This window comes from Phragmites australis, chromosome 6 (assembly GCF_958298935.1).
Source record: "Phragmites australis chromosome 6, lpPhrAust1.1, whole genome shotgun sequence".
Classification (NCBI taxonomy): domain Eukaryota; kingdom Viridiplantae; phylum Streptophyta; class Magnoliopsida; order Poales; family Poaceae; genus Phragmites; species Phragmites australis.
Window position 1 is genome coordinate 6,424,502 of NC_084926.1, and position 66,370 is coordinate 6,490,871.

At 45.3% G+C, this 66,370-nt stretch overlaps 7 protein-coding genes and 1 pseudogene across 12 annotated transcripts; 2 read left to right on the forward strand and 6 right to left on the reverse strand.

Annotated features, from left to right (window-relative positions):
* Window positions 1–269: 269 nt before the first annotated feature.
* Window positions 270–5,556, reverse strand: LOC133921354 (aspartyl protease family protein At5g10770-like). Its single transcript, XM_062366190.1, has 3 exons — window positions 5,382–5,556; window positions 1,666–2,215; window positions 270–1,555 (listed from the first exon to the last, which is right to left on the reverse strand). The coding sequence occupies exons 1-3, from the start codon at window positions 5,476–5,478 to the stop codon at window positions 826–828; spliced, it is 1,377 nt and encodes a 458-aa protein (XP_062222174.1). The 5' UTR covers window positions 5,479–5,556; the 3' UTR covers window positions 270–825.
* Window positions 5,557–9,971: 4,415 nt separating this feature from the next.
* LOC133921355 (chloride channel protein CLC-f-like) lies at window positions 9,972–16,490 on the forward strand. The gene is made up of 9 exons (XM_062366191.1): window positions 9,972–10,743; window positions 12,473–12,875; window positions 13,252–13,446; window positions 13,786–14,240; window positions 14,317–14,421; window positions 14,605–14,835; window positions 14,995–15,210; window positions 15,439–15,671; window positions 15,817–16,490. The coding sequence occupies exons 1-9, from the start codon at window positions 10,303–10,305 to the stop codon at window positions 15,863–15,865; spliced, it is 2,328 nt and encodes a 775-aa protein (XP_062222175.1). The 5' UTR covers window positions 9,972–10,302; the 3' UTR covers window positions 15,866–16,490.
* A 7,398-nt stretch (window positions 16,491–23,888) lies between these two features.
* LOC133921356 (aspartyl protease family protein At5g10770-like) lies at window positions 23,889–25,667 on the forward strand. 2 transcript variants are annotated; one of them, XM_062366194.1, is made up of 3 exons: window positions 23,889–24,099; window positions 24,198–25,453; window positions 25,515–25,667. In XM_062366194.1, exons 1-2 carry the CDS (start codon window positions 23,898–23,900, stop codon window positions 25,415–25,417), a joined length of 1,422 nt encoding a protein of 473 aa, XP_062222178.1. In that variant the 5' UTR covers window positions 23,889–23,897; the 3' UTR covers window positions 25,418–25,453; window positions 25,515–25,667. The 2 variants fall into 2 exon arrangements, with proteins under 2 accessions (XP_062222178.1, XP_062222176.1); XM_062366192.1 differs by having other exon boundaries at window positions 24,198–25,667.
* A 3,497-nt stretch (window positions 25,668–29,164) lies between these two features.
* LOC133921357 (aspartyl protease family protein At5g10770-like) lies at window positions 29,165–31,066 on the reverse strand. 2 transcript variants are annotated; one of them, XM_062366195.1, is made up of 2 exons: window positions 30,705–31,066; window positions 29,165–30,583 (listed from the first exon to the last, which is right to left on the reverse strand). In XM_062366195.1, exons 1-2 carry the CDS (start codon window positions 30,865–30,867, stop codon window positions 29,334–29,336), a joined length of 1,413 nt encoding a protein of 470 aa, XP_062222179.1. In that variant the 5' UTR covers window positions 30,868–31,066; the 3' UTR covers window positions 29,165–29,333. The 2 variants fall into 2 exon arrangements, with proteins under 2 accessions (XP_062222179.1, XP_062222180.1); XM_062366196.1 differs by having other exon boundaries at window positions 29,165–30,590; window positions 30,705–30,847.
* Window positions 31,067–41,143: 10,077 nt separating this feature from the next.
* LOC133920397 (uncharacterized) lies at window positions 41,144–42,540 on the reverse strand. The gene is made up of 2 exons (XM_062365018.1): window positions 41,979–42,540; window positions 41,144–41,808 (listed from the first exon to the last, which is right to left on the reverse strand). Exons 1-2 carry the CDS (start codon window positions 42,370–42,372, stop codon window positions 41,300–41,302), a joined length of 903 nt encoding a protein of 300 aa, XP_062221002.1. The 5' UTR covers window positions 42,373–42,540; the 3' UTR covers window positions 41,144–41,299.
* Window positions 42,541–43,204: 664 nt separating this feature from the next.
* Window positions 43,205–47,591, reverse strand: LOC133921358 (protein-tyrosine-phosphatase IBR5-like; annotated as a pseudogene).
* Window positions 47,592–48,945: 1,354 nt separating this feature from the next.
* On the reverse strand, window positions 48,946–53,812 carry LOC133921359 (PHD finger protein At3g20280-like). Of its 4 annotated transcripts, none has more exons than XR_009910262.1 (5): window positions 53,144–53,812; window positions 51,879–52,200; window positions 49,675–51,362; window positions 49,327–49,440; window positions 48,946–49,185 (listed from the first exon to the last, which is right to left on the reverse strand). XR_009910262.1 is itself a non-coding variant. In XM_062366199.1 (4 exons), exons 1-3 carry the CDS (start codon window positions 53,501–53,503, stop codon window positions 49,711–49,713), a joined length of 2,334 nt encoding a protein of 777 aa, XP_062222183.1. In that variant the 5' UTR covers window positions 53,504–53,812; the 3' UTR covers window positions 48,946–49,185; window positions 49,675–49,710. The 4 variants fall into 4 exon arrangements, 2 of the variants coding, with proteins under 2 accessions (XP_062222183.1, XP_062222182.1); XR_009910263.1 differs by having other exon boundaries at window positions 48,946–49,252; XM_062366199.1 differs by lacking the exon at window positions 49,327–49,440.
* Window positions 53,813–55,003: 1,191 nt separating this feature from the next.
* Window positions 55,004–56,018, reverse strand: LOC133920398 (BAG family molecular chaperone regulator 5, mitochondrial-like). Its single transcript, XM_062365019.1, has one exon. The coding sequence runs from the start codon at window positions 55,672–55,674 to the stop codon at window positions 55,075–55,077; it is 600 nt and encodes a 199-aa protein (XP_062221003.1). The 5' UTR covers window positions 55,675–56,018; the 3' UTR covers window positions 55,004–55,074.
* Between the last annotated feature and the right edge of the window lie 10,352 nt (window positions 56,019–66,370).

A 66,370-nucleotide genomic window follows, 5' to 3' on the forward strand; every position in this document is an offset into this window, starting at 1 on the left:
TCGCACGGGCAACTGAACATGCTTCGACGTAAAAGACTAGCCCATTCAATATCTTTTCGGTTCATAAATCATAACGGAAAAGCAATACCCATACAGTCTCGCTTTCTGTGCTGCAATTATTGAAGATCGCAACATTCGAACAACTAAAGTTTATCTCTTTATTCTCCTCGTAATAAGCCAGTAGCTGCACTTTGCTAACCACTTGCTCGGCCCATGGATGTCCGATCATACATCGTGCAAAAGTACGGAACAAAATCAACTAAGAAAGCTAAAATTAATAAGTATATATATTATTTTCTGTTGCTCAAATACATATAAGTACACATGCATCCATCATATCTTCAGGTTACAATATTTTCACTGTGTAGAAGACAGAAATCCTTGGAAGTAAGGAGCAATCTCTGAGACATACACACGCCCTTTAATTTACCTACACTACACGAAATAAATCTTTTGGACCAGTAATTGCCTAAGAATTACATGAGCAGCTGCATGCTATCTCTTGGCTATGTGAATAGTAATCTTCTCTGGAGTGTCATCCATTTTTCCACTTTCACATATCTGGCTTTAACAATATAAATAGCCTACTCCTATAATTTGTTTTTTATATGTAACAACGAGGTAATAACATGTACACCAAGCTAGGTGCTTGAGCAACACTTCTAAATCGATCAGCTCCCTATTATGTCTTACCTTCCCACGTCATCAACATGCATGCACTGTAAGGAGCTTGCAAGGTCGAAATGATGAGTTCAGAAAGCGAATAGCGAATGCGTTGCCCATTTAATTACCCAAGTCCGTGCATGCGTGTAGCTAGCTCGCTTCTCAGCTGCAGCCGCCGGCGGCGAACCCGATCTTGCTGTTCTTGACGTCGTAGACCACGCTGAACGTCTGCTGCTGCGTGTTCCCGATGATGGCCGCGCTCCTGGCGGGCGCGAACGCCAGGCACGTCGTGGCGCTGTCCACGTCGACGAACAGGTTCCGCGCCGCCAGCTTCAGCACCGCGCCGCCGGCGAAGGCCATGTTGACCGCCGGCACTCGCAGCCTCGAGGCCTGGCCCTGGAAGCACGTGTCGAGGATCGAGAACGCCGACGCGCGGGGCGTCCCCTTCATGGCACTCGCCAGCGCCTTGCTCAGCGCCGAGTACACGCTCGTGGGCAGGCGAGTGATCACTGTGCCAGAGTCAATGATCGTCGGTAGGCTGGAATAAGCCGACGAAGACACGGACAGCGACTTCCCGGCGACCGTTATCCCGGTCAGCTGGATGAAATAGAGCGAGTCGTCGAGCGAGCTGGACACCATGGGCGTGTACGAGTACTGCCCCGGGTTGTACGAGCCGATGGACAAGTACCCAGAGGTCGACGACGTCGGGAGGCAGTAGGAGAACGAGTAACCCAGGCTCGGCGCGAGCTGGTAGAGCAGCGACATCTTGTTACGCGCCAGGCCGATGAGCCCGGCCGACCGCCCGAAGAGCCCCTCGTTGTCTTGCCCACAGCCGTAGTAGAAGTTGGGCATGCTGTTCGAGCCGAACGACACGGTATCCTTGCTCAGATACCTGCGCGCGTGACACGCCATCCATAGCGATGGAGCATTGCACATGAGTGTCACTAACCAGCCAGGAATAATACCTTATTCGTACGAGTGAAAAGGTAAGTGCGCGCGTACCCGACGGAGAAGGAGCTGTCGCCGTAACTAGCCTGGTAGATGCAGACGTTTGAGGAGGAGCAGGCCGCAGGGTTGAGCGTGGCGGAGGACAGGTCGCTGCACTGCGTCGTGGAGCACGACACGGAGGCGTAGGAGCTGGACGCCTTGGGGTTAAACAACGGGCCCGCCTGGCGGTGGCACGAAACGAGGCAGGGGGAGCACTGGAGCCAGGTGAGCGAGGAGCCCGTGTCCACGACCATGACGTACGACGTGGCCGGCGTGCCGAGCCCCAGGCGGGTGACGTAGTTGCCCACGCCCACCGACGTGCCCGGGTTGAGCGGCACGGACGCGAGCGAGTCGGCGGCGGGGGTCGCCGCGCGGTTCTCGTCCAGCGAGGTGGGTCGCGCGGACGGCGTCTTGGCGAGGCGCGCGGCGAGCGACCCGATGCGCGCGTCGTCGTGTGTGAGCACCGCAGAGAAGGGGAGGTCGGTCGGCAGCGGCGCCGGCGAGCAGGGGCTCTGCGGATGGTGCAGAGCGAGGTGGAGCCCGGAGCTGTTCAGGTGCTGGAAATCTGCAGTTGAGCAAGTAGTTTTTTCCACCTACGTCAGTTCGTGCAAACTTACTGTGACTGTGACAAAAGTGGCAACGTTTTTGCTGCTGCAGGCATGCCAACAAAGGCATCCCTCACTTCAGCCATTGAGTGCATTATCGTCGCCAAGACACCGAACACGCACTAAGCCTACCGAACCAGCTGATGTCGAATATTTTTTGTAGTCTCGTGATTAGACAGTGAAGCACATTTTATTGACAGGCGAATTGGATAAGTGCTGGGACAGACTTTTGATCTGTGTTGATCGGGCTCTGCTGGTGTTGGCGATCGGTTTGGGCGTTATTCATGCAGTCGCAGTTTGGATATATCTGCCTTTAGAGAAAGAAGTTGTTGAGGTACAACAATTTGTTCGTAAAACTCTAGTGTCTGCTTTTACATGCTTTTGGTAGTAGTAAACGTAAAGACCTGATGGTTTCTTATAATAGATATTGCATTTGCTACCTTCTAGAAAAAAATAATATAAAGTCTAGTATAATCTTACTACAATGCCATACAACTTTTAAATCTATACCACTAGTGTTACTGTGAACTTGGACTCGTATTTTGGATTGTCTCGGAACATGCAGAACAATCATCAGATTTGGAACTGGCATGGCCAAACAGAGCAATCTGACATCAGATTATTCCTCCTACTACTCATTATCATTCCGAGGAGTTCTGGATCAACGACACATGATCGAACAATCATGCAAGAAAGATTTAGTACTTTTTTTTACAGATTGGGACTTGAGTGGCAATCACATGACGTGATTCAGCCAGCATACAGGTTATGTACCGTGTAGGTGTGTACTTACAACTTGATCAGCACCCAAAGATTGTGGGAAATACCGATCAGCCCCTAAATGGGTTGCAGTGCATGTACGCATCAAGTGGTTACAATCGTATTAAATTTCGTCCAAGACGTGTTAGAGGTGGTTGGCAGCGAGGCTATTATTGACTTGAAGTTTGAAACGGTATAACACGTACCTCATGGCTAACACGACATTCAAACTTGTCCTTATTTCAAGATGTGTAGCGTCAAGACAAATTGGGAATTTACGTGTTCGCTTTGCAGAACACGTAATCTTGGCTAGCTCTAGCCACTCCGTAGAACAGTTTGGCCATGAGCACTGAAGGTTAATTGTCTATCTCTTTTAAATTAGGCGTGGCTTCACTAACCAACAACATGCAACACTAGAGAGAAAAAACAACAAGTCAAAAAAGAAACGAAGCGGATGCGTTTAGTTGGTAGTTAACACGACACTTATTAATATTCCTAGCCAGAAAAAAGGAAAAAAAATGCTAATGGATAATTGGAGTGGTTGTCAGTTTCTCACAAGGACCATCCGTTTGGTTGAACACGTCTAAGTGACTTTTGTGCCTAAAGTACAAACCATACGATTTTGATAAAAGCATCTCTTCTGTGTGTGTACAATACAGAAACGGACTCCAAAGATATATATTTATTAAAAGATATAATTTTTACTTGTACACGGGGCTCTCTGTTTGTGATCGGTGCTACAACGGTAGAAGCACCATGGATTGGTTATTTTGGTACACACGTATGGAGAAAATGGCTATGGAGCTCTTCTCCTGATTTAGATGACAGTCTAAACTCTGCATCCAAATCTAAGTATAATAATCATAGGTGAGGAGATTTGTTTTCAGCTTGTTCAGATCTACTTTATTTAGTCTTAGTGTTATTGGTATCTTATGTATTGTAGTTGTGTGTATCTTTAATATTTAGATGTTAAGATAAAACTCTTATGTAATTATATCATTTCGATATAATGATAATAATTAATAAAAAATTTCTTTAAAAAGTGAAGGAAAGAAACTGTACTACACTGAATGATTGGAGAACCCATTAGTGGCTCTTATAGTCTTGTTACATTTATTTGCAAAACGAAGCTGGACCACTGCAACCCAGGGATTGCCACGCACATGTAGCCAAATCGCATAACCACATTTCCGGAAGACGTGGAATCGTGGACTCGTGGCAAAGGAAAGGAGAAAATAAAGGAGGCGATCGAATGGCATCTTCATCGCAATTGGCATTGAAACCGTGCTTTGTCCGGTGACGTTTCTGACGCAGCATATATGTACCTTCTGCAGTGCTGCCCATTTCGACGGCCATCCGTCGCCGACGTGATAGATATGGTGGTTGGCGGTGGGAAACGATTGATTGGTTCGTTTCACGGGAGGGGGAGAACAGTTCATCTGAATCTGAACTTCATATCTTGTAGTGCAGTCATACTAGCTATGTCACTGAATGGACGGCCGTCAATTCGACTGGTACCGTGTGAAAGATGGAAGCAAATGGATTCTATTATACTAAAAATCATCTCTCTTGGAGTATACATCATATCATGATGGTTTTTGTGGATAGGGTTCTATAGAATTTATTTTCGTGATAAACGGTTTCGCAAAAGGCACCATATAAATTAAAGCTAAATTTGACGCTATCATCAGGCCTAGTTAAAATTGCGATTGCCAATTAAACAGCTGAATTATAAGAAGCGTTTTATTTGGCTGAATAGAAAATATATGTGCATCTTTGCAGAGGAAAAATATCCAGTGCAAACACCAGCCAGGCTAGGTATCTGCACAAAGCTAAGCACCAGTTGGTCATCAGAAAATACATGCACCTAACTAGACGCTTTCGTGCTGATGGTGATGGAACCATGAAAAAGTATGAGTAATCTGCCGATCATACGCGTGTACCTGGCGTTACTTTTATACCGTTGCCGATATATATATTTTCCTGGTCGCGAAAAGAGTTAACAAAGTAAGCGAGTGTTGAAAAGATTCGATCTAGATTGTCCTTTGCCTCCCTCGCTAGCTGTCAACTTTCATACAGTTATGCCTGCCATGGACAAGGCAGTGAGTTCAGCCTCTGCTTGAAAATGTAGCTGGGCTCGAACTATGGTATTTTTCTTCGTAATTTCAGGTTCATCACACCATTTACTTGTGAATATCTGGAGATTATATCTATAATAAGTTTCGCATGAAAGAAGGAAAAAAAGGCGCTGTCTAAGTTCAGTACTGCTACAAACGTCTGAATTACTAGCAGAAACCAGAGTTCACTAACTAATGGCATACATAACAAGAAATAATCGGCAAGATTAACAAAGGCTAGGAGCAGTACCCTTTACTTCTGACGAGCAAGCATAGGTGATGTCCCTGATAGGAGTGGCCACTGCGAAGAGCAGCGAGAGGGCGAGAAGAGGAAGAAGCAACGCCATCTTTTCTGAAAGCTTCCTTCCTCCGCTCCTTGAGGTGGCTGTGGCCTGTAGCTCTCTATACCCATAACCCCGGCCACCTTGCGGCCTTTTTTATAGAGATTCCGAGCGCCCCATCGGTAGCTTTCAGCAGTTGAAATGACCTGCTTTTAATCCAGTCCAACCACTTGACTACTACTGCTATAACTGCTTATTTCTGCCGAGGCCGTACCAGATTCGGGCATCATTTTTCCCCTTCCTTCTCTTCTTTTTTTACCATCCAATTGTCGCTAGTGACTTGCGCTCTTGGTGGATCGGTGTTGTACTCGAACTCTTAATTTCTTGCACCAAAAAAAAAAGGTGGTTTGAACCAGCACCAAAACAGTTGCCACTAGCACAGGCCTCTGATGGCAACTTCGTTCCAGCGAGTTTCCACTACCTAGTATGGTGTCGATCTCACTTCAGAATCACAGGGAAAGAAGAAAGTGACCTGCATGCTAATGGACATATGTAACGGCATCATATCATACCACATGACCATATCATCATGTTCCTGCCACACTGAGAATCGCATGCAGTTCATTCATTGGAGAAGAAAAGAGAATCTAGCCTCCAGTTCGCTGGTGAATCTTCCCATCGGAAGCTTCAGCCTGACGCCTCTGATGGGGCAACGGCAACACACTGCTGCCTGGAAATGATCTGAAGCCGGCAGGCGCGCACCAACCGGCGACACAAGCACCAGCAATGGAAGCGGCCATCTCACCAACCACGTGAGCTGTTCCGCCTCATCGATAGATCGGCAGTTCGGCGATAATGCGCGTGTGGCCGTGCACCGAAAATCATGCATGCCCATCAAAGGTGGCCCGGACACGGCCGGTTGAGAAGAAAAGGGTTGTACGTACGTGACGTCCACGGGCACGAAGGAGAGGTAGGAGTAGTAGTATCTCGTGCCTCTCTTTTTTTCAGAGTTTTAGTTATAAAATTCAAGCTAAATATTACTATCTTTATGAATTCGTGGAGTTAGAGCTATGAGCATATTAAAAATATTTAGATAAGCTATCTTATTATTACTAACTTCATTCTCAAATAGATGTCGTTATAGAATACGTACAATTAAACTTTAGAAATTTTGACTGTTATATACACAAAGCTATTATGATTTAGTATATAAAAACGATAGTAGTGAATTTATCATGAAAAATATTTTAACATCATCTAATTTTTATCAACTTTTATCAAAAGATAGTTATCAAAAGTAATGGTTAAACGTACTTGTTAGAAACCGTATCGATGTCTTAAACGATAAGTAAAAGAGAATAGATATAGTAATTTAGACTATTGAACTATTTTATTATAACCTACAACTTCAAAATCTGAGGTAGCACAATACTGCGGTGAGGCTTAATACTACAGGCTACTTGCATGTTGATTATCTGCTGCTCCTTTGGAAAGAATCTGAAAAACTGAATACTTTATGGTTGTTACAATGATGAGAAGGCCATTTGCCAAAAGTTTCATGAGATGCGTGATTGCTTGGAGTGGTTGTTGGCGTGGTTCCAATGAAGCATGGTGGACTACTGGTGTGTATGAATAAACCTAAGAGATAAACAAGTGCAATCCTTTTGAAATCTGAACGAAAACAAGTGCACTTTCGCTTTAAGGAAAACGGAAACATCAAAGAAGCAAAACTCTACGGGAAACGGAAAGCGAGTAAAGAGAAGTGGCTCAAATTTGAGCCCATTACATCACCTGTTGTAGATGCAGCGCAGTAGGCCCAAATTTAGATGGCCCAACGGACCTAAAAGCAAGCTCGGCCCGGTTTATTTCCGTGATCTCGAGAGTTTGCGTATGCTTGCGAACTGTACTTCCGGCCTGCGTTCGCACGCTTGTACCGTCGTGCTAGCCCAAAGGCAGATCTGATCCATTTGGAACTCGAGTCATTTGGGCTCGATTTATGCACAGCGCATTTAGGCAACCAGGCCATGGTCTCAGCCCGTCCGGATGTAGTGCACGTTTGGCCCAGTTTGAACAATCGATGTGTTGTCATGTCGTCTATTGTATCATTTTTTTAAAGCCACGGCGATTATATTGGAAAGAGTAGCAGCATGGCATCAAAGATATCTACAATGTTAAAGCATCGGTATCCATCGTTCCCGAGATCATGGCTTACTCTTGTATTCTATTCAGCAGAGCACCTTCTGTGAATTCTTCATCCTAGAAGATCCTCCGATTGTAGGTCCATGCAATTGGATGTAAGGAAGACAGATGTAACCACCCTCCTATGCGTGTCCAAAGGCTTCGAGCAGCTAGACACTCAATGAGCAGGTGCACTGAGATCTTCAAGTTTCAAAGGCACATTAGGCAAAAATATTGATTGTTGTATCGGTGGAGGTGCAAAAGTTGAGCTATCCATATTCGGTTCTAAATAAGTAACCATGCGAAAAAATTGTATTTAGGTGGCACCTATACCTTCCAAATTAGTTTCTTGTAGCATTTGTTCGGTGAATCTATAAACTGAGCTTGGTATGCTGACTTTGCTGTGTATGTTCCATGTGCCATGAGCATTCAGGTGATTGTGCCGTCCACCTAATTTAGTTTCACTGCACTGATCCTATCCTGTAGCTGGACAAAATCTTCGAGTAAGGATGTGGTCAGATTGTGGCGGAGATCGCGGATCCAATTATTGTCCTTCAAGGCATTGGCTACTATCCTTTTTTTTTCTCTTTGACTATGAGTAGAGCGTTGGGGCTATGTTTTTCGAGGCCTCCCTGTCCATCTATTGAGAGCACCGGAAATGTGTCTTTCTTTTATTACCAAGTGTGACCTTGGTACAAGAATAGAATAAAGCATTGTCTTCAGGGTCGCAGAGCATTGGGTGTCCTATCCCAGAGCTCTTTGGCTTGGCCCCCTGAAACCACATCCACCATAGTCGAAGCACACGACTAAACTTTGGAAGGTCTAGAATTCCTAGGTCTCCTTTTATATCGGCTGACAGACTTTATTCCATGCAACTTTGCAAGCTCCCTCGCTGCAATCTTCATTTCCCGCCTAGGAAACCACAACAATGTTTGTCCATTAATTTGTAGAATTGTTTTAGCGGCTTGATGTCGGTGAGTAGATAAGTTGGCAGGAGGAGAGAACCGACTTCACCAAGGTATGTCTCCTGGCTGGTGTTAGGAGTCTCGGCTTCCATCCGGAAAGGCGCCGAGCAACATTATCTAGAATTGGTTGCAATTGTACTAGACGCAGCCGTCTAGTGTCAATAGCAGACTAAGGTATTGTATTGGAAAAAGTTGACACTTGTCTATTGTGCCATTGTGTGTATGTCGTGTGGCATGTAACAAAAAAAGATCTTGATGAGGACTTAGCATCTTTGACATCTCGAAATATTTTGGTGCCAGAATGAGTTCTTCATGACGCAAAATGTGTTGCATGAACTTAAAGTTAAATGTAAGAGTTGATATTATGATTGATTATTTATATGAAGATAATTTTAAGATATCGATAAGTGAGTTCGCATGCATGAGCGGATGCAGACTGCGGAGTGAAGCTTGATGAGACTGTATATTTGTATTCATCGGGTTAGACTAGAACGATAGATTTAGACAACCAAACATATTTTCTCCTAAAATTATATATATCCACCAGCCAATTAAAAGAAGATACCATAAAATTATAACAGTCAAACACACCCTATAGGAAACGGAAAGCGAGAAAAGTCTAAGTTCTAGTGTCCCAAATTTAGGCCTGCCTTGTTTCTCAGCCATATTTGAGCCCATTACATCATCTGTTGTATATGCACCGCAGTAAGCCCATTTTTTTTGACCCAATAAACCTACAAGCAAGCTCGGCCCGGCTTATTTCCGTGAACTCGAGAGTTTGCGTATGCTTGTGAACTGTACTTCCGGCCTGCTAGCCCAAAGGCAACCAGGCCATAGTCTCAGCCCGTCCGGATGTAGGGCATGTTTGGCCCAGTTTGAACAATCTATGTGTTGTCATGTCCTCTATTGTATCATTGTATGCATCTATGTGGCATGTACAGAAAAAGATGTTGATGAGGACTTTGCATCTTAAATTGACATCTCGAAATATTTTGGTGCCAGAATGAGGAGTTCTTCATGACTCAAAATGTGTTGCATGAACTTAAAGTTAGAAGTGAGGTTAAGGAATCCGTAGAAAATCTTTGCACGAACAAGCAACCTGCAGCTCTTGCGATGTTTCTTGTCGTCAACCTCTCTTGTCTCAAGTGTGGACATGATCAGGTATAAATAATCGCCACGATCATGTTTCTTTTTCTAGGACCACGATGTTCCACTACTAGTGACTTAGCGTTATCAGTGAAAATACCAAAAGAAAAATCGACAAATCTTTATCACATGATTTGTATATATGGGTTTATACCATAAGAAAAATCGACAAATCTCAGTGCACCTCACTGGCTCGCTCACTCGACAGTCGACACAGGTTGCACGCGAGCATCTGCGCCGTCACGCATCCCACCGTTCACAGAAGATCCGGTCCCCTCAACGCTAGGCGCATCACCAGATTCACGCAATAGCGCTGCTCGCCATTGGACGCCCGGCGCGCCGCGCGCGGGTCACAGGTGCGCGACCCGTCGGCCCCTGTCTCTCTCTGCCGTGGTCGTGGCCTCGAGCTCGCGTGGTCTCTCTCCCTGAACACCTTCCCGTCACTCCTCCCTCCTTCCCGCGTCGCCTTCCTTGTCGTTTAAGAACCACCCCGTCCGCGCTTCGTCAACTTTCTGCTTTGCCTCCCTCGCTCGCATCCGCATTCGCGTCCCTCCCGCCTCCAGATCTCGATGCGGCGGTGGCCTTCCTAACACCTGAAACCATGTCTGGCTGCGACGACGACCACGCCTCGCTCCTCAGATCCCACGTCGCCGGGGCCGGAGCCTCGTCACCGTCGCCGTCCTGCCCCTCGCCGCGCGGGGCGGGGCACCAGCACCTCGCCGACGTCGAGGCGGACGAGGCCACCGTCACCGCCTCCCCGAGGCGCGTGGGGGGCGTGCGCGTCCTCCTGCGCCACCTCGACCGCCGCATGTCTGCCCGCGGATCTGGGCGTCGCCACCACCAGCACCAGTACCAGCAGGTCGATCGCTCCGCGGCCGCCGAGCAGCTGGCCCCGACGCCGTCGCAGCACCAGAGGGACCGGGCGGCGGCGGGGGAGGATGACGAACTCGGGGACGGGGCGCCGCCCGAGTGGGCGCTGCTGCTCATCGGGTGCCTCCTCGGACTCGCCACCGGCATCTGCGTCGCCGCGTTCAACCGCGGGGTGAGTGATGTCTGATAAGACCTTAGACATTTCAGTACAACCAGGGCCAGCCATGAGATTTCAGTGGCCCAGGTGAAATAAAAACGGGCTCCATTGAACATAAACATCAAAACATTTATGTATTAATTGCAAAATTAATATTTTAGGTAGAGTCTGCGAGTATTTACGATAAGCTGAAACAACCTACAATACATCCGATCGTTAGCTCGAACAACCTGGAATACGTCCGATTGTCCCAGCTGGAACAACATGGAATACATCCAATCGTCACATCGGACAGCTATTCTAGGTTGTTCCAGCTTATTGTAAATGCTTGTGGGAATAAAATTATCGTAAATGCTCGCGGGAACAAAATTATCGTAAATGCTCGTGGGAACAAAATTGCGAGGGATCAGAGTACACGTAGGTATGCTTACGTTAATACATGCTAGCTAGGTAGAGATACTTACTTGATCAACTGTATCTGCATGTCTACGTATAACTTGTTGTGTGCAGCTATAGTTACTCACCGGTACATGCAGCAGGTAACTTGCAGCCATAGTATAGCTTTGGAACTATCTGCTCGCAGGTGCCAGCACCACAACACAAACATTGCGCTGGTAGACAGTTGCTTACTGCTAAACGGTTGGTTTCAACTGCTGGCGGTCGACCGGCTGCGTGCTTCTATGATTGGTAGCGTGAACGGTCGGGTTTTGTGACGATGATGATTGGGCGCACGCGGGAGCGGCCCTCGTACCGTGCAACGGAGCTGAACCCATCGATCACCAGAGCGAGTGGGGACTTTTCCATATTTCAAACGTGTGATCTCAACAAGGGTCGGATCCGTTTGAGGTGGAATAGAAACTATAGAGGAAAAAAACCAGTGACGAAAACTCATATGGCAATGGCTAACGCCTGTCCTCGAATCGAAGTTGGGGGCATATAGAACGTCTTGGAGTTTTTGTTCCGCTGAACGCAGAAAACTAGACTGTCTGGACGGAAGAAAACACGAAACAGCCAAACATCTAAATAGACTAGGCATACAGGTAGGTCACTTGATATTTTATTGACCGAAGGAACCAGGCCACCTACGTCCTACTATACAGACTGTTAAGTCTACTTACTATTTTTGGTCTAGTTCTATCTGTTGTCATACAAATTGTTATGTATATATACTATACACATGTACATAAAGAGGGCTTCCTCGGCTTTGGGGGCCCGGGGCGGCCGCCTCGCTCGACCCCCCTCAGGCCCAGCCCTGAGTACAACTTTAAGTTGGTTTGGTTGTTGAGTTGTGTTCTATTTGGGTGTACTTGATGCTAACATTTATGCCTTGTTTTGGAATGTATAACTAACTGCTAGATTGGAAAAGCTAGTGGATTAGGTTCTTGACATGCTGCAAATTTGGTTCCATTTATGTCTGCAAACTTGATCTATATATGCAAGGTGGTACCTACCTAGCATTTCGTACCTGTCACCACATAAGATTACTTGTTTTTGCATATCCAGGAACTACTATGGAATTAAGTGATTACTAATGGGAGATTGAGGTGATGGATTTCCAATCACAACAAATTTTGTTAAAACCTCGCACATTATGCTGATGTGCAATTTGGATTGGTGCATAATCATCTGTAACCCAGACACTTCAATTTTAAATAAGTGCAAAGTATGTGGATAATTGTTGAAATTCTGTGGTTGCATCTTGCATGACTGATTCTATATACAGCTCGCATAATGTCTTTGCTAGGTTCATGTCATCCATGAATGGGCATGGGCAGGTACTCCTAATGAAGGTGCAGCATGGCTCCGCCTTCAGAGGCTAGCTGATACTTGGCACAGGATACTGCTCATCCCGGTGACTGGAGGTGTGGTCGTAGGAATGATGCATGGGTTGCTCGAGATATTTGAGCAGCTGAAACTTGTGAAACCAGCGCAGGGGCAAGGCATCAACTTCGTTGCAGCCATCTTCCCAACCGTAAGGGCTGTCCAGGCTGCTGTTACTCTAGGGACTGGTTGCTCGTTGGGGCCTGAAGGTCCTAGTGTGGATATTGGCAAATCATGTGCAAATGCATGCTCGGAAATGATGGAGAATAACAGGGAAAGGCGGATTGCCCTTGTAGCTGCTGGTGCTGCTGCTGGAATTGCTTCAGGTATGGTGCCTTGGATGTGAAAATCATCTTACTCAGTATGGATGATCATGATACTGGCAGTAGCTAATAATTTCATTCGGTAACAGATTGCAAAATGACAATCTCATCTTAGTTGGATATGGGGAAAGATTCAGATGTTATTGACATGTCAACTTTCAATCATTTGACATGGTCTTAAGTAGTTCAAGAATGAAAGAAATAAAGTAAACATAAATATGCATATATTGTAAAAAGAAACCCTCAAATGACATAGCTAATGATTATCACAATGCTGCACCTACAGCGCTACCCCTCACTTTCGACTTTTAAGCTGTGATTTTTATCTTTTTGTGATATGATTTCGCTAATATACTGCTCCTTGTGTGTGACTTTTCAGGTTTCAATGCAGCAGTTGCTGGGTGCTTTTTTGCCATTGAAACTGTATTGAGGCCTCTTAAAGCAGAAAATTCACCTCCATTTACGACTGCCATGATAATATTAGCATCTGTTATATCATCTACTGTATCAAATGTTTTACTTGGAGAAAGACCAGCTTTTATAGTGCCAGCATATGAGCTAAAATCGGCTGCTGGTATCTGCTCTGATCCTTTCTTACAGTAATTTTAGTTTACTCTGTTAATTGCTGTTGGAATACATTACAATAACCATGTTTTTTGGTCAATTCATGAAGCCCAAATATGTGATTTCCATTTTTGTTGAGGTCACGGGTATAACATCCAGAACTGATTTCTCATAAGTTTCAGGGATTGACCTTATCGTTATAAATTTCAAGTTCCCTTCGGAAATTTGGTTATTCTATAATGTGACCTGGGTTTTTGAAGACTGCATAATATTATTCTCTTGTTTTGTTGATGTGTATGAGAAAATGTGGTTTTTTAAGGCTGCCCTCATTTCGTCAGTTTGTTTGCAGAGCTACCCCTGTACCTCATCTTAGGAATGCTCTGTGGAGCAGTCAGTGTGGTATTTGACCGACTGGTAGCATGGTTTTCAAGATTATTTGGGCACATAAAGGAAAAGTTTGATTTTCCTATTGTAGTGTACCCTGCTTTGGGTGGGCTGGGAGCTGGCCTCATAGCTCTGAAATATCCAGGGATTTTATACTGGGGTTTCACAAATGTTGAAGAAATACTGCATACTGGGAAAAGTGCTTCTGCTCCTGGTATCTGGTTGCTAACTCAACTCGCAGCTGCAAAGGTAGTTGCAACTGCCCTCTGCAAGGGCTCTGGCCTTGTGGGAGGGCTATATGCTCCAAGTCTGATGATCGGCGCTGCTGTTGGAGCTGTTTTCGGAGGGTCAGCTGCTTATTTAATAAATTCAGCTATACCTGGTAATGCTGCTATTGCACAGCCACAAGCTTATGCTCTAGTAAGTTGCCTTGCAACCCACTTTCCTAATTGCTTTAAGTAGTAATGTCCAATGGCACTGATTATCTGAACTGTAGGTTGGAATGGCTGCTACACTAGCTTCAGTCTGTTCAGTTCCATTGACTTCAGTATTGCTTCTTTTTGAGCTGACAAAGGATTACAGGATTTTGCTTCCTCTCATGGTAAGTATGATTATTTGTTAATGTGATCTTTCGTTTTTTTTTTTTTGCACAGCTTAGAAATTTAGTTTTCATCAGTCCTTTTTAATTCTTATTGCCATGTTTTATGCAGTGGACATATAAGCCATCACCTGCTATTGCATGTTCAAACTAATACAAATTTATTTCCTGGTTCTCTTCTAACAGGGAGCAGTTGGGTTGGCAATATGGGTTCCTTCTGTAGTAAACCAACCAAATGACGGTGAGCCTTCTGGGTTCAGAACACCCAGACGTGGTTATTCTTCAATTTCATCAGAAGACAGAAATGGTAGCTTCAGGCGAGGTAATAGTGCAGATGATCTTGAGCTCACTATATTACAAACGGGCATTCATAACTATGGAACCTATAACGAGGAAATGCTTCTGGATGATTTGAAGGTTTGTCAACCTCTATGCTGGCAGCTTTTACCTAATTGAAATTCTTGTTAGCATGTATAGGCAGCATGTTCAATTGCTTAAGTTGAAAATGGTAGAGAAGTGTAAGTTTGTAATTGTGCTCTTGTTTATGTTGATTTCCATTTGTACCTTTTTAATCAGGTCTCCCAGGCCATGTCAAAGATCTCTGTCAAGGTGCTACCATCTGTCACAGTAACAGAAGCTCTCAAGCTATTGCATGATAAGCAGCAAAACTGTGCCCTCGTTGTGGACTCTGAAGATTTTCTCGAAGGAATTATTACATTAGGGGATATTCAGCGCATGGGATTTGAATTGCATGGCGAAAGCTTCATTGATGGAGACCACACCAAGTCTGATGTATGTTTACATTATGAAAAGAAAAATTCTTTCTTTCCATCGAATACGGCTGTAAGCTATTTTCGCATGGTGTAAGCTAACCATGCCATTTAAGGAATCTGTTAATAAGAAACTCGAAGTTTGATGTCTAAATAATATGCATGTATTGTAGCCTCATGATTTGAAGACAAAGAAACAATTTCCACACTGTCTGGTCGGAAAAAGTATTAACTCAAAGGGTATTTGCAGGAAATCTCTGCTACCATGTCTTCATGTCTTACTCAAGGATTCCAGTACCGGGGAAGCGAACGTGGATTGTTAATATGCTTTCCAGACACTGATTTGACCACTGCCAAAAATCTTATGGAGGCCAGAGGAATAAAGCAACTGCCTGTAGTTAAGCGTGGCGTTGGCCATAGAACTGCAGGAAAGCGCAAGCCCATTGCTCTTCTTCATTATGATTCTATTAGTTGCTGCTTACGGTTAGTCATGAGCTTACATCTTTTGTCTCAGCCTTGTATTTTTCTTGGTTTTATTGAACTTTGCCTAATGTAGTAATGTACTTGAATTGGTTTGTTGGTAATACTACTCGTCTATGCTAATGTTGTTTTTTGTTCGCTTGTCAAGGGAGGAAATCGAGAACTGGAAGACCATATATCAAAGAATGGCTTGTTAATACTACTACTCTGCTGATATCCTATAATTATTCATTTGATTGTCAAGGGAGGAAATTGAGAACTGGAAGACCAAATGTCAGAGAAAAGAAGACTTGCAAATCGGCACTGGAAAATTACAGTGCCCTATGATACCACAGCAGTAAGTGATACTCCTAGTCCTGGTCATCTATGTGAAATGGGATACACTGATACAGGGAGCATACATCCAGTTCAACCTGTATAGTTTAGAAGCCAATGTAATATTATGGGAAGCTGCACGGGCAAAGCATGATCAAAGGCTCTGTTACTGCCAGTAATCTTGTGGAACTCCTGCTCGTACTAGTTATTTGTTCTTGTTACGAGTGGACTTTTACTTTACACGGGAGAGGGATGGGGTATCGATGTAGAGTAGGAAGGCGATACTTTTACTTTCGTACTGCTTGTAAGTTGTAAGCTGTGGCAGAAATTCCAGCTTGATCGCTTTTTTGATTCAGTGAAGCAGCCTATGCTCGTGTGCAAAGTGTGGTCACACGAGAAGCCTGTGCGAGATGTGCAGCGTAATTTTTCTATTTTTTGGTCACGCCCATGCTGTAACTTGTAAGTTGTAAAATCACATTGTTTGTAAATAAAGCTTATCGGAATGTCAGCACATAAAACTTGCGTGTTGGTTTTGCCTTACGCGTCATGATTGAAAGCCTGTAGCACACTACAATCCCACCCGCATCGATATATTTGCCCTCCGGTACGGCGGTACGTGTGCTGCGCCGGTGGCAGCAAGCTACCCGAGTACCCGACTCACGCGCCGCCTGCACGGAGGACGCACGGGTACGATTCCGTACGAAGCGCGTGGTTCTCGGCCGTGGAAAAGAACGACCCCGCTGCGTTCCCGCTCGCCCGGTCCCCAATCGCCTTCGCTCTCGCCGGTGCCAGCCGGGCCTCACGGCGGCACAGCTCGCGGCACGCTCGACTTCGTCCGGGCAGGAGCGGACCGCGGACGCGACTTGGCCACTTGGGCAGTGGGACGCACGCCAGCACTGGCACGTCCGCCGCGGACTTTTGGAACAGGGAGTCGGCACAGTTCCACCCCGCGCGGGTGCTCCGGCGGCAGTGACCAAGTGCTTACGGATGGGCGGCCCTCATTCTGCGAACCCGCAAAGGTCGCGCTCGCGCGCAGTAGCTTTCTCCCAAGCTAGACTCCTCTGCTGCTTCGCGGGTCGCGGCGGGTGCACGGCGGGAGACTGGGAGAGGCCGGTGGATAGCTACGATTCGGCCACAAAATATCACCACCGTTTCATTCATTTCTTGGTTAACAAAAAAAAAATCTGAGTCAATTCATTAATCTCAATCGCAATAACTGAAAAGCACGAAACGCAGTTACGGAAACTACAGAAGCATTGAGAGTGAGAGGGCATCAGCTTTGCGGCAACTTCTCGAATGGAGGCAACTTCTGTGCCCAGAGAAGCTAGCACACCTCGTGCACATCTCAAGGGACCGACGGCAAATGCTCAAACAATCACACAGTGCGTACACACACGTATCTCATAGCCGACAAAGATACTCGATCGATCGATCACAAACCGCCGAAGCGACAAAGCAAGAAGCTGCGTGGAAGGAATCTGCTTCCCGACGAGGCGACGACGCACGTCGCTCTTGCAGATTCTCATATACGCGCCACCGTGCATGAATCCCCGGTACAAAACAAAGCTGCCGAACAGACATACAACCCGGCCGCGGCCAAGGCCAGACAGCTCAGGCGAAAGCTCAGTGCGAACACAGTTTCCACGGAACAGCAACCCGTTTTCCACGGCAGAGGAATAGAATAATAGAAATACGACTAGAGCAGCAATATATACATTATTGGATTCGACGACCACGCGATACTGCTATGCATCCCGGCAAATGTCTGTCACTGTGGTTTGGTATCTACTTGTTCTGTCTGCACTTACGATACCTACGTGCTCTACTGGCGGTCTGGCGCAACGAAAGCCCATCGCGTTTCCACGTTGCATCCGCAAGATGCAAACGAGAGGAGAACGCCAGATGATTACCCCGGGCTCGTACTCACGCGTGAGAAAGTCCCGCCGACACACTACCCCTCGGCGTCGCCAAGCGCATAACACGGGGTCAGAGGCAGAAATGGTCACTGGTCTAACTAGAGGCGGCGGGTACAGAGATTGATGGGTTGCTGCTGATACAAATCCAAGTACCCAACTATTCATGGTTAACCACCCATTGACCCCTTTTTTCCAAGGTTTATTAGCTGTGAAGCACTGAACATACAATGCCAAGTTTGATAGGGCCTCGGATTCTGATTCATTTAGAAGTGATTCTGATTCAGATTGAAATTGTTTCTCTGGTGAATTAGATTCAGTTGTGAAATCGTATAGCTGTCTAACTAGATTCAGATGCTTGAAAGAGGATAGTGTTTGAATTGACCATTATGCCCTTGCCAACTACAGTTTTATATGTCCATGCTTTTATGTTGTAAGATATGTTATGTGATGTATCCCATTATACATGTGCTCTCTTATTTTATTGGAACTTCTTGTACAATTAAAAGCAAAAAGAAATTCACAGATTTGATTGGATCATCAACACAATGTGCACATATGACCATACCTTAAAAAAATTAGTGCGTAGCATACCGAAAAACACGTATTTTCAAAGAAAAGGATGAGTTACCACGATACATAAACATGCTCTTTCTGATACAATTATTTGGTAGCACAAGTCACTGAAACTTCCATAAGCAATCTCATAAAGATACATGCACAGATCACTGAAACTTCCATAAGCAATCTCATAAAGTCACATGGAAGTGTCAGAGCTATCTATCTCCTAACTGTATGTCACCAATACACTTCTTGAAGAAACTGACATGCTCCAATTTCAAAGAATAATGTGAACAGAAAACACACACATATTCAGAAAGCACACATTTTCAGAGAGTTTGCATTCACATTTCACAACCATTAACTTTTTTTGAATCCACATCTCACATATTGCGGCTACCTGTCACAACTAGAGTGAAAATTATTCCTGCAACATGTCATCCCGGGAGGAGAAACAACAACATGCATTTCAGCAAGAACTTGGTAATCTCTGTCTGACATACATGGAACAAACTGAACAGATCTAGGAACAACCATTTCAATCCAAGACAGGCCTGGCCAGATCAAAGCACAAATTAGCAAATCATGGCACAATTGAGCAAAACTAAATTGTATCGAGTAAACAAGCACAACGGATGGGGGCGAGACCATGCAACTTTGATCCAACAGCGAGGGGGTCCAAAAGCGGCCAGATGGACTTCGCGGTAGCGATATGGAGTTGGCCAGTAGCGACGATTTGGTGGCTGATGTCCGGAGGTGTGAGGGTCACATCTCTACCTGTGTATTAAGCAGATCAGAGAAAGGGGAATAGGAGAACTCACAGTGTTGGTTTTCTTCTTGACCTGAGGATCCAACTGAGAAGATCGTCTAGTTCAGCTTCCTTCTCGATCTGCAAGAAGCATCGAGACAATCGGAGATGCTGCGGCTCGAGCTCTACGGCGACCGATGCGAAGTACTTCGAGTCAAGGGCGGCGCAAACTGCCATGCGCGCATGATGAGACACGACATCAGTGGAGATGGGCGACAAGGGAAAATGTCCGGGCGTCCGAGGCTTTGCGATTAGCTAGCGGCGCACAACACTCCAAACCCTAGAATCGCCATGGGAAAGAAATGCGAGACGAGGGAGCGACGGGGGATGCGAATCGGTCGAGGCCGAGAGGAGGGAGAGATGGGGACGCTTGTTTTGTTCTATGGCATTGCGGGTAAATATTCACGAAGTAAAGGGACAGGTCAATAATAGATCGGTTGGATTCACCGGGAAGTGAGGTTTCCATCGATTCGCTAGACCGTATATAATGGTGAATCGCTTCGCCCTAATACGCAAGTGGAGCTGACCATGAATTATCTGTTTGGTAGGGAGTCACCGATTTCTTGAGCGAATTGGTGGAAAGAATCCTTAGATTGTGATGGGTTGTTAGCACGAGGTAAACTGGTTTGATGGATACGTATAATCTTAGATAAAAGTGTATTTGACTATTCGTATGTACTGTTTCAGTCTGGTAGAGTAAATACAAATGTACGGTTGTGGACTAGCTTGGGTGAGCTTCCCTTCACAGCTTAGCTCGACGGATACAGTGGATCCACTTATCAATATTATAAAATCATTTGCTTGTAGGCAATCAATCATAGTCAACTCTTGTATCCGTTTATACGCCCTCAGATTCCATCAACCAAACATAATATCAACTCAATCTGTCCTGATAAATATAAACAACAAAATATTTTTTTTCTCAACAAATATTATTTTACTCAACCTACTTCCACTCAATCTAAATATATATATAATCTATACAAAATAGACCCCTACGAACCACTAATCGCACCCTTAATACATTGTTGAACTACCTAAAACTATTCTAACCTAAATTTTCTACCTAACTATACTAATTTTTCTACCTATCGCAAATTTCAGAACTAAATCTACTCTATTCTAAATTTCCTATACTAACTTTCCTATTTTTTCTACTCTATTCTAGATTTTTTTTCTACTCTATTCTAACTATTATATACTAATTTTCCCTACTCTATTCTAACTACTCCTTAAATTTTTCTAATTTTCTAAGTATTCCTAATTTTTCTAACTACATCTACTTTCTAAATACTCCTAAATTTCTAACTAATTCGAACTATTTCAAAAAAAAAACTTTACCGACCACAGCTGCTCTCCGCTGCTCGTCGCCCGAAGCCACGCGACGGCCGTCACTGCTCTCGCTGGCCACCGTTGCCCGCCAAACGCCTCCGCCCGACCGAACGCTGCCCCGCGCCGCACGCCGCCCATGCAATCCGCTCATCACCGTCGCCTGTTCATTGCCGCCCATGATGTACAAGATTGCGCATGGGAGAGGAATCAACGGTCGTGGATTATATAAAGGTCTGTCAGTACACTGAATGCCGACATACCTAATGTGTTACCTATCGGCATTCCACGTACTGACAGGTCATAACGTGTCACCTGTCGGCATGTAGAATGCCGAAAGGCCGATACGCTCCACAAACATTCTACGTGGCACATCCCGTTAGCTGGGCCCACAACCTATCGACATTCTGCGGGCTGATAGGCTCCCGAGCTCAATGCCACGTAGGCTGTTGGCATGCGGAATACTGACAGGTCCCTTATCGATATTTCGCGTGTCGACATGTATCTATTCTTGCAATTTTTTGAATTTAGCTATTATTTTTAAATTTTAATAAAATAATATTATTAAAAATTCCTGCATATTGATTCTACGATGGCGAGCGATGCGACGTGTTGCCGAACCTGTCGAGACTTTCTACGAAATGCAACGTAAAGTAAACAACGCCATAATAACGCAACGGGACAGAGAAGACGATGGAAATGTAGTTTACTGATAGTCATTATTCGGCATCCTTTCATTACACTAGCGGACGGGCCTGAGTCTGCTACCCGTACATACAGGTTCTCACTTTCTCCCTTTGAAGACAACATTTGAAACACATAAATTTTACAAAACAGACAAATCTATATTGTCTTATACTACTTACGTGCTCGTATGTTACAGTACAAACCAAATATTTTTACGCTATAATATGTATTGTCATCGTCTTAATAATAATGATAGTTATCTAATAATAATCTAATCTGTGATTAGGACCTAAACCATATAGATCAAATGTTGCACTTATTTGTGTATCTTTGCATTCAACCGCGATATTCAAAAGGCTTTATTATGTTTGCCATATAAAAATCAAATCTTCAGAATTTTGCTTATTGAGTAAATAATTAGAAATAAATCAGTAATGATGTTTTGTAACACTCTACTCAGGTGTTAGTTGTCACTAACCCAGGAATGAAGTATACAGATAAATGCAATCATCGATGCAATAGTTAACAAGGCATGTTATGAGCTATAGCTAGGCCATCATAAAAGTAAAATTCTCGATAGCATCAAGAACAAACTATTATTAAAACATTAAACAAAAGGGCCAAGAAATATCTGCTTCAACATAAATAGCTACCATCTATAGAAATTTCATTAGACATTGCAATTCATTCATACAGAATATTCTCATGCTTCAAAAAATATATGAGTTCATAGGACTCGTAACATTGATAAAATCGGTATCTTAAATTGTAATCTGATCGGTGTGCAGTTTGCTATGCTTAATTATAAAAAAAATTATAATTCTTTTCGTTGGCATATGATATAGCAAACCAACAAATTCTACTTATCAATAGTCTTATTAAACTTCCCTCCACTGATGCAACCATATCCAACCGTCTACGATTTCACAAACAAAAATAACAGTTTCTCGAAAAAAAAGCCGGTATGAGTATCCAACATGTCTGAAACCTTCATAAATTGAAGAACTAAATTGTTCCGTATTTTCGTGCGGATTGAAGATTCCTTGCACATAGTTTTTGCGGAATTCTTCTGGTTAACTATAACCATCTTATAGCGTACTCAAAAGTTCTTATCAGGATCACACCTAGATGACTAATCACTCTCTAGGTATATACAGATTGTATCAAACGACTCATACACCTATAAGTTCTGATGAGGTAAACATAAATTATGAATTTGGTACAATTGTACATGACACGAATGTAAATAAAGGGTGTGTTTGATTGCTGGAATGAGTTTTTTAGAACTGTATCATATAAGCAACCTAAGAGAAAGTAGGTTGAGTGGAGTTATATGTGTTGAAAAGAATAGTGTTTGGTTGGTTGTATCTGAGTCCGTATAAGCGGATGCAATGAGATGATTTTCTGTTTGGTTGACTGAATCTAAGGCTACATGAGAAGATGCAAGAGTTGAGATTGTGATTAATTACTTGTATGAAGATGATTTTGTAACACTGATAAGTGAACCCGCCTACATGAACAGATATAGAGCCTACATCAGCTCTCAGTCAGGCTAAGTAGTGAAGCTCAAATCAAGCTTCACTTCTCAACCAGGATTATGCGTATATTTGCATCCACTCATGCATATAGGAATAATAGATGTAGGTAACCAAACACGATTTTTTTAAGATTATATGCATCCACTCATACAGACTAGGAGAAATTTATGGAACCAAACAGACCCAAACTTCCTTTACCTATCCGCAACTCACACCCAGAACATGAAAACATTTACAAAAAATCTTTCTTGTCTCCATAATATCCTTGAAGGACAAGAAATTTCCCAGTTTCCATGTAAATGACAGTCATTTTGGCAAAGCTTTAATGTGCTACTACAGCTACAATAAAAATTATAGAACTCACCCACTAGCCACTATTAATAGAGGTGGGATGCTAATTTAGCGTGATAATGACTACAATATGCATGTATATATGTAGCAGGTAAAAATTTATGTTGGTGTCTTTGCCATGAAGTTTTGGACTTTCAATGTATTTAAATCATCAGATTGTTTTTTTTTTTTTGAAATTTTGAAGAGGAAGATTGAAGTAGTACCTTAATTACCATTTTACTTTATAATTCTTTTTAAAAAAATTCAATTATATTTTATAAGTAGAATACTTTGAGTATTAAAGACATACAGTACATCATATTTATCATCACAGTTTGTAAGTTCTAAATTAGCATCGCAAATGCGTAGCACAATTGGTTAGTTCCCACAAATAAATCTGTAAATTAAATCTCCACGTTCCAAAGAGGACCCAAGCTGTTACGAAAAGAAGGACATTACTGCCCAATCCTCCATCCCGAGGACGCCCAACCTTATCGCGAAGAATTCAAATCTGGCGCTTTTGTGCGCTGATCAAGGCGGCAAGTTGCACACTAATTCGGTTAGGAGAAGACCGCATGCCTTGGTCCGGTTTGGTCGTCTCCATGTATGCAGCACGCCACACATACCGAGTCTACCACGAGTCGTCCCCATGCAAGCAGCCCGGTTGCGTACGTGCCGGGGCACCCCGACCGGTGCACGGAATTGGCTGTACTCCAGTGCTGTATATAAGCAAGCTACTACCATTAGAATGGCGCAACCAACGACATCTCATATGCTGCAACATTGCCTGGGAAGAAAGAAACGTTCAGCCATGGCCTCTGTTTCGAAGCTTCTGCTTCTCCTATTGTGCAGCTACCATTCTCTCACTGCTCATGCACGAGATGACCTCAGCTACAAGGTTCTTGCCACTGGCTCTGTCAAGCCTGAAGCCGTCTGCCCCGAGCCAAAAGGTGCGGTAGCGTCCATGCACGCACACGCATAAATGGTTGCAATTCCACTTGGTTGTTCTGTGCAGTTGTAATCGTTTCCCCTGCTTCGATTGTTTCAGCGGTTCCGTCTTCCGCTGGCGCAACGGTGCCGTTGCACCACCGGCACGGCCCGTGCTCCCCGGTGAACTCCACGAAGATGCCAACCTTGGAGGAGATGCTCCGGCGTGATCAGCTCCGAGCTGCCTACATCCGGCGGAAGTTCTCCGGCGCCAAGGCCGGCGCAGGTGACGTCCAGCAATCGGATGCCACCGTGCCGACCACACTGGGCTCCTCCCTGCAAACGTTGGAGTACGTGATTACCGTCGGCATCGGCTCGCCGGCCGTGACCCAGACCATGTCCATCGACACCGGCAGCGACGTGTCCTGGGTGCAGTGCAAACCCTGCTCACAATGCCACTCCCAGGTGGATCCACTCTTCGATCCCAGCTCGTCAAGCACGTACTCTCCGTTCTCCTGCAGCTCCGCCGCGTGCGCGCAGCTCGGCCAGGAGGGCAACGGCTGCTCGAGCTCCCAGTGCCAGTACATTGTCAGGTACGGCGACGGCTCTAGCACGACCGGGACGTACAGCTCCGACACGCTCGCTTTTGGCTCCAACGCCGTGAAGAGCTTCCAGTTCGGGTGCAGCCAGATCGAGTCGGGCTTAAACGACCAAACTGACGGGCTTATGGGGCTTGGCGGCGGCGCGCAGTCGCTCGTGTCGCAGACTGCGAGTACCTTCGGTAGCGCCTTCTCGTACTGCCTCCCGCCGACTCCAAGCTCTTCCGGTTTCCTCACGCTCGGCGCTGGAACTTCGGGCTTCGTAAAGACGCCGATGCTCAGGAGCAGCCAGCTCCCGACGTTCTACGGCGTGCTCCTTCAGGCCATCATGGTGGGCGGGAAGCAGCTCAACGTGACCACCTCGGTCTTCTCCGCAGGGTCGATCATGGACTCCGGCACGATCATCACGCGGCTGCCGTCGACGGCGTACTCGGCGCTGTCATCGGCGTTCAAGGACGGAATGAAGCAGTACCCGCCGGCGCAACCCAGCGGCATCCTCGACACATGCTTCGACTTCAACAACCAGAGCAGCATCAGAATACCGACCGTCGCGCTGGTATTCTCCGGTGGCGCAGTCGTCAACCTCGACCCGAACGGGATAATCTTGGGCAACTGCCTCGCCTTCGCTGATAACGGCGACGACAGCTCCACCGGCATCATCGGCAACGTACAGCAGCGGACGTTCGAGGTGCTGTACGACGTCGGAGGGGGTGCCGTGGGGTTCCGGGCTGGGGCTTGCTGATCGCCGCGCATAAGGACATTGTGTCACTACGGGGAGGTAGCTAGACAGGCTTCTCTCGCTGGTTGTCTTCTGTTGTCTACTTGCCCGTGGTTGCGAGGTATGGGACATGGAGTGGGCCAAACCATCAAGTATAGTACTTCGATTTTAACTGTTTTGGTGATTGCAACATGATGCGAGAGTAAGCTACCAACCAATAGATAATTGTAATCTTCCCCTGATATTTTATGAATAAAGATTTGATAATATGATATATTATATTCCTTTTCATGTGACAGATGATACCAATAATCAGTGATCTATTTATATATGACTACAAGAGTATATGCATGCATACTTCAAAGCTGAACTGGAGGTTTACCTTATAGCATATCTTTTGAGCAAGCTACATACGTCCAATGTATTATAAGATCTCGTCTCTATCCTATGAACGTTCATAAGATAATTAATTAGTGGAAATTCACTAATTGAACCTTTAACTCAACAATTTGAACTTTGACTCAAAAGTTAGAACTTCAGTCTTGTGAACACATACTAAGTAGTTGAAGTTTTAACTTCAAATCAAACCTTTTGACTAATAATATTTTAATTTTCAAATTGAATTTTAATATTTCAACTTGAAGTGTACAATTTGCCACTAAGTAATACTACAAAAGAAAAGCAATCATTAGTTTAGTTAGCTAATGGATGTGCATTGGATAGCAAATGCTAGTGCTGCTTAAATAGGTTCTGCCTATTGGATCGGCCCGAGGAACGACCTAGGCACAAGACGGTCCGACCTGAGCTGGGTTGGGCTGGCATGGCATGGCATGGCCCAGGTTGTACGAGCACAGCACGGTCGGGCACGGCTCAGCCCAGTTAGGTTCGGTTCGGCACGCATCGGAGCATAGGTTGTACTTTTTTCCTTCTAGTAGAAAAGTTTTTAACGAGGTAACTAATCAATAAAGCTCATTTTTATCTATTTTCTATTTTTTTATCTTGTAGCTATTTTTTATTTTTTTTCTATTTTCGGTGTGCTGTTGGGCCGGTTGGGCCGGTTGTGCACCGGGCCAACAAGAGAGATAAGAGGATGACAAGGCTGGGTAGCGAACAAAATAATGCAGCTGGCACGAGAGAGAAGAGGATTAAAAATAAGGAGACGAAAATAAAAGAGTTACAACCGGAGGTATCCTGGTTCCTAAATAGCCATAAATTTGGCGGTTTTAATCACAAAGGGCTATTAATTTCAATTAAACCAGGTATTTCAATATCATTAAATCACCAGAAGAAACTGACATATTTATCCATAGTTTCAAACATCCATTTCAATCCCATTAAAAATAGAATCATCACATTAAAAGGAAAAGATAATTACACAAATTCACGTGTAAAATGTGCGAAGTGCGTAGGTGTGCATGTATAGCCAAAGTCACCCCTCTCTCCTTTACATGTGTTTTCATTTTAGACAAGAGAGACACAACTATTTAAACATGTATAATTCTCTTTGGACTAGCAATACAGGACTAAAATGCATGATTTGAAATTTCTTAAATGGGTCATATGTAGGCCAATTCCAACAAAGTTTTCGCTATCAAACATACGAACAATCTTCATGATATTAGAGACAAGTGACTGCAACAGTAATTTCTTTTTTTAATTCCAACTAGCTCTGTATACCTATAACTCATTCCACACTAACTCAATGTGTGAACACATATTGTAAACGCACATTTATGATATTTTTCAAATGTTTGAAACCAACTTTCAATAATCACAGTGCTAAGTCTTCGGACCTAACTACCTATGGGTTGAGGTGGTTAGAGTTGACCGTAAGTCCTAGATTAATGATTGAAAAAAAGGTTATGCTCCTTTGGAACGTAGTATTGCAAAAACGTAGGAATAGTATAAGAATGCATGTATAAAATAGAGGATTAAAAATATATAAGAATCCTAGAGGAACTAGTGTTTGGATCACAGGAAAAAGATGAACACAGGAATTTTGAAATGAATAGTAATCTCTTTTGCTTTTATCTATTATCTTTGTGCTTGAACGCAATGATGTTACCTGGAGCATCATCAAGAGCGTGATTGTCCTCGTTGTTCCTCGATCCCACTCAAAGGAAAGAAACAATGAGGTCAGAGTGGCTGGATTTTTTTCCTACGCTTTACCTATGGAATTGGTTGCATAAGTTTTCCTTTGTTTTACCTGTGATGAATTCCTACTATCCAAAGGTATGAACAGTGTGTGAATCCTCAGGATCGCGAATTCTACGTTTTTTCTTCGGTTTTCTTGCAATCCAAAGAAGGTCTAGTTTCAAGAATAATCTTTATGCAACCATCTCTGCTAGCATATTATAGGGGACATTTGCAAATTTAACACTGATGTTTTATTTTTTTACAAGAATGCTACTCGAATGACTAGTCGTACTTTTATAAATTTCTAATTGCAAAATTTCAATAATGGTTCAAACAGTGACAAATTGGCCCTATTATAAATATACCAATGATTGTTCAGACTTCCAATGGAATGCTTGAAGATCTATAAAGGTAAAATTTTGGTTCCTCGATTGCCACAGCAATGACACTGCGCCACTGAATTGTTTTTTTCAAGAGTTGCTGAGTTTGATGGACAAACTTTTTAGCTACTTGTTTCCCCTCTTAGACTGTAGGATCTTGACTCTTTGAGCCTTGGAGGATAGATGTTCAGCTACTAATATACGTTTTTCGTCCTCAAAATAAAAGATAAGAAATTTTTGCTTTTTAGTGGGACTCAAGTCCACGATTTGGTGCGCGTCATATCGTCGCAAGTCCAGGCCCAATAATCTTACGGAGAGCAGAGCAGCCGAGCCTTTAATATTTAAAAAATACACCTTCATTTTAAAATATTACACATCTAAATTATAGACATGTTTAATAGATCTCTCTGATTCAAATTCTCTGTGTAGAATGATTTTCTGGAAAAAGTAATTATATAGCTGAAAGTGATTTTCTAGGATAAACTATACAGAGAAAATGATTATATGCGGGAAGTGAATCAGGGGAAGCTGTTTTTTTTCAGCTAATTAGCTTCTATTTTATTTCAGATAATCGCTCACATGGATTCCACTCAGAGAGTTAAAAACTAAAAGCTGTTATTTGGTAGAACTCCCCCTAATTCTAACCGCGAAGTTGCTCTGAAAGCTCTACCAAACACGCGCTATCATTGTTCGTTCACCAAACGTTAGCAAGATGTCAGACGACATCTTATGAGACCTATAATGCAATGAGTCAGAAATTCAATATACTTACCGATGTGGCGTTCACGCCAACAAGATGTCATCTAACAAGCAGGCGACATCTTGTTGTTATCCCTTCAACAAATAACGGTAGTGTAGATATACAATATTTTAGAATGGTCATATATTTTTACAAATATTAAAAAATAAAAATATAAAAAAAATTCGAGTCGCCACTATCAAAAGAACAGAGCAAAGTAGGGCCACACGCCCTCCTAACAGTGCACTAACTTGACTTGCAGCCCATCACCAAGTTACTCAGACCATCTGGGTGTGTCCAGAGCATCCATGTTTTGTCGACCATCAATGTTTAATAGGTGCTTGCACGTGTAATTATCATAAATAAATATACTAAGCATCCAACTAAATATCTATAGAAAAATGCTTGCATCGGAGAAACGTATTTTATAGGAGCGTTTCATGACATTACTCTACTTAGCACTGGAGATGCTCTCACGGAGACATCTGACTGATCGACCACTAAAACATGCACGCAGAATCAAATGGAACGTGTCAGGTGTCAACACGTGCACGTCTCTGGTTAGCCACTTTATTCCACCAACAAAAGAACTTTATACACAACCGTGTATGATGCTGTCATGTATACTATGTATGTACGTATCTTCTATACCATCCTGTACGTCACCAGTTAAGCGATGAATGGATCAGCAGGAGCTGGGCTTGAACCCGACGGAGACGCCGTCGATGCGCACCTCGAACGAGCGCTGCTGCACGTTCCCGAGGATGGCCATACCGCCGTCGCCGCCGCTGCTGGCAGCGAACGCGAGGCACCCGAACGACAGGATCCCGTCGGCGCCCAGCGTCACGGTCGCGCCGCCGCTGAACGCGAGCGCCACGGTCGGCAGCGTCGCGCTGCCGTACCCGGTGAAGTTGTAGCACGTGTCCAGGATCCCGTTCGGCGGCGCGGCCGGGTACCCGTACGACGCCATGCCGCTGCTGAACGCGGACCGCAGCGCGGCGTAGGCCGTGGGGGGAAGGCGCGTGATGACGGTGCCGGAGTCCACCACCGTGCCCCCCGCGAACACGGAAGCCGGCACGCTCAGCTGCTGCCCGCCGACGCTGATGCCCGTCAGCATCACGATGTAGTACGTCGGCGCGCTCGGCGACGACAGCAGCTGCGTCGTGGAGAAGCCCGGCGCGCCGCTCGGCCTGCCCAGCGTCAGATAACCCGTGCTAGTCGGCGTCGTCGGGAGGCAGTACGAGAAGACCCCGCCGTAGGTGCCCGCCGTCTGCTCCACCAGCGACAGCTCCTGGCGACCGAGGCCGAGGAGCCCGTCGATGCCGCTGAACAGCCCGTTCTGCGCGTGGCCGCAGCCGAAGAAGAACCCCTCCACCGCGTCCTTTGCCGTCAGCGTCAGCGTATCGGAGCTGTACACGCCCGTGGTGTTGGACCCGTCGCCGTAGCTGATCACGTACCCGCACTGCGCCCCCGAGCAGCCGTCCGCGTAGATGCCCAGCCCGGCGCACGCGGACCCGCCACACGGCACGGCGGCGTAGGACGACGTCTGGGTGGGGTCGAAGAGTGGGTCCTTCTGGCTGTAGCACGACGACGCGGCGCATGGCTTGCACTGCACCCACGACAGGTCGCTGCCGGTGTCCACTTCCAGCGTCTGCGTCACGCCCGGCGTGCCGAGGCTCACCGTCACCACGTAGTTCAGCGAGCCGATGTTGTACCCCCAGTTCGCCGGCACCGTCGCCGCCGCCTTGGAACCCCACAGCTGCTGCCCGCCGGCACCCGACACCCTCCTTAGTATGTACTCCGCGCGCCGCTGGTCCGCGCGCAGTGTGTCAGCGACCGACGGGGTCGCCAGCGAGGACGTCCGCGAGGGGGCGCACGGCCCGTGCCGGTGCGTCAGCCGCAGCACGGCCGACGTGCCGTTGCGCTGTGGCCCAACTGAAACCTCAACGGATTCGAGCCAAACGAATCAACACTCTTGAAATTTTAAGCTCCCACAACGCCCGCTCGCCAAGAAAAACTGGAACAACTAATCGGCAAGCCACTGCGGCTTACGTACCTCGGTCATCGGGGGCGTTGCACGTTGAGCCCGGCGTAAAGCTGGCGGCGGAGACGGTGACGTAGGCCGGCGCCTCCGCGGCGCCACGGCAGTAGGGCAAGAAACCGAGGCCGGCGAATAATAGTGACAAGACGATTGCGCGGCGCACCATGGGGGAGCTCATGGTGCATCGGTTCGGCGCGGACGGGGACAAAAGACGGTGCCTAAATAGGAGGACTAATCGGCGCGTCCTCTTCCGCGGTGCGGCGCGTGAGACATGGGCGAGTGCGCAGGCGGGGCGAACCCACCATGCGTGGAATTCTTCGTCCTTGTGGCACGGTAGGCGACTAGGCGAACTTCCGACCCGTGGGATTTTCCCCTTCTCCCCGCTGGGAAGACCTGCTTTTGAGCACGATGCGACCTAGTGGGTGCAAATTAATTAACTTGGTATCCACCGATTCACTTTAGGTTAATTAATAATACTAGATCAATTTGAGAAAAATAATATTATTGATTGAATTAAGAGGATCGGTAAGTACACTTAGTATAATTAATTTGCACCTACAACGTGAGCCGAATAGGCTTCGTTTCGATACGTGCCCAACAGGAATGGCTGTACACATACGTATCGCTGCTCAAGGGAGTACTACTTGTTTTTGTACATTAGCAGGATGCCAACGAATACGATTCAGACTTCAGAAACTCAACGCCTGACATGTGCTGGGACAGCTTGCATGATCGATCCCAAGTGCAAACAACTGATCGAGTTCAACCAAATTGACCTGTAATTGAACGTAGCGCCAGTCAATTTGGATGAACTCGCTCGACCAGTTGTATGCGCCTGGCACTTTCAAGTTTCAGTACCCTTTTTGGGTACATGCCCAACCAAATGATCAGATTCCTTTCCCATGACACCCTCTGTCTGCTGAAAAGAGAGCTCAAAGCTGTGGCACACAATTCGTCACAGTACTTGAGGACCTTCTTCCCTGACGGAGACCTTTATCTACCGCTCTTTCCCGAGCGGTTTTGGGATCTAGCTAGCCAGGGCCCAGGGGCCAGGGCCGTGACGGCGACAAGATTGATGTGCAATCACCTCGCAGCCCCTCCTGTGCTCTGCTTTCTCCGCGCAGACGCGCACATCGCCCAGCTCCGCTTCCCTTCTCGTTTGCCGCCGTCGTGACAGCCCACCTGATTCGGGCGTGTCGCGAGTCTGACATCATACGCGTTGTCTCGCTGGGTCGGGTGTTTTTGGTGCTGATTGCCCGGACGGTTCGGTGGTTTGGCGTTGCCATCCAGTTGCAGTATAGAGTTTGCAGGTGGTGGGAAAAAGATAGTGTGATCCTGCCTGGCAAGATAAGGCTGTTGAAGCGCGATCAAGGGTTGACTCGTTAGTCCCTTCCTTCTCTAATCCTAAATCCCTTCTTTCTCCTATACAAACCATAGATCCACCTAGTTTTCTTCCGCTACTCGCATCCTCATCGTAGATCCCTTAGTTTTCGCAGCACTTCTGGATAGCGGATGGCGTTTCAGAGTCCTCTTTCCCTCAGCAGGGCGCAAATCTACACAGTTAGGTTTTCAGTGTGCAAAGTCTTCCGTTGCCAACCAAAGGGGCCCAGTGGCTTCTCCTCCTGCTCTCAACCACCAACTAGAAGGCTCTCCTTCAGTTCATGGCTTCGTACATCCTAGGGCCTTGCGTCCGTCGTGCGGCAACACCTACCCCCTTCCTTGGTGATGGAACTCAGAGATCCAGGTCAAAGCATTCATTACACCGTGGCACACCGGGCGCGGCCAGGGCTTTCTAACTCCGCGGTAGGATATAGCTCCTCGAAGCGACATGACAGAGTCACCTCCAGAAGGGAACGAGATCTCCCCCAAGATCTCCTTTGCCTTCAATTCGATCTCTATGCTGCCTCCTCAAGAATTACCACTGCATCTCTCTTGTCAGAGTTCAACAACCCAGAGCTTTAGCACAACGCAAATCCCTCCCAGTATTCAAGCGGCACTGGCCTTCAGCGGCCATGTCAGTCTCATAGCTCGGACTTCCCCATTGCAAAAGCAGCTACAACAGACGCTCAAAGGGCTTGAGGCAATGCCCAATGGCGTTAAAGGAAGGCTGGAGTGTGGTACGACCGCGACATTGGTGGAGAAAGCCAAGGTTTGATTCATGGCACTGTCCTAAGGTGGCTAACTCTATTAATGTAGAGGAGAAGTTGCTTAGAAAGAAAGCATTCCTAAGGAGAGCTCAGGGGAGGTGCCTCAACTGCTTTTCCCTGGAGCACAAAGTAGCTTCTTGCCATGAACCACCTCGATGTTGGAAGTGTAAGAAGTCCGGTCACCGGTCCTTTGAGTGCTCAGGCAAAGCTACAGCGGACAATCTGTTGTTCCACGCCATCCATTTTCACCTTCGCCCTACCATAATCCAACCAAAGAACAGTTGCGCCCCTCCTACAAAGAAGCGTTGCTTCGAATCACCTCTTAGGTCTCTCTTCATCACACTGCCCAGTGCTCTGTTGGTGTTCGTGACAAGATGGCCACCTTTCCTAGGGATCATGCGGCTAGGCCTCTTGAGGCAAATGTGGTTGTCTCGGCGACGGGCGCGGTGATGCACCAGATGGAGAAGCTTGTCGACTATGCCGCAGTGTGCTGGCTAGTGGGGACCAGGCCAAACACGAATGAATACTTCCTCACTGACGCGCTTGCGGTGGAGTTCGGCATCGCGGTGCATGAATGCCAAGTGATCAAACATCACCCGGAGGACTTCCTCATTGTGTTCAACAACCGCCGGAAGCGTGATGAGGTGGTCTCCTCGCGTGGTCTGATGTACCATGGGAGAGACTTTCGCTTTGCCAACTGGAGTGAGCGGAGGTATACGGAAGGTACCCACTTTGATTTCAATATTCGCCTAAGCATAAAAGGCCTTCCGGCACATTGTTTCTTCAAAGAGGTCACCCCAGATCATCGGTGCGTGCTGCACCATCCATTATGTGGAGGAACGCTCGTGCAGAAGGGAGAGAACAAGGACTTACAACCTCTGGGCGTGGTGCAAGAACCCGAGTCTGATCCTAAGAATTTTCTGGGTCACTGTCCTGGAGGGTGATCGGGAAATACCATCGATCTACATACCACTACCACAGGTTGAGATCCGCTGCGATGAGCCTTCGGGCTCAAATGGGGCCAGTCCTATCGTTGTTTCATCCACCTAGAGGTGGTGCACAACCTGGCCTTCCTCACTGATAATCCACCGAGGGGAGCTGGCGATTCGAAGCGCTGGGAGCGTATCTTGGGTTGGCTATGGCTCACCCAATGGCGGCGTGGCTGCCACTCTTGCCCCACTACCTAGGTCTTGTTGTGACAACGACGGCCTTCGGCAGGGCTGTGATGACGATGCTGATGAAGATCGTGCCAAATGAGGTGCGCGGAGACACCACAACAGTTCCCTCTAGTCTGTGCTTTCTAGGCCACGCTGGGACTTGAGGGACTTCGTCAAGGGCCACATCGATCGGAACAGCTAGGGGCATCATCAGGATGGTTATGGTCACCGTTGACATGGATCTCCATCCCCTCGATGCAGTCTGGTCCGCAATCAGCACAGGCAGTAGGCAACACCGTGAAGACTGCTCCAAGAAAGTACGCTTCGCTTCATCGGTCGCTACCAACCTGGACCTTGTATCAGGTGAATAGAAAGAATTCAATTCCTCCCTCTCACTAGATGACTTGGTTCCATTTGGAATGTGGGAGCACACCTCAGATGTGGGTGTTGACCCCATGTTAGATGAGTGCCATATGTTGCATGTGCCTGCATGTGGCGGGTTTCTCCCCCTAAGCATCAACAACAACTTTGAGGTCCCTTTAACCGACGATTAGTCCAGATGCCTCCAGAGATGGCCTTGGTGTCTGATGGCCCTCCACCAGAACACACCGCCTCACAGGTCATCTACAATGACATGTGCACTACATTAACTGAGCTCCAGATTCTGCAACACATGCACCAACCAATCACATCGCCGCCCATCGCCTACGATCTGGGATCACGCCCCCTTGCCAACCTTGATGAACCTGAGAGGATGCAGGTGGACTCCATGACACAGCAAACATACTCTGAACAACAGAGTGAAAAAGTGCAGCTGTCGGAGGACTAACTCCAGTCGCAGGGATCCCGAGAGACCCCTTTTTAGAGATTCGGCCGGGGGGATGATCCTGAATACGTTCGTCGGAGAAATAAATAGGAATGAATGCAACGGTCGGTGGTGGGGGTGTTGACCCAGTGCAAGAAGGAGTAAATGCACCGGAATTTAGACAGGTTCGGGCCGCATGGGGTGTAATACCCTACTCCTGTATAGATACTATAACTGTCCTGAGGAAGTCCCTCAAGGATGTTGCTGGTTACAAGAATGCTGGTCTATCTAAGAGCTTGGGGCTCCTTGTTCTTCGGCTGAGACTAGGCTCAGCCTTCCTCACCGTGTTTCTCTTGCTGTGTTCTTGTCTATTCGTTATCTCTAACCGTCTTCTTCAGCTATGTTCTTTCTTCTCTCTGTTTTTTGCTTCTCTTCCAGCTATTCTTCGTCTCCCGTTCTTCTGTGCCGCCGGCTGCTTTAAGTACCCGCCGGCAGCAACGTACCCCGAACAGAAAGGGGGAGGCACGGGTTTCGAGATGCCATAAATGGAAAGGGCGTCATCATTTCCTCTGGGCGAAGTGACCGGGGGTGGAAAATACGTCGCACGCCCGGTCATCCGTCACAATAAATGCCCTGGCAACGGGCGCCGTGGAGAGGGCCCACCGGGCAACCGTAGAGCAGCCCGGTGTGCCCGCCCTGTCTTGTTCCCCTGCCACAGCAGCGCGGCAGACGGAACGCCTTGGTCCTTACGACGTTATCCCGAGACAAGCCGGATGGCACGGGACGGGACCCGTGCAATTAATAACCCCACGCCTCTCTGCCAAAACATGGCAGGAACTGACGCTGAGCGCGACGGGAGCAGTTGGAGGTGACAGGCCACGCACGCTTATTAAATGCGGCCTCGGGCCCTTGACTGGTTGACACCTCATCGGTGGGCCTCTCGGGGGCCTTTCTGGGTCGTCGGGCACCGAGTGCTCGGGGGGTACTGTTCACCTCTCCGAGCACTCTCTCCCGAGAATGCCTTTCCTTGTCCTCGGGGAACCGAGTGCTCGGGGGTACTGTTTATCTCCCCGAGCACTCTTGTACGGATCCTCGGGGAACCGAGTGCTCGGGGGCGGGCTGCCGCACGCAGCCCCGAGCACTCTCTCCCGAGCACTCTTGTACGGATCCTCGGGGAACCGAGTGCTCGGGAGCTGCCGCATGCAGCCCCGAGCACTCTCTTCCAGAACTTAGCTCTCCTGGTCGTCGGGGGACTAGGGTGCTCGGGGGTGACCGTACACCTCCCCGAGCACTTTCTTTCCGGTACTTGGATTCCGTGGATCATCAGGGAACTGGGGTACTCGGGGGCCACCGACTGTGGCCCCGAGCACCTTCTCTCATGGCTTGATCTTTTCTCATCCTACAGGAGAGACCCTGCGGAATGGCGTCATGTGGCGGAAGGCTGGCCTGACCTCGGGATTCGGGGACCCCCGGTTCCTGATACACCGACAGCAACCGGCGGAGATCTACACCAACACGCGACCTGACCTTCCACAATAAGCAACATTAAAGGTACAAACCTTCATCAACAGTGTTACTTGTCCTCTGTCATCACATATCCTTATTAACTCACCAACAGTGAACCCGATCACGGCCTTTGCTAAATAATCTACTTCACCGCAATCCACTAGAAGAAGTGACAGACTTGCAAAGAAGAAATCGTTCGAAAAGGACCAGATGCAATTGGCCAAAGATGTACTAGCAAGAAAACTTAGGGTCCTTTCACCATCTGTAAAATCCATGTCTAATCTTAGAACATCTTATATGCAACATTTTGTACAACCCTTATCCAAGGACGCGATCGAGGTCATCCAAGCATTGGTGGACAAAGGCCGGCAGCAACAGAAGAAGAGGAACCACGACAAGGTTACCCATGTCCTGGTGCTAGAAGGGGAGGCTAGCACTGCGTGATATAGTCTGCATGTTCAAGTCACCAGCCTATTTTTCTTTGTCATAAAAAGTTTGTCGATTAGTGGTGTCATCGTCCAGATGTTGACGTTCTCGCCTGTATCATCCTCTAGATTGTGTTCTGCTCGCCGTTGTGTTTCTGCTTCTACTACTAAGCTATGTGCCGACCAACTAATCTGTGTTTGTGTTTCTGCTGCAAAGCCATGTACTTGCCAACCTCCGTGCTAGGATGTCAACCATGTGCTGGTGTTTAGGATAACTCATTCATACAACTGTCCCACTAGCATAACCCCAATATGTCCGCGAATCGATGCTAGTAAAGTCGCTTTGCTCCTCAACCATGTCACAACGCAATTGTAATATATTATGTTGGAATGTGCGTAGGCTTAATGCCGCAGCCAAGAGATCAAGTGTCTAGAACCTGATTAACTCACATGGGGCAACAATTGTTTGCCGCCAGGAAACAAAAATTCAATCTTGGAACGATTAGCTTCTGTTAGAGACCCTTGGCTCTGATTTCTCTGAAAATTATCCTGACCTTCCTGCTTATGGTGCTAGTAGGGGGATTCTCTTGGCCTGTAGTAGTAACTTTTTCACTTCAACAGAACATCATCGAACAGACCACACCATCTCAGGTACCATTATGATGTTGACCGGTAATAATGTTTGGTCTCTTACCATAGTCTACGGCCCTTAATCTGATCAAAACAAGATCGAGTTTATGCACGAGCCTACTCTCCTAAAAAACTTGATGGGGCCAGAATGGTTAATCGTTGGAGATTTTAACCTCATATGCAGCGCGACTGACAAGAATAATTCTAACCTAAACCTGTCAATGATGCGTCTCTTCAGGAGGAAGATTGATGACCTCCAGCTTAGAGACTAGATCTTCATGATCGCAAGTTCACTCGGAGAAATGAGCAACAACGTCCAACTCATTCGAGGATTGATAGAATGTTGGCTAGTACTGAGTGGGAGCTTCGTTTCCCTGCATCATACCTGCAAGCCATTTCCTCCGGTGAATCCACACAACACTTTTTTTGACCGGAGAGACCTTATGTCCAACAGAATCTGCTTTTCATTTCAAGTCCTTCTAGGTAAACATACCTGACTTCCTTGAGACAGTGCATGAGGCCTGGGTACATCTGGTGCTGGTCTTGGATACAATCCTGAACTTCCATGTGAAGCTAAACAGGACGGCCAAAATGCTAACGAGATGAAGAAAATGTTAGGGATCTTAAACTAAGGATGGCAATTGCGCGTGAGGTAATTTTTAGATTGGTCGCTGCACATGAGACCCGCATGCTGTTGAAAGATGAGTTGGAACTAAAGAAAACTCTAAAAAGAAAGCTTATGGGCCTCACAACTTTAGAGAAGGGCAGGGCCAGACAGCACTCCAGATGGGTTCATATCAAAAATTCAGATGCAAACACAAATTTTTCCACATTAAAGCAAACCCCTGTAGATGTAAGAAATATACTCAGACCCTTCACACTGGTGACATAATTACCATAACACACAAGGACAAGGAAGCTGTGCTACATGATCATTTTGTAAACCATCTGGGCACTAATAAACCAAGGCTCTTAGCCTTAGACTGGACTGCTCTAGCATACCAACAGAGAGATCTGTCTGGATTGGAATCACCTTTTAGTGAGCAGGAACTTTTGGACACAATAAACTCTATTCACCCTGAGAAGGCTCCAGGCCCCAATGGCTACATCAGCCTCTTCTATAAGAAAAGCTAGAATATAATAAAAAATGATCTTGTGTGTGCTGCCAATGCTTTCCCATGCCTAGGTTCGGACCAAAACATGGTGAACACTACAAACATGATTCTACTACCCCAAAAAATGGCTCCAACTTCGGTCTCATACTACCGTCCCATTAGCCTTATGAGTAGTTTCTCTAAGATCATAACCAAGATGCTCGCCAATAGATTGGCACCGTACCTTGATACCTTGGTGTCGAGAGCACAAAGCACGTTCATAAAGAAGCGATCAATCCACGACAACTACCTATATGTGAAGAATATGATCAAGGAAATTCATAGAATAAAGCACCTAGCTCTGTTTATAAAGTTGACATTTCGAAAGCATTTGATTGAGGTTGTCTTATTTGATCAAAGTGTTATATAACTTTGGCTTTGGGAGACAATGGACAAACTGGATCTCGGCAATTCTTGCAACATCCTCAACGCAGATCATGCTAAATGGAATCCCGGGGCCCCCTATCAACCATGCGCGTGGCCTGTGTCAAGGTAACCATTTATCACCGATGCTCTTTATCTTGGCTATTGACCCCCTTCAAAAGATGATCACCAAAGCAGCGAAACAAATTTTTTTGAGACCCCTTCTCCCAGGTCAAGCAAAGCTTAGATGCTCAATCTACGCTGATGATGTCGTACTCTTCGCAAAACCAGATAGAAATGAGTTGGAAGCGCTAGTGTAGATCCTTGATGCCTTCGGTAGCTGTTCTGGCCTTGTGACAAATCTAAACAAAACAAAAATATACCACATACAATGTCAAGAACTCCCTATGGACAACATACTGCAAGGCTTCCCTGGCAAAGTAATGAATTTTCCATGCAAATATCTTGGCCTTCCGATCCATACAAGGAAGCTAAAAAAAGTTGACGTCCAGTCTCTTATTGATAAGATAAGTGACAAACTTCCCGGTTGGCAAGGAAAGCTTTTCTCCTTGGCAGGCCGTGAAACTTTGGTTAAATCTATGTTGTCAATGCTACCAGCTTACCACCTAATGGTCTTGCCTCTCCAAAAATGGATCGTTTCAGGCGCAGTTTTCTTTGGCGGGGAGAAACTCCAGACCATGTCTCGGGGGCCACTGCTTGATCAACTGGAGAACCGTCACCAAACCATAGGAGTTAGGAGGATTAGGCATCTAGGATTTGCAAAAAAAATCAAGGGCCCTAAGACTACATTGGCTTTGGTACGTATGGCAAGATGAAGATAAGCCTTGGAAAGGACTTCCAGTGCCTTGTGATCAAGAAGATAGAGAGCTATTTCATGCGCAACCACAGTAACAATTGGTGATGGAGAAAAAGCGTGCTTCTAGCACTCAAACTAGCTCCAGGAACATGCCCCAAGAAACATCGCGCCGCTTATTTACGTAAAATCGAGAAGAAAAAAATTTACAGTCAAGGAAGGGTTTACCGATCACCGATGGATTGACTATATTGGATTCCCCAAGACGAATGAAGAGCTTAACCAAATTGTGAACTTATGGGGAAAGTTTAGAGGAGTGATACTACAGCTAGGCATAAAAGACACCTTAACCTGGAGATGGACGATGGATGGCCAATACTCAGCTTGAAGTGCATATAAAATACAATTCATGGGGCTAACAAGAAAACATAACATGCAGCAAGTGTGGAAGGCAAGAACCGAACAAAAATGTGAACTCTTCTCATGGATATTACTGTAAAATAAAATTCTCAGCACAGATAATTTAGCGAAAAGAGGTTGGCCTCAGAATCAAATATGCACTCTTTGCGATCAAGAAGATGAAACCCCAGTATATCTATGCAAAGATTGTGTTTTCACAAAGGAAGTTTAGTGGCTCATCTCTCAAAAATTAAAATTAACCGGCATACCACAATTCTCTCAGTTTCAATCTCTTTGTGGCTGGTGGAAGGCAGCGTCAAACAAAATAGATAAGTAGATGAGATGTAATTTCAACTGTGTGATCATAATCTTTTTATTGAACATTTGGAAGGAGAGAAATTATAGAATCTTCCAAAACAGCTCAACAGAAGCTCTAAATGGCTCAAAAATGTTGGACCATGTTGAAGATTATCAAAAGGCGATGTTATTGTGTTGAGGCGTAGGATCACGGAGCTCCTCGGCACTTGCGTTTCTTCTTTTTTAGTAGGACTCCCTGCAGGAATCATGTAGTGGCTAGAAACTGTGTTTGGCCGTTGTGCTGAGGCCCTACTATTGTATTTTCTTTTCTTACCTTTGTTTTTTTTCTCTAGTGTTTTTTTTAATTTAATAAAATCAGCAGAGCTGCTGCCGCCATTTGGAAAAAAAGAGTCTGCAAGTGGTGGTGCCGGGCCAAACATTGGTGACGTGTTTGAGTGTGATTTTAGTGGTACGCGGACTTGGTTGAAATGTCTTGTTCGATGGTATAGAAGATTCGTAGTGGAGAGGGCACTACCCGTTTTGTGCAGAATAGTGATTGGATATTTGGATGGAGTATCATAAGAGTCCAACTACGTACTCACCTGTGGTTTCGTAGTCAGTAAATTAAGTTCCCTAGAAGTATTAGCGTGTCAAATCCTAATATCCAATACAAGGCCATCTCTACGTAGTCCAATTCATTTTATAGGTACCCAAATCCAAATGTACATTTATGTGCAGTTGAGCACAGTAACTTGAATATGATTTCTGTAAAAAAAATCGAGAAGGATTTCTGTAATTTTTCTTCCAAAATGTCCAGAACCACTATCCCAGGCACAAAGAATATTACAGCATCAGCAGGCAAATAAGCTAGAAAAAGAACGATCGACTCATCGTTTTACGCATGCACCCTATGTCACAATCCTCTGAACAATGGCCTCACGCTAACCATTGCCTCCCGTCCCATGGCCACCTCCTGGCGCCCCATCTCCATTCCACAATTCTTCCGGCCGCCGGGACGCCGGGCGTGCACTACCGCCCTCGATCCTGCTTCCGGTCGTGCCCTCGTCGTGGCCACCGGCGCCACGGCTTCTACTCTCTCGTACTGGCCGGACCACTTGGCCTGCACGTAGCGCGCCCGCCTCCACGGCGGCACGTGCATGCCCGCGCCACGGATGGACTCCGCCGCAGCGGCGCACATTGCCGCGGCGAGTTCCTTGAAAGCCTCCGGCCTCGCCACGAGCACCGGAGGGAGGGACGAGAGGAGGTCCCGGTACTCGGCGCTCGGCCTCACGATCTCGAACTCGGCGGCGACGTTGACCTCCACGATGTAGCGAGATGCAGACGGCACCGTCACGTCTACGTACTCGTGCGCGTCCGGCGCGGTGATGCTGCTGCTTCTTTCCCACGACGATCTGCAGAGACCTGCATGCATGTCAAGCACGACAAAATGTTAATTCATGTCGCTCAACGGCTCAAGTACACGCTCCAGTTCATATCCTTGCGCTGTTAGTCTGTTGTTTCAATCATTAATTGGAATCAACAATGACAATTATGCTACTGGTAACTGAAGAGTAGTACTCCTAGAAAAATACCGGCGTCGAACCCCCTCGCCCGTAGCCGTTCCACGACGCGCTTCCTAATCCCGCTGCCGCCAACCACGGCCGGCACGGCTTCCCGGACGGCTCGCTCCACCTCGGCGCGGATTCGTGCAGCTGCCACGTCTGCCGCCGCGTCCGCCAGCGTCTCGCGCAGCGTTTCCTTCCACTCGGCTGACCGCGTCGCCACGGCTTCCTTGGCGACGACGCCGAACTCGCTGCATCCGTTGTAGAACTCGTCCACCAAATCCAGCAGGTCGTCGTCGGCGCCCGCGTGCCCGGGTGGTGTCGACGAGGGCGCGGTGTCGCTGACGAACGGGCCCCGCAGCCGCGCCCTCGCTGCCTCGTCCAGCGCCGCCGTTGCCTTCTTGTACGCACCCAACGACTCCATTGTCACCGTTGGTTTTGCCGACTGCCGCGCCGATCAAGACAGAGCGTGGGGCCTCACGAACCAAATGATTAATCGTGGCGTCGCGCCGCCACTGTGGCCACTCGTGTGTGCCGGCGAGCCGATTTCCCTTGCGGTTGCAAATTCGCCGCAGCTGGGGCAATAGGCATGTAGTCCCACGAGGGGGTGGTTTTATGTATGTTTTGACGGGACGTGCAGAAGGATAGCATGGAGCGTCTAGGTTCATTGCATATAGCTTGTATTCCAGGTGCGATGAATCGGGCGCATCATGCCATATCCGTGTTACTACTCCGGTACTCCCCAAGTCCCATATCATTTTGATTAATAATTTGTATAAAAATAAATTATTTAAATAAAAAGAATTATATATTATAATAACAATTATCACGATAATACAGTAGCATCAAAAAAATTTTTGTCAATCTTGGTGATTTATATTAATTATTGATGGTCAAAACTAAAAATGTTTAATTTAAAATAAACCTAAATAGATATATGAATGAACCTATGTTGTCCATATATGGATGTTCCAACGGATCATCCCGGATTTACTCCATATCGGTCGATGATTCGTCCAGATACATCGCACGTCATGCAGGCTTGTAGCGGTCGAAGCACAACACATTATGAAGTTCGATCCAGTTGTTTGTGCCGCTGCTTATTCGGCCAATGCTTCACTTCATCAGTTGGAAAAGCATAGGAACATATTCCAGCATGGACTATGCGTAGCACATCGGTACGGCACAGGAGGACAAGTAGGATGAAGAATAAGGGTAGCAAATTCCAGCAGCTCTGTACGACTTAAGCAAGGAACTGAGCCACCAAACAGTGTTCCCAGCATCAATTGCCACGCCTACGGCCATATTAGTTCTACAGCACAAGGTCAGTTGCCACAACCATTTCTCAATTGTACAAAACGCAAAATACCCCCCCTGAAATCTAAATACCACGGGGGTATTCGGTACACCTAGCATTAGGTTACTTCTGTAGCATGGAGAATCAACATTGACAAGTGAAAAATCTTAAGAGCTATCCATCTGGTTATCAGTTGAAGCTGGGTTCACCCAGCCATTGTTACTGCTACCTTGAGGGTTTGGCTCCCACCGTCCTCTCAGATCCAAAAGTGAAACTAGCAGGAACATCATTTGGGCTGACTCGATCGAATATGGATGGCACAGCCATTTGGTTGAACGTATGTCACCTGCTGGTTTTGGGAAACCAAATCCAAGAGAAGCAAATGATTCACTGGGAACCAAGGATTGAGCACTGGGCCCAAATAGCTTCTGCTCGTAGTCCAGAAGCTCCTGCTGAGAAGCTGCACAAAATGAACAGGTTACTGTTAGCTTATGATAACAAATTTGGATTGCTAATGAATACACAGTATTATTTGAAAACAAAAATGCAAATATGTGAGAATAAAACGTTAAGCAGGTCCTAAACAAGGTACAATTGACTAACTTCATGGTCTTTTTTTACTCCCTTAAAAAAGGACGGAAAAGATCACTGGATTTATGTTGTATGTGTCAAAATTAAGTAAACATGAGAAATCAGGACGCATTGCCTCTAGTGAAACTTGCAATACCTCTAGTGAAACTGGCAATATTCGTTGATGATATATTAACCTAGTTCCTGAAAATTTGATAACGCACATAACAACTTCTCATTGAACTAAATACGACGGTCTACCAGTAACTATTCACTATGTATATACAGTAGAAGTACTATATTAACTCAGGTAAAAAGATTATGAATAGTTGATTGGCAAGGAGCCAAGGATTCAAATACACGAGAGATGCTATCTTTGATTACTCAACAAACTTTAACAGGTATGGAGCTAACCATCAGTCAGTTGAACCTGCAGTCACCGGTCTTTCACCCACTGGAAACCCTGAGCAAGTCTCCATCCTCTAGACCTCATCAAGAGGGCTGCAACAATAGCTGCTGACCTAACAAATGTGTTCCAAAGAAGTTTCATCAGTCAATCACAACAATGCTGACGGCATAAATACTAATCAAAACTTCTCCACAAGCAATACCTGTTTTTTCCAGTCATGCAATGAACAAGAACACGTGATTTATCTCTTTCACATTGTTCTGAAATTGCAGAGAAGGAACATAATATCCTATTAGTGGTAATAAAGAGGTCTAATTGCTTAGTACTGGAGAAGTAAATACAACCCCTTCCCTTTTCCAGGAAAGTACTCTTCGTTTGTTAAACCTTAAGAAAGAAGCACTAGGGGAAAGGCTGATGTACAATATACAAACAAAAAATAACCTGGAACAAACAATACATATATTAGTATTCATTCCATTCTTAACAAAGACAGGAATCAAGTTGAATGGAAGCATGGCTTCAAAAATAAAGTTCAAAGAATTACGGAAAGAGCGTATTACTAGAATGGGCAGACAGAAAATGGAATATGTTAAATAAGGTAGCAATTTTCACAGGGGCAACTCAAAGAGGAAAAATGTAGTCAATGACTCATTGTATACTTAATTCCACAACAAAATGCTGAAAGAATAACATGGATAATACCTAGAAACTGGTTTGCCTCATCAAAATCCAAAGGCCTGTCACGTTGAAGACTGTGATATGTGAACGAATTCTTGTATAGGTTTTGACAAGCAGGCACAGTCTGTTAAGCAATAAAAAACCATAGTGATTAATCTTCATTTTTCATACTGAAGCATGCTCTAAAGTCTAAACAGTCAAGGGCAACAATTGATTGTAACAGTTTATGGCAGGAATATACTAAATGTCGGCAGTCAAGATACATGTCAGCTTACATATTCACAAGAAATTAACTATATTGAGAAACTAGCCATACAAAAATCATTGATGAGCACATGCTGCACAGCATCCATAAAACAGCAACATAACTAGAACACCGAACCTAAACAGGTAGAATCCACATTCATCTACTACGAAGACTATATGTCAAATTCACTAGCTATCATAACGTGCTTAAACAAGTTTTATGGAGCAGAAGGAATCGTACTGATCACCATGTAATGAAAAATCACACTAATGCAATTATAAACATTCCATAAACTGTATCTTTAGAAATTTATCTCAATGAGCATGATTATTTCAGTTGAACTATCATGTCACTCCATATCATGTTCTGTTAATTACAGATACCAGAGGAATACTTTAAATGCCAGTTACGTCTGTCAATTAAGAAGCCAAACATGAGTAATTATCACCATGGGCTACTCCCATTCCTTAACGTTTCACTAACTAACCATTACTCTAATTATCACAAGCAAATTGATTTTCTTCAATAAGCTTCAATCATGCTCCAAACCCTTCGATTGCCAGATGCCCCTGTTTGAGTTTGACATTCAGTTGAAATAAATCCCTCATGTTAATTGTATTCCCATGTTCTGATTTTTTTCTGCACTTTGCCACAGTTTTGCTTTGCATTAAAGTATAACGTCACTTCAAAAGAATCAAGAAGAAAAAAAAAACTCTATAACTTACACTATCAGCAAATAGCTACTACTACTGTACAAAATATGATCGTTCCCCTTTCAAGGAACAATAATAAAAACAGATAACCTGTGCTCCGTGGAGAATGACAAACCACCATTGACAAAGCATCTGCTCAATAGACCGTGAATGGTCATGAATTACCAAACCCTAGATAGAGTCAGTGCCAATGTACCACCAGTCCACCACCCTCCAACTTCTCTTTTTGGACGGGAAATCAAATCATTGCCAAACTTTACCACGCGGAATGAATAAACACAAACGAGGAATCAAACGGACATCATCCAGAAAGGGGCGCATTACGTACGTTGAGGATGTGGCAGATGCTGAGCGTCCTGAGGACCTCGGAGCGGGAGGGGTTGTCGTAGCTCCCGAGGAAGATGAAGTCTTTGAGCACCTCGGTGGGGAAGGCGGACTCGTGCCTCGCCGGGACACCCTCCCCCTCCGACGGCTTCCACCGGTGGCCGCACACCCCGCAACCCTCCCTCCCCCTCCTCGTACTAGTGGTAGTGCCCGCAGATCCCGCACGGGTTTTCCCTCTCCAGCTTCCTCATTTTCTCCCTCCCCTCTCCCTCCCTCCGCCGCCGCCCTGCTCAATCGTGTGGGTAGCTGGGTGCCTGAACTCGAAGAAAGCGCTGCTACTTTTGGATCAGATCGACAGGCTCGCCTTTGGTGTTTCGGGTTTGGGGATTGCTGACCCAAAGAAATCGGTGAGGGAGGGGTGGGGAATGGAATGTCTCGGTTGGGACCGTGTCATCATCGGACGGCGGGCTTCCCATCGGATCGTGCTCTTTAGCACAACATAACAATTTTCACCCAAATTTTATAAGAACTGATTAAAAAGACACTCGTAAAATCTTTTTATATTATTTATTTTATGATCTAATAGTTTAGTTGAAGAGTAAAGAGAATGAAAGAATATTTTATAGAACATATTTTTAAAAATTTGCTTCATTTTCCATTAAAAAAACAACGAGAGGATTCTCCTCGATTCCTCTGGGCTCCTGGCAGGTTGGAACGCTTGCCTCACCCGACTCGTCTCTCCCCTCACCGCAACTGTTCTCGCACGCTCCGCTCGCCGCCGCTCCTCGCCCCCCCCCCCCCGGGTCCAATGTTCGCCGCCGGCGGTCGTCTCACCGGCCGCGTGGCTTCAGCTCTCGCACAGCGGCGCCAGGATATCGGGATCGTGCTGCGAGGAGGGGACGGGGCCAACAAGTTGCGCTCAAGTTAGTGCTTCCATGGGAGAAGGCGCCGCTACGCAAACCCTTCGGCGACGCCGCCAGCCCGATCCTGCAGGTGTTGGCGCCTGGGAGCGTCGGCGGCGAGGACCAGTCGCGAGTGATCATGAACCTAGTAAAGAAGAAAGTGGTCATCGCCTCAACGGAGTTGTTACCAGCGTTGGATTCATGGGGGATCGTCAAGTAGCGGAGGGGACTTCAAGTGATGACACAGAGTTGATTTAAGTGATGACGAAGAGGATCCCTCACCCGCGATCGAGGAATCGTCTGATGATGAAGTGACAGAGCTTTTGTCGCGTCAGATGATGAATCGGTGGAGCCGCTAACGGCTGGTCGCATCTTACACTACTTTCAGCGATTTGAAATCCCTGCCGCCGAAATTACGCTGGCACGGACGTTTTGAGCACCAAGTTTCAAATGGGTGAGTTGTAAACTCTTTGTGGATTGTCAAATGTTTAAGATTTTTGGCCAGTCTAACTAATTCATTGTATAGCTTACCACAATTTAGAGCCGCAAAATGTGGTGCCGCCGTTTATTGGCAAACAAAGCGCCCCCGACAATTATGAGAAAACTTGGCAAGAAAATGCACCCTCTTGAAGAGAAAGCTTGGCACGCTGAAATGCGGCCAAACACTTACCTTGACTGGTCAAACTCAGTTGTATAAGGCGTGTCAAACTGCAATCACAACCCAAACAAACGCTTCATTACTCGAGCAAAGATTCCATGCCCATCAAACATTCCTTCTTACAGAAGGTACTCAAATAACCATTCGACAAGAAGCTCACAATGTTCGTGAAGCCCAATCACTACCATCCAGTATCCAGGGTTTTTTAACCAGAAAATAGAATTTACTGAAATCACCGGTAAATATGATTTATCAAATATGACAGACAAAATTTAAATAAATTTAAACAAAATTCAAACAAAATACCGGTAAACTTGCTAAGTTTTTTCTACCGGGGTCCTATCAAATATACCAAGCTGAATTTTTCCCCTGCCCGTATCCAGCCATTTCACTGCACAATCCACATGTAAACAGTGGCAATGAAGTTTGAGAACGGGTTCAACTCTTTCTTCTACCTTGAGGACACCTCGCTTGAGCCACGCAGATTAGTTGTAACAAAATTTCATATTAAATAAGAGATGTGAATGATAAACTTTATTACAAATTAATTCTTGCGAGATATATGATAAAAAAAATGATCCACTTCAAATATATTATCAAAAATTGATTGAATTTGAGGCATATAATCAAATTTCCCTGTTTTTGCTTATTAGCATATGTCAAAGAACAAGCACTCTCCAATGGCATATCTCGAAGATTTCTTCTTTTTTTTTTTTTTTTTTTTTTGCAGTGGCATATCCTTTAAGTATCAAATAAAGCCAAAGATGCTCCAGACCACTAGTGACGCTAGGTGTGTAAGAATCAAGGTTTGATAATGATTCAAGTTGTTATCAGATATTACGGTAGTTTCAGTGGTAGTTATATTATTGGAGAAAAGATACAGAATCATAGAAAACTTCCTGCAAGACCTGTATCAACCCGCGGACAGTAACCATGGTAGGTTTGGAACACCAGTGTCCAGTAGAGTGGTGGTAATTTGCCATTGCGTCCATCTTGGTCCTGCAAACTGCACGGGTTGCATCCAACCCGGTGTTGGGGTGTTGCAATTTCTTGTTTCTCTTTGGAACAATAAGTTCTTTTGGAACACAGGCTTTGTAAGTTACAACAAACATCCAAGTAAACTTTCACAAACAAAAAAAACATCCAAGTAAACGTGCCTCTTGTCAGAAGAGCTCGACAGCTCTGGACGGAACATGATATCTCAAAGGTCAAAACTCACAAGATGAAGGTAAATAGCATTATTGTGACAATAATCGAGTCCTCACTCAGCCAGAAACTATCTAATTACAGCATCAGTGATAAGCACAGAACAAACAGGAGGGAAAAAAAAATAACAGCTCGAAGTGGAAAAATGGAAGGGGCTGCATAAAGTACAACAGCACTGGATTAGACTCCCTGTGCTCTAGGCTTTTCTAGCTACTCCAGGAGGGTGTCGGCGCCTGCATAGATTGACGGTAAACCTCATGCCAGCAGAAATGCACAAGAAAAATAATGGTGAAACTGCAACTGAATTATGACTGAACTGAGCATGATGACCATGTTTCCAAAGATTTTACGAGACAAAGGGGCACAGGGCAAACCTCCAGGAAAAATGGCTGGCGATGACTAAATTTATAAAAAGTTATCCAAGAGAATGTAGAGTGCACGGTTAATCACTGATACTAAAACAAATGGTGCATTCCTCATACTTCCATCTGTTAAAGATTAAATATAAGGTCAGATACAAATTGTCCATCTGAAAGGCCCACATAAGGGTTTCACACTAGAATTTAAGGAAAAAATTATAGTACAGCAAAACATACATGTCACTGAAGGTCTGATGAGCATACTAGTACCATGAGAGTTCAAACAGGCTATCGTGTATAAACCCTAAATAAGAAGTGACTAGAATCATAGATTTGTAACAACTGGTTCAATTAGAAACAAACCTGCAAGAGAAAATTGAATGCAACCAACAACTGAATCTAGTTGACTTCTTCTTTTGCTTCTGCACTGACGCCCACAGCTTCCTTTTCATGAACGCATAAAGTTTCATTTTCAGGACATAAGATGCCATTTGGAACTACTTTTTGGGTACTGCCATGATCTGAGGCTGCATTACAGCCAGATTTGTCTTCATTTGCTTCTCCACTGGGAGGTTCTTTTACTCCATTTTCAGTTGACCCATTTGAACGCTGTGTTTGATCTGTTGGTATTCCAGCATTAGCTAGATCCAGATCACTGATTGCAGAGGTTGGTTCAGACTGGGGTTTTTCTTCAGTAGCAAGATTGCTGCTTTGATCTATTTGTGGTGCACTGTTGGTACCCATTTCCATATCTTGGACGGTATGTGGCTCAGAGTCTGTCTGGAGCTTTTCTTCGATAGCAACACTGCTGCTTTGCTCTATTGGTATTCCAGTATTGGTAGCCATCTCCACATCATTGATTGTGTGTGGCTCAGAAGTTGCTTCGCTGTGGAGATTTTCTTCAGTAGGGAAGTCGCTGCCTTGATCTGTTGATGTTCCAGTGTCGGTAGTTGTCTCCGCATCTTTCATTTCATCTGGACCGAAGGTTGCTTGTACCCTGTGCTTTTCTTCAGTTGCAACAGTACAAGTTTGTTCCAATGATGTTCCACTATTATCAACCATTTCCTCATCTCTACTCGGAAGGGGCTCAGAGTGTGCTTCGGACTTGATCTTTGCTTCAGCACCAACAGCAAAAGAATTATCTGGACATTTTACCCCAGACATTTCTGAAGTTTGCTTGCCATGCATAATATCATTTGCTGAATCCACAGAGTTCAAAGAGAAACCACTTCTCAATCTTTTGTTAGGAGGGGATTTCATATTATGCTGCGTTGTACTACTGGATGGTAGCTCAGTTCCTTCCTTTTCATTAGAGGAGGTTTCAGCCTTAATAGCATTTCCGATTAAGGTAGAAACTAATTGTGATTGCGAACTAGCTGTGGAAGCACTCAGAGCCAATACATTACTATTGTGTAAAATGCTGCCAGCTTGTGTGGAGATTGGCTTCATAAGATTTCCATTTGCAGCCAACTTATGGTGATTCTCCTTTGCAGCCATGTTTTCTGCTGATCCCTGCACAGAAAGTTGTGCTCCACCAACAGGTGGAGCAGCCTTCGATGCAACAACAGTTCTTGTAACCTTGCCATATTTTGGTGGCAGGGGTTTGCCCTTACTCTGTGTGAGGCATGCTGAACAATGCCACTCAGCTTTAGGAACACCCTTATTACCATACTGCTGAAGGCATTTCAAGTGTACTCCTCTCTCACAAGCATCACAAACAAGCAAACTGTCCGCATCAATGATAGCAACTTTGCACATTTGGCAGCCCAAGCGAGCATGCATGTACTCAGTTGATGGTGGAGTCCAGCTAGGATGGTTTGTAGGTTGGTGCAGAAATTGCTGGACATTCTTTGCTATTTCATTGTGGTTGGCAAAAGTAGGTTTTGGCGGAACAAATGCCACTCCTGGTGTGGCACGATGCCCTGTAACGGGGTTACCTGCCACTGGCTTTGTGTCCTGGTTTTTCACCAGCTGATTGGAACTCTGTACAACATTTACATTGGACCTAGCAGATGTGTCTTGAGTTGACTTGTTTGAGTAGACAATCGTTGCTGCAGCAACAAGAAATATAGGTGAATTAGTTTCCGAGCTAGGATAATAAAAAGGAAGACATCCGTTTTATACTCAGGGATGTACATACATGGTTACTTCCCTTAGACACGAGAGAGAAAGTAACAAATAACAATCTAAGCAAGTATGCATAATTGCACCAAAGCAAGAGTTTGCAGAGAAAAATATATATATATGCTACTGTACATGGAGAACACCTTGACTGTTTATATTAGGCATACTGGCAGTGATACAACTGTTGCATTTTAGGATTCTGTGCTTTGTGCTCACCTGAACAATAAAATAAAAAGGGGGAAAGGGGTATTTCTCTTAGTTTAAATATTTGGGCCAAGGCTTTGTGCGGTGTACAGTAACAAAGCATTTATCTGTGAGATCATATCCAGAGCCAATTAAGCATCTTATTATGATAAGCTAAAGTAAGAACTGTCTACTTTTACTTTAGAAAGCGCCAAAAAAAAAGGATAATGGATGCTGTGGACAGGAAGATTGGGCAATACCTCCGCTGCGTGCTAAATTCAGAGGACCATTAACATCTTTCTCCAATTTAAGGTGTGATGGACCAGAATAGGGTAGGGCAACAACTGAGGAGTTGGCAACTGGTCTTACAGGAGATGATCCTGGTGGTTTCAAGGCAACTAGGGATGCAGAGCTTAATGGGGCAGTGGCAGCTAAGGCTGCAACAGCTGGTGGATTCCGAGGAGCTCCCACACCAAACTTGGAAGCCCCATTAAAACCGTGGAACTCAGACATTCCACTTGAGACAATTGTTTGAGGTGTGCTAATTGTTGGTTGTGCTGGAGCTTCCTTTACTTCTTCCATCTGTAAAATGAAAGATGATAAACAAAATAATCAATTGGGGTATATAAATAGTATTTTGCACACAGACCATATGTAATCAGGTTGAACTCACCAGCTCAAAACTTTTTGTGAGGAAACACCAGCTCAAAACTAGTTAAGACTATTTCATAAGACTAGGGTAATGAAGCAACAGGTGATTAATTTTCAAGCCAACAGTAATGATAATTTGTAGGAACTGAGCCTAGCTCACTTGGTGGGAGGTGTGGGTGTACACACACACACCACCCAGGTTCGAATCCTCTTCGACTCGAATTTGGGCGCATATTTCCTTCTTAATTGGAAAATCACATAGTTACTCCTAGATGGCCTAGTTCTATTTATGACGATTTGTAACCGAAACCCCACACAAAACCGCTCAATGCTGAACAATCATGTCAGCACAATAACAACTTATTTGAAAGAGATCAACACATACAAATAGTAATTAACAGATGCAAGCCGACAAGTGACACTCAATTCGCAGACAAACTAATTCTAAAATACCAAGTAACGTATAGCTAAACTTTTACTCAGAGCACGTGTGTGCAAAGTATATGCATCTTAGGCAGCAGCAACTCTCCAAGATCAGATAAAATGTGCCGAACTAGACTACAACAAGAGTAATGAGTAATGACACGTAAATGTGCCGAACTAGACTACAACAAGAGTAATGAGTAATGACACGTACCTATATACGAGCAGTGCTCCGAGAAATCCCTCAATTAACTATTCAATAACGTAGAATTTCAATTTTATAGCTTGTGCCATGCAAGCAGCGGTGTACTAAGTAATACGGTTCGATAATCGCACGAGCATTCTCACACCGGAATTATCACCCAAGTTGTTCAGGTTTTCGCCGCTCGTACCCGTCCACCACAAGGCTACTAAACTAGGAGACTTCTGCGAAGCTAGAAATTGGCCAAACCTTGCGCTTAGTAAGCATCAGCCTGTCGGCGATGGAGGCCTTGGGCGGGCGGAACCCCATGGCGGCGGGGTCCTTGGCGCGGTTGAGCCCGAGATCCTCGACGACCGCGCGCACGGCCTCCCCCGGGAACAGATCCTTTGGACGCACCGCGCCCCCAGCGACGGCGGCGGACAGCCTCTCCCGCGCCTCCGCCACGAGCGCCCGCTCCGCCGCCGTGGGCTCCCTCCCGCCCCGCACCTCCCCGGCCGCAGCGAGCACCATCACGATCTCCGCTACCCGCCGCAGCCCTGCGCCTTCATCGCCGCGCCGCCTCTTCCCCGCGGCCGAAGCGGGCGCCGCCGCCGCGGGGGCGTCCCCCATGCCGTCCGAGGGGAACGCGAAACCCTAGTGGAGGGGGAAAGAACCGGGGCCGGCCGCCAGCGTCTCCAGAATGTTCGAGAAGGCGCTCGAAGCGGAAGCTGCTGGGAATTCAAACGTCCCCCGCTTTGGCGCTCAATTAGAAGCGGGAAGGGAAAGGAGGGGGGGTCGGGAGTGAGATGGCGGTGAGATGCGCGAAGCGGAGGGGGGCGACGAGACGAGGGGGGCGATGAGAGAGAGGGATTAGTCGCAGGTGTAGGAGTAGAACACAGCAGAGCACGGGGAATTTTTTTTCCTTGCCGATTTATGAGCGGTGGGAGTCGGGGTTGGGTAGGTGGGTGGATGGAGCCCGGGTGCGGGTTAGATGGACGGCGTGGATATGCTGACGGGAAGGGGGAGGTCTCATGGACGGCGTTGGTTAATTGGGTTTCTCGGTCCGCGTGGTACAGTGGAGATTGGGCCGGGTAGGTACGGGCCTGAGCTCTGTCGGAAATTACCAGCTCGGGTTACATGGTCTCGCTTCTTCGTATGGGTTTTGTCCGTATATATATACGCGTTGGTTAATTGGGTTTCTCGGTCTACGTGGTACAGTAGAGATTGGGCTGGGTAGGCACGCCCCTGGGCTCTATCGGAAATTACCAGGTCGGGTTACATGTGTCTGTCAGCGGTTGTTGATTATATGTGTTTACATAAACTGAGTTGAGTTTTTATTTAGTTGATCGAATTTAAAATCGTATAAGCGGATGTAAGAATTAATATATAGTTGGTTGTTCACATGAAAATGATTCTATAAAATTGATAAATAAATATGTTTGCATAAGTGAATACAGTGATACTTACAAGTAAATTTGACTGTATGAGTAGATGTAGGATTAAGGTAAAATAATACATACAAGTAAACAAATATATTTTTCTTAGATATTTTACGTATGTATCAGACCATGTTGCTCTAATACGTGCAAGCAATCATATGCGTAACACGATCATCAATTCGTCATTAGGTGCGTATTCATACACCCACCAATTGCCTGCAATTCACTGAAATTTCTTATTTTTCATCAGGCTCAAACTTCCCACAAGGTAAAAAGGAAACTTCAGTCACCTCTATTTGCCCATTGATCATCGTTCAATAGTCTTTCCCCTCCACCACGCCCTTCTCGAACACCTTTTTCGCGCACCAGCGCCATGGTCATCCCTTCACCACGCCTTGCTAATCATACTCATCGCTGCCTCCAGCTCTCACTACCCCTCCTCCTTCCTCGTCGGCTAGGTCATATGCTGTCCAATGTTATCGTCTTCCTACAATCGGCAGTCAAAATGCCATCGCTGCCCGTCACTAGATGAACCTGAATCCTGAGTTCCTAACCTCATGAGCATGAATTTCAACGACATGCTGAGTTGATCATTGTTTTTGTCACTCATGGTATTGCGCTATTCGCGAGAAAAAAATATAACTATACGTTGTCATTTCACGTTCATATATCACGTCACCATGGTATACATGCACTATTACACTTCATATTCTGCCGTCCGATCATCTGCTTGTACTGCAGAGCACATGCGGCCGTACCGCACTAGGCACCCCTAAAAAACTTTCCCCAGCATGTACCACTCCTACCGACCTCCTCCGCCGCTACCGCCGCCGGCGCCTCTACGGTGCCCCAGATACCTTCAAGAACCTGCTCCAGGCTCGCCGGGACCCCGCACGTCGGGGCCTCAGGCGCCGCGATCACGGCGTCGAACACCTCCTGCAGGCCGACCACGCGGCGGCTCACGGCGCGCCGCGTGTCCCGCACGGCCGGGTAGTACCCGGGCACGGCGTCGAGGCGCAGCAGCGCGGCCATGAGCGCCTCCGAGAACCGCGCGCGCTCGCGCTCGTCGCCGCGGACGGCGTCCACGGTCTCCTGCCGTCTGAGCAGCCGCTCGAGCCGCGTCGCCTCGGCGTCGGCCGAGCGCACGGCCGCGACGTGCAGCCGGACCAGGTGCCCACGGAAGGCCGCCTGGATCTTGGCAGCCGCCGCCGCGTATGGCGGTTTCTCCTGAGTCTCGCCCGAAGGGGATGTGATGGGGATTCGTACGGTCGTCTTGGGTTTGCAGGCGGGCTTGGGCTTGGGGCTGGAATCGACGGAGTCGAAGCAGAAGTGCGAGGTGGAGGTGTACTGGTAGGATCCCATGGGGACCTTGGAGACTTGGAGTGAGCGGAGCTTTGGATCAGTGGAGCAAGGGAGTGAGCTCTGCTCTGGTGCTCGTGCTTGGCCAAAATCTGGAATCTGCAGTGCAGTGCAGAGTGCACAGCGTTGCGCTCATGGTCCACGGCGCTGCCTGTTCCTTTTGGCTGAGGTCAGGATCTGCTCTGCATTCTTCTTTCGGTGGTTATACATTGCTTTGCGTACACCGCTTCCGGCTGCATGACATGCTGTTTCCTCGGTGGCTCGGTTCATGGCTCAAACAAAAAAATTCCTCTAAAATACGGCACAGCTAAAGCAAGGAACGAATAGTCATTTTCTCCATTTTTTCCTTCCAAAAAATAAATAAAGCTTTAGAAACAACAGCATTTTGAGCAACAGCTACACAAAATTCGCTTAGGATGTGTTTGATTCGGTGGATGAGCGCACTCCGGCTCTAGCGGATGGCTCCGTCCGGCGAAATCGGCCGGACGAGCTCATCCATGTTTTCAGTTAGTTTGTTTTGGTTCATGTACGTACGAGTGTGGGTTTTTATTTAACTCTTTATTTTAACTATGAGTATAGAAATAGCCTAAAAATGCTAAATATTTTTATAAGTAAATTAAAGCTCACTAACAACTTATTTTAATTAGTTTAATTAAAAAATTTGAGTCAATATTTAATTAAAATTCTCTAAAAAACTATTTTTATAACTTTTAGTAATTTTTAATGCTTGAATAAATTCTTTAAAAAAGAAAAAAATCACTAATATCTTTCTCATATGATGTATTATAAATATAGATAGATCATTTTATTCACTTTAATCACACCAACTAAACAGAAAATTGATTCATCCTATCCACCTCATCTCACTAAACAAACAGAAAATTAACTTATCACATTCATCCATCCCAACTAAAAAAAATTAGATCATCCAATTCAAAAATACATAGATAACTATATCTTATCTAATCCCATCCTCTAACCAAACATAAATTTACTCTCACTGAGGAGATAAGCACGCGAGTCTATATACCAACTTGAACCCTAGCAAGTGGCGGCATGTGCATGTGCTTTGCTTATGTGGATGGTGATATGGTAATCTTCGCGCAAAGCTCCATGGCGTTGACATCAGCCCTTGCAAGACGTCTATGATAATGTACGGGAACAATGTGGTCGACTCGAGTATCTTCTCCTAAGCACATACTTCGCGCTAGTGAGATCTAACCTAGAGATCAGCCAACAAGGTGTCAAGCAAAACTGAGACGTTCAGGCATCTTAACTTTGAAAATAGTTGCAACACGTAAGCATATCCCGGAATAAAACATAAAGTTTACAAATTCGTACGAGATTCGTTCCTTTTGAGGATTCGAATGGTACTAAGAACAGCTTCTAAGTAGGACAAGGATAGAAGGATAGCTCTGTTAAGTAATAGTTTTCAGTTTTAGTTTTTAAATAGAATTTATGGAAGTAATTATTTAAAATAAAATAGATACTAAAATTAAAAAAATAGCTTTCGCTAATTCACTTTCTACATAGAATCACATTCTCTATATAGTTTATTCTAGAGAATTATTTTTATAAATATAATCATTTTTCTCATAGAATCACTCATTTTAGAGAATTTAGATGAAGAGAGCTCTACGAAACAGACCCTTAGAAGCGAGTAAGAGGAAAAAAGGAAGGGAAAACAAGGAGAAAATTGACAATTTACTATTCAAAATGTTGGATTCCAACAAATTACTACTTTAAATTTTGGCTTTAATAAATTACCACTATAAAGATAAGCCCTTTTGATTCAATGCTACCGTGGATAATTTTTCTCATGATCCTACATGTCAGCTACCTTGTTCTCTTCTTCACCTCATCTCCTCTTTGTAGCCAACAGCAGTGGAAGGGAGACGCCCTCTTGCTTTGTAACATCCCAAATTTCTAAAAGTATCATTAAGCATTCATAAGAATCATTAGCATCATAATTGAAGTTTTAAGCAAGTAATAAATACAACAAAAAATTAAATGGGGGACTGTTAAATTTAATATTATATGATGCTTTGTGAAGAACCTCACAAACTTGCTATGCAATGTAGGGTTGAAATTATTTTAAAAATTAGTCTATGACATGTAAGGAATTTTAGTGAATTTTACCAAATTTTTAGGAATTATTTTAAGCCTTAAAAAAATTTGTGCAAGTTAGAGAAGTTTGCATCTTTGAAGACTTTTAATTCAAAATTGGCTCATGCTTTTTGGGTCAAACCAGTTAAAATGGGTTGCATAGAAATTATAATTTCACACAAAATTTGCCCTACAAATTTTGAAGCATGGAAAGACCTACTTTTGATCATAGGGCAGAAAGGGGATATTTTCACTTGGTTGGTCACTCTTCATCCATCGACCTCCCTCTCTCTGTTCGTTTGGCGGCCGCAGCTTCCATTGACGAAGGAAGTCAGCAACTTCCATGTCGTCGACCACTGAGGCTTCCAGTGAATTTGGCCGCCGCCTTACCCTCTCTCACCCTTATCTCCCTCTACAGCTCTCTCTCTCTCTCTCTCTCTCTCTCTCTCTCTCTCTCTCTCTCTCTCTCTCTCTCTCTCTCTCTCAGCCAAGCTCAGAGCAAAGCAAAGCACAGCACGACACCACCGCTGCCCAATCCACTGCGTCGAGCCCCATTTAGCCTAGCCCAAGCGCCTAGGAGCACAAAGGAAGGTCACCGAGTCCCTCCACCACCGGATTCTCTTCTTCCCTAGCCGAATTCACCGCGCAGACACCTTCTTCCTCGGCGTCGGCCAACCAACTCCGCCCCTCGCGTCAAACTATCAGATCGCTGCTCCATTTTCCAATCCGAGTCCCGGTGAGATTCTCCATGCTATCCTCTTCCTTATGCGCGTGTCCGTTTCCCTTTGGTCCGACACCGATGTGGCTTTCCATGGGAGCCGAGCACCGCTGCCCTCCTGCACTCATCGCCGTCTATCTTCCAGACGGGCCCCTCGACCAAGAGGCACACCGTCGTGTTCGTATACCCATGTAGATGTCGTAGGTACCTTCGGCCGGGCCTGTTGATCCACTGTTCACCAACAGCGTGCTGGACCGAGCTGCCACTGTGCTACCACCGTTGTGTGCTCTTCGGCCATAGTCGTCGACCACATGCGCCCCAGATGAGTTCCCTATGTCAAGCTGGTGGTGCCCTTCGCTGGCCGAGCCACGCCGCAATTCACCATCAGCGAGGTCGCTAGTGCCGTCGGCCGACTAGGGCATTGTGCACCGGTGGCCTCAAGGCCATTTGACCGAGTTAGCTAGCCCTGACCCCACTTTCATGTGTAGGGCTAGTCTCTATGGGCGCAAAAGGGATTTAGGCCCTTTTAATATTCAGTAAATCCTAGAAAATGCAAAATAGATTTATTTTTGCACTATTGAATCGACTGAAACTTGTAAAATGCATAGAAAATTGAATATTGCTCTAAAAATTGTGAAACCAATTTTTTTAGCTTCACATGGTCATTCTCTGCATGTTCAAAATGCTAGCAAACATGAATTGTTTAATGAAATGTATTTAATCTTTAATAATTCATAAGTAATTAATGGTAATTTCAAAATTGGTGAAACCAGTTTTGTTAATCTTGTTATATCATGCTCTGTTTAATAAAAATACTCACCCACATGCCAAATATAATTAATTTTATAATTAGGTTTAAGCTTTGAGCTAAGATTAATTAATCTAGGTAAAATATTAAATTATTAAGAATAATCAAAATTAAGAAAACCATTGAAGCTAGACTCATGAAATAATGTATTGCATCTCCACTGTCGTCTTGCACTGTGGATCATCTTTCATTGCATGCCATCCATACTCATTGCGGTGCATCTTTCTTTTAATTAGAAACCGATATTTCGGAGAGTTGCGTGCTTGAACCCGAAGGCAAACCAAAGGATTTCGTTAGTGAAGAACAGGAAGCACCAAGTAAGCATCTTTCATATCTCTCCTATATTTTGGTAAATAGGTAGTCAATTTGCTAGATATTGCTATGTGTCGTATATGTATGTTTTAGCAAGTTGATGTCTGGAACGGGGTAGATCATATTTGTTGCATAGTATCTACCTTGGTAAAATTGTTAATCATGATCCTTGTAGCTTGAGTATAATGTGTCATGGTCTAACATAAACATGATGCGATAATTTATTAGTCCTTGCATAGGTCATCGGTAGAAGTTGAGGGGTGGATGTCTTCATCGTTCGCGAGCTTCAGTGTTTTCAATCACTGTTTCAAAGAAATAAAAAGTTGAGATGATGAGTTGGTGAGATTGAAAGGAGATGTGGACGATGCTATAGGCAGTTCGGGAGAGGAGACCCAGGTGCCATAGATCATTGTGAGTTGGTAAAATTGAGACGAGATGTGTGCGGCATTAGGGGCATTTCGGGAGAAGAGACCCATGTGTCATAGACCACTTTGCATCGATTAAGCATTGATCGTTGGTGCTGTTGGCTTAAGTATTTTTTTCGTACTTACCACGTGTCGATCTAATGGTAAGATAAGTCGAATACCTCTTGTAATTGTAACCTTTTGGCTTGTTGGCCTATGATGTTATGGGTTGCGGGCTTGTAGAGGTATCTAGGGTACTCTAGGAGTAACCCTTGTTGATCTCTGAAACTATATGTGCATGTTCAAATGGTTAGTTCTTATTTGGAAAAAAGTTGTAAGGGTACCCCCTTGTGTAGATGGCAAGTTGCACAAGCCGAATGAGCTCATGTCGTGTGGCTAAATAAGTACTCCCCTGCAGGGTGTAAAATCAATTCGAATTGCGACGCTCACGGTCATAGAGCACACTTAAGTTTTATTTGTATTGGTCGTAGAGTTTCATTTTGTTTGGGACATGGAAAGTATGTGGGCTTCTGGGAGAAGCATGTGATGATACTCATTTAAGTTGAGCAAGCTTACTTTATTGAAGATTATGTTTATTGTTGGTTAATGGTAGATGTTCAAGTCATCATGTTGGTTAAAGTGTTTTTGCACTAAGTCAACTTAACATTGTAGCCACTCCTTACTATTCATCTAAATGCATTATCCTTAGAATCGAGATAGTATATACCTATATTGTGCAAGTCTTGAGAGTACCTTCGTACTCAGAGTGATGCCCTTACGTTGATGCAAGTACAATGACATCGTGTTTGGATACTTTTATCCTGCCGATACCGGGGATGGGCAGGAGTAGATTAGGAATGTCTAATTTAATCCCGGTGGTGCCTTATGGACAATGGCGCTACTGGTCTTTTGTTTTATTAATATCCTTCCGCTACGTATGAAAACTCTTATATAAGTAGAAACTGGAACTTGTGAACATGGTCTGTAATAAAAGTTAAATTTTTACACTCTGTTCATATCTTGTTATAAAACTATATTGTAAATAGTATATGTTGTGATCTTGGGTTTTGTTGAGCACATATCGAGGCTGTCGGAATTACTCTCATTTTAATCGACTAATCTGTCGATTAAGCTAAGTGTAATTTGGATGGATCTGACACGTTCTCGCTCTACCCGCCCACGCCATCGCTTTTGTCACCCTCTTCCTGGTTCCTTCGCCCCCTCTCATCGCTGTCCTTCTTAGACTCCACCTGGCGCGATGCCTTCTGGATGTCTAAGCCTGCATTCTTTGATGGTCTATCCTAATCTTTCACCCAACGTATCTCAAAACAAAATTGCAGAAGCTAAACACCGAGAGACATAACCCACATCAAATATATTTGGTAAAACCATTGCTCCACTTGATGGATTTGAACATTAGATTCCATTGAAAGCCAATCCAAAAGTCATTGCTCACAAAAGCTTGGAACTTCCGAAAGAGACACTTAGATCCAAAGATATAAGCATCGGGTGAATAAATTCTCTAAGTTGATGGATCTAGAGGTGAGAGATGGTTCAAGACCAACTCATAGTTGATTCTTATCCCTCCAGCAATAAGAAAAACAACTGCAAACCGGTGTAAAATTACAGCTCTTCAACAAAAACGAAAATCATAACGAAACCCAAAAAATGCAACCAAGCAAGGGAACAAAAGAGAGAAACTAAAAGAACATGAACACAAGTATAAGAGTAAACATAAAATTCATTACTTACAGAGAAACGCCCTATTTTTTATAAAATATTTTTGCATACAAAATCTCTCACCTAATAAATAGGCTAAGCACTCATCCCTCCATTCTAAAATCCTAGCACACAACTCTCTAATGGTTGGCTCAAGAGACTAGCATAGTCCCCTCTCTCTATTTATAGGCCTTGAGAGCTCCCTTAGTCCCTAAGTTTTCTTGTTCCTTTCTTGCCTCTTTCTTCCAGTGCACTTCTACCTATCATCGAGGGTATTTTCATCCGACTTTTTCTTCGTCCATCGAACAATCGTGACGCCTTCATGACTTAGCTTTGTCTCGATACAAGCTTCGTGATGATACCACGTTCACTTTCATCCATCACACGATTTCGAAGCCAAATCGCGAAATCACCTTGCACGCTTCTCAAAGCGAGACTCAGCATCACTTGCTTACACCTTAAGCAAGCATCACGATGTCAATGTGTGTACTCTGTCTTGCAATCTTAACCACTGGTAAATCTCTCCCACTCCCGATCCCTTGGGTCGCTTTGTCACTTGCACCGGTATCCTCTTTCACTTGACTTTGTCAACACGCTGTCTTCATCCGCCTTCTCACGTTTTGCTTGATCTCTACATGTACAGCTAGTATCACCCTTAATTCCACTTAACCTCCTTAATTATCCAGCACTAATCCCCCATCACCTGTACATCATAAAATAAGCACACACATTTCTTCAATTCCATCCCTAATTAGTAAAACTCAAAGACCTCTATTGAAATGCTCATCACACAGAAAACGTGAACACCAGATGTTCCAATCTGTATTATCCTCTGATCATCGGACCATTCGGCATTTGTGAGACTTCACCATTGAAATCATTCTAGAAAAAGCTCCGATGAAGCCTATGACGTGAACAACCCCAAGCGCCAGACCATCCGGCGTGTACAACATTTTTACCTTAAAAAAACCTTGCTTCGATTAAATGCTCCGACGAAGCATCCAGTGTGCACAACTGCCCATCATCGGACCATCCGACATCCAGCTTCATTCTGACACCAAGAAACACATCTCCTGAAAAATAGTCTAGTGTACTCCTCACTTGAACACCGGACCATCCGATGTACACTTCTATTTTTGCCTCTGACTTGAAATACTCCGGCGTGAAAACCTTTTGAACATTGGACCATCCGATGTGTTCACTTTATTGAACATTAGATCATCTGGTGAGCGCTATTTTTCTTGACTTAGAGATAAAATCGTCATTTTCCTTTTTCCCTCCAACTTTGGTTAGTCATAATCAAAATCATGCACAAACAAGCTCATACAAACCTAACTTAACTCCATTTAGACATTGTCAATGACTTATGACATATAAACCAAGGTACATATCGACTTGGTTTCTCACGCCCTCATCGTGATGAGGAGGAGAGGTGGCTGCGGTAGAACAAGGAGGCAGCGCGACGAGGTGGTGGCTTGTCTGTTGCTAGGGATGAGGATGGAGCTTGTTTATCTAAAATGGTGGAATGATTCATGGTGGATCTTGGAACATTTTATGGTCTAGCCTCGAACAATCAATCACATGCTTGGGACAATTGGTTTATACACTTGGAACATTTCTATTGGGTTGTGGATTTGTTTGAACAATCGGTGTTGAGAAGAAGCGGTGGAGGTGTGCAAGCGAGCAATGGGTATATTAGTGGGCCATGCAACTCGTGCATGTCAAGTTCCAAAAATACTAATCTAGTCATTGAGCATGCCTAAGCATCATGACGTCTTAAAATCATGTCTTAAGGATTTAAAAATGTTTTAATAATGGTTTAGTGAAGATTAGGAAGACCCAAAACTTTAGGAAGGAACTAGGAAAGACCCCCCTGGCGATCCAACCACACCACAGCTGGTGACTACCCAAACTCACGGTCTCACCGCCACTGCTCAGAACCACCACTTAAAGCCATCGCCAATATCTTATCCGCTCAATTGCGGAGAGAGAGAGAGAGAGAGAGAGAGAGAGAGAGAGAGAGAGAGAGAGAGAGAGAGAGAGAGAGAGGAGAAGAAGGGAGATCCCTCCACCTTGAGCTCACCGGAGGCCAGAGATCGAAGGAGGAGACCGTCCACGAGTCCCCTACATCGTCCCTAAGCTCGTCCCCAAGCTTTTTCGTCGCCAGAGCGAGCCGCAAGCCGGAGGAGAGAGGAGAGTCTACCTTGACCACCAAGACATCCAGAGATCAACGGAGATGACATCCCTAATCTTTCTGAGGACTTCCTCAAGATCATCACATTCATCCTCTTCGCTAGAGAGGATTCCAAGCGTGTACATCCACCTCAAGCTTTAAACCACCCCAGAGCACGATCCCCAAATCGGAGCCTCCCCGGAGTGGACCTCTCCACAAGAAAACTTATCCATGCCAAGGTGAAACTCCCCAACCCCTTTCCTTGAGTTTTTCCTAAGTTTTCCCGCTCTTCATAGCCGTAGATAGAGTTCAACTATAGCCTAGAGCTTGTCCATGGACCTTCCTGAGTTTGGCTCGGTGAATGTCATTCAAACCACCCTAGAAGCACTCCACTAGTCTCCTAGAATATTTTGGTACATTTCATATCAAAGGCATCGCCGGAACCTTCGTCGGTGGCCTTGCCAAGGCGCTACCGGTAGGCCCCACCAAGGCGCTACCGGTAGGCCCAGCGGTCTGACCGCCATCTTGACCGGTCTGACCGTCGAGATGAAACTTAGCCAATCAACTTCACGTTAAGATCCACAGTCATGTGTCAGACCACCACTGGGCCGATCTGACCATCGAGCCCCATAGTCTGATCGCCCTAGGGTTCGGTCTGACCGCTAAACGCCAAATCTCTCTACAAGCCATCGGTCTGACCGCCCGATCACTTAGAAAATCCACCGGTCTGACTACCACCCCTTCCTCTATCTGATTGCCACCTTCCCGGTCTGACCGCCATCCTCACAGAACTTTGAAGCCTTAGGTTATCGTATCCGACGTTTAAACTTCCTTTAGCCTAATCGTTCAAGCTTTGCATTCTCCTTGGAGTCGGGTTATTTATATGTACCCATTATGGATTAAGTCCTGCGAGTAACTTCGTACTCACACTGCTTATTTTCTTTTCAGGTGAAGTTAGGTATCGGCTACTCTAACCTCTGTCAGTTGCCTTGTGGGCAAATGACGCCACCGATTTTGTTTTTAAAAATGTTTTCCGTTGCGGCGTATGTATGTTAACGCTACTTGAAACATTATTTTTTGTTTTTGTATCAACTTGTAATCCTTTCAATCCTATTTAATCTCGATGTTGTAAAGGTATGCAGGGGTAATAGCTTTCGTCGGAGTTACCAACGCACACATACCGGGATTATTGGAATTAGATTCGCTTTAATCATTAGTGACTATAATTATTGTGGTGAGATATGGATTAACACGTGGTTCGTCGAGAGACGAACACGAGCCAACTCTCATTTTACTAAATGAACCTCCTAATGATTAAATCAAATTTAATTTAGATAGATCTTGATAGTGTTGGTGATCCACATGGAAGAGTTGGGCCGATTTAGGACCAGGGTAACGTATAACAACCTCCGTATAAGATGACCTTGCTGGTTGGGTTGGTGGAGGGTGTTCCCATAAAAGAGGCCCCGATTGTCCATTGTGTTCTATCATCTACATGTCATTATCTATTGGGCCTGTTGCGGAGGCTATCCATTTGTGGTCTGCCCTCTCACGGGCCATACATGGTACATGGGTTTGCAGTGCCTACATGCAACTTGTTCTCTTCTGGGCCGTTGTAGGAGAGGCTCGTCGAGTTAAAATGTCGTGAATTGGCCGTTACTTTTTTCTTTTTTAGAAAAAAACTGGCTCCTAGATTCGAAAAGAAAGTTATTTTTTTTTCTCTAAGAGGCTATACTCAACCACTGCGGACCGTCTGATTCCATTTCAATATCGGACTAAGTCACATATACCTGCACGCAATGTACTGGAGAGGGTGGAAGTAACAAAGGAAGATATCCCTCATCTTGTCCCAGAAGCTCCAAAAAATAATAAAAGGATAAGAAATTTGGTTCCTCAAGTCTCAAATAGCTTGAGACGCCCGGCTAAAGTGGAGAATGAGAGCTTACCACAGCCGATCACAAAAATATCCGAAAGGAAAAAAGAAGGGAAGCCAGTTGAGATCTGACAATGGTATGGAAACTAAAGAAGTAGGTACACCGGATTTGAATCTTTCCACACAGGAAAAAACTAGTAAAAATGTGTGCGCTAAAATTGACGCTGTTAAACTAAAGGACCTTACTCCAATAGTAAGAAATTATGAATAGCAAGACGTAGAAGTACCTGAAAGTGCAACCCATGATAAAATAGCAATAAATTATATGAATTCAGGGAAATCCTGGAATAGAGCAACCATAATAGTTGACGTATAATTCACAAATTAAATTGCCACAGTTATAGATTATGATCCCGAGCATGCATTGCTCACTGAATGTAGAATAAGGTTAGATTAGGAAGATTGACAGAACGCAATAACAATTGAACAGTTATTCCTGAACAAAAGAAAGGTTTTTGGGCTAGTATACCGAACACCTCCCCACATCAAACTAGTAGTATACAAGTGAGTTTTTATTCATAAGAGG

Coding starts and splice junctions, on each gene's coding strand:
- LOC133921359 (XM_062366199.1), bottom strand. CDS start 53,503: ATGGGGGACGCCCCCGCGGCGGCGGCGCCCGCTTCGGCCGCGGGGAAG. Junction 52,201..53,143: donor TGATGCTTACTAAGCGCAAG/GTTTGGCCAATT, acceptor TTCATTTTACAG/ATGGAAGAAGTAAAGGAAGC. Junction 51,363..51,878: donor GAATTTAGCACGCAGCGGAG/GTATTGCCCAAT, acceptor TTGTTGCTGCAG/CAACGATTGTCTACTCAAAC.
- LOC133921355 (XM_062366191.1), top strand. CDS start 10,303: ATGTCTGGCTGCGACGACGACCACGCCTCGCTCCTCAGATCCCACGTC. Junction 14,422..14,604: donor GGATTTTGCTTCCTCTCATG/GTAAGTATGATT, acceptor CTCTTCTAACAG/GGAGCAGTTGGGTTGGCAAT. Junction 14,836..14,994: donor TGCTTCTGGATGATTTGAAG/GTTTGTCAACCT, acceptor CTTTTTAATCAG/GTCTCCCAGGCCATGTCAAA.
- LOC133921356 (XM_062366192.1), top strand. CDS start 23,898: ATGGCGCAACCAACGACATCTCATATGCTGCAACATTGCCTGGGAAGA. Junction 24,100..24,197: donor CGTCTGCCCCGAGCCAAAAG/GTGCGGTAGCGT, acceptor CGATTGTTTCAG/CGGTTCCGTCTTCCGCTGGC.
- LOC133921354 (XM_062366190.1), bottom strand. CDS start 5,478: ATGGCGTTGCTTCTTCCTCTTCTCGCCCTCTCGCTGCTCTTCGCAGTG. Junction 2,216..5,381: donor TTGCTCGTCAGAAGTAAAGG/GTACTGCTCCTA, acceptor GCTCAACTGCAG/ATTTCCAGCACCTGAACAGC. Junction 1,556..1,665: donor GACAGCTCCTTCTCCGTCGG/GTACGCGCGCAC, acceptor TCACGCGCGCAG/GTATCTGAGCAAGGATACCG.
- LOC133921357 (XM_062366195.1), bottom strand. CDS start 30,867: ATGAGCTCCCCCATGGTGCGCCGCGCAATCGTCTTGTCACTATTATTC. Junction 30,584..30,704: donor CAACGCCCCCGATGACCGAG/GTACGTAAGCCG, acceptor TTGAGGTTTCAG/TTGGGCCACAGCGCAACGGC.
- LOC133920398 (XM_062365019.1), bottom strand. CDS start 55,674: ATGGGATCCTACCAGTACACCTCCACCTCGCACTTCTGCTTCGACTCC.
- LOC133920397 (XM_062365018.1), bottom strand. CDS start 42,372: ATGGAGTCGTTGGGTGCGTACAAGAAGGCAACGGCGGCGCTGGACGAG. Junction 41,809..41,978: donor GGCGAGGGGGTTCGACGCCG/GTATTTTTCTAG, acceptor ACATGCATGCAG/GTCTCTGCAGATCGTCGTGG.